Source organism: Jaculus jaculus, chromosome 6 (assembly GCF_020740685.1).
Source record: "Jaculus jaculus isolate mJacJac1 chromosome 6, mJacJac1.mat.Y.cur, whole genome shotgun sequence".
NCBI lineage: Eukaryota > Metazoa > Chordata > Mammalia > Rodentia > Dipodidae > Jaculus > Jaculus jaculus.
The window spans coordinates 164380187-164452275 of record NC_059107.1 but is presented as its reverse complement, the minus strand read 5'-3'; positions in this window follow the sequence as shown (position 1 = coordinate 164452275).

The window sequence follows — 72089 nt, the reverse complement described above, 5'->3', positions numbered from 1 at the left end:
CATAGCCAACCATAAGAACACGCATAAGATGGATTTCTGATGATGGTTTTGATGTGAGGTGTCCTGTGTCCCCTAGCATTGCACCACACTTATGTGACTCATGGTGGCTGAAAACTCCGTATTTGCAGATGCTACATAGGCCACCTGGCTAAGGTGATAGCCACCTGTCCCCTCCACACACGGTGCATTGCCCCTCTCTCTGGAGGATCCTTGGAGATGGACATTCTGTCCACAGGAAGATTTCCCCAGCATTGTCAGCACCTCACCCATGTCTCACACCTCCTCATCCTTTGACCATGTCGATGCCATCATCTCCCTCTGGTTTCAGGCTCACCATGGCCTGTTGTGCTCTCGATGGTGTTTGCTATTTCATAGTCTTTTCTTCTTAAAGTCCAGTTTGTCTCAAAGGTGGTCAGTATGAATGCCTGTCACGTGGGTGTCCTTCTAACTTGTCCCCCAGTGGTCTTGGAGTCCTTCCCAGTGTCTGTCACCAGGCTGTATCTTGGCATCTTGATCTCAATCTGCTTTTCCTACCCCATGGAACTTACATGAGGCAATGGCAACTGCCACTATAGTCCAAGGTCTGGGTGCTCAGTGAGCTTACCGTGTCCAGCCCCTCAGAAGACACAACCAGGATTTTACTTTTTAATTTTTTTTTGGATTATTTTAAAATCATGAGTTCAAATGAATGCCTCTACAACCCAGATTCTACTCACGGCTTCCCCACCTCAACCCCCCGTGTTCTGCATTTATATGTTTATTTTTCCACAGTGAAGCTCTCTTTCTTTAAAACACCAACTCCCCCGATGGCTGTCCTCTGACTATACCAGAGTTTCCAGCCCTGATAAACTGATGTCTGCTTTGCTCTTCATTTATCACACATGAAAGCAACCCTAGAGAATGCTACTAAAAATTTTTACATTGAACATATGTTTTATTTATTATTTTTATTCATTATTATTAGTTATGTACACAGTGTATATACAGCCATGTTGGTACCATTGTTAGCCTCCTCCCTGTCCTGCCCCCTCCACAAGGACCCTTCTCACTGGGGAATGTGGGTGCTGCATTGTGGGGGTGGCCATCAGTTATGGGGAAGAGGCAATGTCCCTGTGCATAACGTCCCAATGTGGCTCTAGCAATCTTTCGGACCCCTCTTCTGTGAATTTCCCTAAGCCATGTTGGGTTCATTTTAGGTCCTCTTCAGTGATGAGGTCTTGGGAGGCTCTGTGTCCCTGGGCATCTGGCTTGGTAGGAATTGAGTGTTCTCTGTGTCTAACTCCTTCACCCTTGTGCTGGGACCAGGTTCTCTTTGCTGCTGAGTAGCTTAGACCATGAGTTGCTTGGACAGATGTTGGTCATTTTACCCAGTCACTCATGTATCACCTTCTGGCACTAGACAAGCTAAGTGTCTTGGGACTGAATCTCTTCCAGATTCCAGCCACCTCACTCCATGTTCCATATCAATAGCATATGGTGTCTTCAGCAACAGGGTCTTACCACTAACCTTTGATGGGTTATCAAGTACTCTGACAGAAATCAGTTTTCGTGTAGTTCTGTCTGAGAAACAGCTCATTGTGGATGTTAACCACATGCTAATACTGGGAATTAAAGGCCAATGCCAAGATAAAAAGGAAGAAAAAGATAGGTAATATAAAAGAGAAAGAGAAAAAGCAGGGTGTGGTAGCACATGCCTTTAATCTCAGCACTTGGGAGGCAGAGGTAGGAGAATCACCATGAGTTCAAGGCCATCCTGAGACTACATAGTGAATTCCAGGTCAGCCTGGACTAGAGTGAGACCATACCTCAAAGCCCTCCCTCCAAAGAAAGTGAGAGAGAGAGAGAGAGAAGACAGAGAAGAGGGATAGAGAGTGACACAAAGGAGAGAGACAGAGAGAGAAGACATAGAAAAGAGGGAGAGAGAGAGAAACAGGAGATTAAGGTCAGTCTTTACCATACCTTCTCCAAGGCCTTGTGACTCAGGTGTTCTCTGTAAGTATCTGATGAAGGTTCAACCATTTAGTCTGTCTTTTGGGATATAGAATTTTATGGTACCATTGCCATTTGGGTCCAGTGTTGTGTCCCCCACCTCCACCCATATTCTCTCCTCCTGACCCACCCACCCTACTGCCCCGTCCTCGAGATGCTTGATAGATATGTCAGCATCACAGGCAGATTCAGGTTAGGAGCCACAGATGAGTGAGACCATGCAACAATTATCTTTCTGTGATTGGGTGAGTTTGCTGAGAATGATCTGTTCTAAGTTTGACAATTTTTCTTAAAATTTAATTGTGTCATTTTCCTTACTGCTGTGTGGAATTCCATAGTGTAGATATACCACATCTTAATTATCCATTCATCTAATGATGGTCATCTGGGTTGATTCCAGGTTTTAGCTATTATGAATTGAGCAGCTACAAATGTAGTTGAGCAAATATCTCTGAACTGAGGCTTTAGGTTTTATGGTAGATGCCCAGTAAGGAAATGACTGAGTCTGTTGGTAACTCTATAGTAAGCTTTTCTAGGAGTCTCCATATTGCTTTTCATAGTGGTTGTACCATCTTATATTCCCACCAACAGTGAATGAGGGTTCCTATCTCTCCACAGCCTCACCAGAATTTGTTTTCATTTGATTTTTTAATGTTTGCTATCTTTACTGGGGTAAGGTAGAATCTCATAATTGTTTTAATTTGCACTTCCCTGATGATTAGGGGTGCTGAACATTTTCTTAAGTGTGTGTTTGCCATTTGTGTTTCTTCCTGTGAGAACTCCCTGTTCAGTTCTCTGCCCCATTTTGTGAGGGGGTTATTTGACTTTTTATTGTTTAGGTTTTTGAGTTCTTTGTAGATTCTAGAAATTAGGCCTCTGTCAGTTGTATGGCTAGCAAAATTTTTCTCCTATCCTGTGGGTAATCTATTGGCTCTGCTTATTGCATGTTTGTCTGTGAAGAAACTTTTCAGCTTCATGAATTCCCAATGGTTGAGTGATTGTTTAAGTTCCTGAGATACTGGGTTTTTTCCCCCCATTCCTATATCATAAGAAATTCTTCCTATTTTTCCTTCTAGTAGTAGCAGAGTTCCCGGTCTTATATTGAGGCTTTTGATCCATTTGGACTTGATTTTTGTGCATGGCGAGATGTGTGGACTGAGTTTTTATTTTCTTGCATATGATTATCCAGTTTGTCCAGCACCATTTGTTGAAGATGCTGTCTTCTTTCCAACCTACATTGTTAGGGTCTTTGTCAAATATCAAGTAGCTGTAGTTACTTAACCCAAAGTCTGGGTCCTCGATTCTGTTCCATTGGTCTATAATCCTGTTTTTATACCAGTACCATGTTGTTTTTATTGCTACTGCCTTGTAATATATCTTTAGATCAGGTATGGTGATTCCTCCAGAGGTGTTTCTTTGGCTGAGTATATGCTTGGATATCCAAGGCCTCTGCCATTCCATATGAATCTTGAGATAATTTTTTCTATCTCTTTCCTTCCCTGGGAGGTGGGGCATGGTTAGGCAGATGCCATCTTGAATGGGGAGTCAGGTAGTTCTGGGAAGCCAGTCTCTTCTGTTATCTGATCCTCTGAGACCATAGGCATTAACAGTGTCTCTCTCTGCCTCTCATCTTCCCATGTCCTGAGTGATGTCAACATTCCACCATGCTGTTTCTGGGTTAAGTGACACAATGTTTAGCTAAACAGAAGTAAGTCATCTAAGCCTGGCACCAAGGATGGAGTGTCAGGAAATAATGTGGAGCAGTGCTCAGGGTGGGGTGGAGCCTGCACCCCACCTGGCCACTGTTCCCTGCTCCTGCTCTCCAGGGCATAGGCTGATATAGGTGGGGAGGGGACACCATTTCCTCCATGCTCCTGTGATGGCTTTGACTGGTGGGACAAATGGGCCAAATAGCTTTGCTTCAGGGAGAAAAAGTAGAGACCCTGGCTGGAGTTGCAGGTCCTCTGAGCTTCAGAAACCTCTGAAAACTGGACTTTAGGGTACCCTGTGATGAGCTGACAGAGACAAGAACAGTAAAGGCCTGTCGGAGCCAGCTCTGGTCTTGGAGATGACCACTTCACAGCCACTTAGTTCCTGTCAGGACCAGTGTTGGGTGCCCTGCTTCACTTCTTGTTCCTGTATCCCCACACCCAGGGCCTACACATGGGACCTTGTCTGGAAAAAGGGTCTTTGCAGGTGATGCTAACATGAGGTCACACTGGACAGGGGTAGTTTTCTCACCTAGTGACTGGTATTCATAAAAAGGGAACAAGAAAAGCGAAAAGACATCAAGAACAGGGAGGCAGAGCCAGGGTCATGTGCCCATAAAGCCCAGAGTAGCTCTTGGTAGCCGACTAGGGAAGAGGCAAATGGACGCCTGGATGTTCTAGGTCATGTAACCCTGATGATACCCTGGATTCAGACTTCTTGCCTCCTGTCAAGAAAACACATTCTTATCCCTTAAAGCCGAATGGCCCATGGCAGTTTGTTGTGGCAGCCACAGGAAGCTTGCACAACCTCTCTTGCCGCCAGAGGGCACAGCCATGCGTGAGAGCTTGCGCAGGCACATGTGCACAGAGGCTCCTCCCCATCCTCTGGCTCTCACACGCTTTCTCTCATCTCTTCCATAATGGTCTCTGAGCCTTGGAGGGTGTGATAGGGATGTCTCACTTAATGCTGAACACTCCACTGTCACTTCTCAGTACTTTGATGAGTTTTAAGTCTCCTCAGTATTCACAATAATCTGCACACAAAATAAAGAAAGAAAAAAATTTAAAAAGGGAAAGCAATTTCTCTGACAAAAAGTGAGAGCAGGCTGTGGTGGCACACATGTTTAACCCCAGCCCTCGGGAGGCAGAGGTAGGAGTATCGCCACGAGTTCAAGGCCAGCCAGAGACTACAAAGTGAACTACAGGTCAGCCTGAGCTAGTGTTGAGACCCCCACATCAAAAAAAGTGAGAGCAACATGAATCTATTGGCATAAATACAAATATTTAGAGGGCAATTTGATGGATACCACATATTCATTTACCCAAACAACAGTAGTAGCTTCCTCCCTTAAGCCTATGACTTTCCAGTTGCCAGCTTTTGACTATTGGAATATTTGAGACAATATTGAGCAATAAATGTTTGTGTCCCCTCAAGTTGATGTGTTGAAGCCTTAGTTCCTATTACAGTCAAGTTCGTATTGCTGGCAGAAAACACCTGACCAAGAGCAGCTGATTGAAAAATAAAAGGGTTATCTTGGCTTACAGACTTGAGGGGAAGCTCCGTGATGTCAGGGGAAAATGATGGCATGAGCAGAGGGTGGACATTACCTCCTGGCCAACATAAAGTGGACAACAGTAACAGGAGAGTGTGTCAAACCCTAGCAAGAGGAAGCTGACTATACTACCCATAGGCCCACTCCCAACAATACACCTTCAGGAGGATTTAATTCCCAAATTGCCATCAGCTGGGAACCTAGAATTCAGAGCACATAAGTTTATGGGTGACACCAGAATCAAACCCCCACAGGTTCCAATGTGCATTTGAGATGAGACATTGTCAGGAGTAGTAGGTTTAATGAGGCCATGAGAGTGGGGCCCTGGCCCGACAGAATTAGCATCCTCCTAAGAAAGGGACATCTGCTTCTGTGGGTACTCAAAGGTAAAGATTTGAGCCCACAGCAAAATGCCAGCCACATACGAGCCAAGAAAAAAAGTTTCAGAGTGGCACTGTGATCTCAGATGCCCACAGCTTCCAGAATGCTGACAAGTAAATTTCTATGGCTCAAGCTGCCTGAGTTGATCCATGAAGACTGGTATTAAAAGTGAAGTCGGGCATGATGGCACACTGCTCTAATTCCAACACTTGAGAGGCTAAGGCAGGTCTGTGAGGTGTTCAAGGTCGGCCGTGGCTGCACAGTGAGGTTGAGGTCAACCTGGACTATGTAAGACTGCCTCAACACAAAACAAAAAGAAGTGGTTCTTTTTGAACTTAGACACTAACACTCTGTACTTTGGGGCTATCCTTAGTTTCCTGGACCCTGTTCAGGCTATAGACTGTAATGAAATGGGGCTGGGGTCCCAGGAACAACAGGTGACATTGAGGGTCTCTTAATTCCTGTGGTGAAGCTCTTACTAGAGCCTGACTGGCATGAGGTCTGTGCTGGCGTTCCTGTCTCCCAGCCCGCCTAGAGTGTAGAGTGTACCTGGTATCCCAACAGTGGCCCTGTCCTTCTTGAACCCCACTGCGGATTCAAGAAGAAGTTGTGAGGTGCTCGGCTTCCACAGTCTGGTGCCCTCCACTGATGCCAGATAAGGTCCATATCCCTCTCCTCTTTGTAGAAATCAATAAAGCCAGCCTGGCAACAATACAGGATCACAATGGACTGTTCCAGTCCTAGCAAGTGACAACAGTTCCTCTCTGCTCTCACTCAGCCTGGAGCTGTCCTCTGCAGAGAGAAGCATTCTTGGTATTCCAGAAGATTCTCAATCATGTATGGAAATCATCCAATTTTCAATAAACTGGGGGGAGGCGGTGGCTTATGTTCCAGGTGATTCATGAGACTTTATCTGCCTTGCAGGCTGGAGTTTAGGCAGGTGCATCATTCATGTGCCAGATGGTCATGCTAGCAATGGACAGTCTGAGTTGGCAGCTAACAAGGGATGGCAAGAGACCGAGGCAAGGACACTGGCATAGTCTCAACAGTTGCCTCTGGAGCTTGGAGAGTCCTATGTGAAGTTTGGTGCATGCTCACCCTCTGCCCTCCATAATGTTCCTTCCAGCAGCTTCCAGGTCTCTGAGGAGCCCAATGAGCACTCCAGGTCAGCAGTTTGCTCAGGAGCTTGAGCAGGTAGCCAGCCCCTGTGAACAGCCCAGCTATTTCTAGGAGGGTTTAGGACATTGGAGATTTCAGGGTTCTTTCTACTGTGAACGGGAGTGGCAGTAACACTTTAGCTCATGCTGACTCTGGTGGTAAACTGATAAGTGCTTTTCACTCTGGGCATCTGGTACCCAGGCTGACCAGGAATTCCTCCTTGCTGCCATTATTCAGGACCACCCAGCCAAGCAGGGTTGCCTTGGATCACTTCCTACTCCCAAAGACAGAGGGTCATCCCACCCCAGAAACAGACATACTGCCTGGAGATAACAGAAGCAGTGTGAACTCCAAAGGCTACTCAGATGCTGAGTCCCAACAGGGCTGCTTAGATGCCTAGCTGGCTGGTCTGTGCTACAGAGCCAGCATGCCTGCAAAGACAGACCCCCACTGGCACCTCTTAACTGGCCTCCCACTGGATCCCACCACCAAGCCCTTCATGCGCTGTCTAGAGAGCTTTAACAGCAGCTTTGATAGGTCATGGCTCAGTGGGAGAGTGATCCCCCAGCTTCCCATTGAATTCAGAGAACAACCCACCCCACAGGAGCTGGTCGGGAGCTGGGGAAGCTCAGGGAGAGGTGGCTTCCCACAACCCCATCCATTGACCCATCGCATGCCTGGCAGGGGCTGTGTCCTGCATGGGCTGGGCGCCGAGGGTCAGAATACAGCCTATAGCCCTTGGGCCTGGTTCTTCCTCACCCAGCTCCTCTCTCTGCCCCACAGCTTCTTTCTGCAGCCTGGCCATGCTAGGTAAGGACCTGTAGGTTGGCCCTGGCTACAGCCCTTTGTTTCTTTTTTTAAAATGCTCCCCTCTGCCATCACTCAGCCTGTGTGTGTGTGTGTGTGTGTGTGTGTGTGTGTGTATGGCAGGTCATGTGTATGAGTGGTGTGTGTGCTGTATGCACATGTGTGTGTCCTGTAGCATGCCATGTGATTACCCATGGTAGTTGGAGCAGAACACTAGGTGTTCCCCTCCTGTTTTCTTCCTCCCATTCTTACTTGAGCCAGAGTCTCTTATTGATTAAGGGGCTTGCCTCTCTTTTTTTCTCTTCTTCTTTCCTTTTTTTCTGTTTTTCTTTTCTCTATCTCTTTTTGCGAGTCCCAGTCTCTGCTCCCTACAGGACCAGGATCTCCATGCCCAGCTGTTGGTTCATGTGGGCCCTGGGGATTGAACGCAGGTGTCTTTCAGGCCTCCTCAGGCCATCGTGCTGACATAGGAAGTGCTCCAACCATGTCCTCAGCACTTTTACCCATCTTTTAACCCCAGGAAAACATTCTGATCAGCCACCATGGGCCAACAGACCATTGTTCAGAGGGTCTGGCTGCACCTTCAGCTAAGGACAAGGTGGGGGTCTGCCTTGAGGGAGGAGACTGTCAGGCAGATGCTGTCCAGATGAAACTACAGTGAGGCATGTAACATACACCTACAGGCAGCCTACACGACCAGCCAGGCCTCCTGACACCACATCCCCCATCACTCCTTTCTCTTTCCCACAGGCTGGGGCAGGAACTGCTTGGGAAACCCTACCCTCCTTCCCTGACCTATTCCTTGAGAGCCCAGCCCAACGTTACCTTTGCTCCCTTGACCCTGAGACATGGCAGGGGTGGTGGGCTCTTCCAGCTTTGGTGAGGACGGGAGCAGGGGTGTGCTCAAAGGACTGAGGGGCCTTCCTAAGCCGATGATGAGCGGGGTTCATTTCTGACCAGGCCCAGAATCTCAGTCCAAGCCAGCTGTTTGCCAAACTCAGGTCTTAAAAATGTCTGTTGCCTGGGAGAGTCTCGAGGTCAAATGAAACAGTGGTGGGAGCTTCATCGGTGGCAGGATTGCGCTGCCTGCTCCGGGCGGAGGGACTGGTACAAGGAACAGGACATGTGGTGCCGGCAGCGGTAGGCTTGGGTGACCAGGAGAACAAGGGACACAGACTGTGTCCTTCCTGGACTCTTAAGACATGAATGTTTTTACCCACTATGTAGTTGACTTCCACTGAGACCTCAGAGAAAATTAATTAACCTTTTAGTTCTCTGCTCTTCTCTTTGGTGAGAGGAAACTGCCCTCATTTTGCAGGCACCCTTTCTTTCCTAAAATACCATAAGCTTGGTGACCCATGAATCTGTAAATCAGTGGTGACATTGAGAGTTCCAGGAGACAGCACTGGAGACTCAGAAATTCCCAGCCAAGGAGACTCCAGCAGGAACCATCTGTGACCGTAAAAGCCAGGAGGCTCAGTTACTTGCCCTTTCTCTCATGTCTTCCAGTGAGGACTCTCCTGGTACACGGTAGAGTTTCACAGCATGAAAGAGTAGAACCCGAACCTGGGGCAGAGATGGGCTCTTCCTCCAGGGATATTAGCCTAGCACAGCGGGCAATGGAGCTTGGTGATCAGGTGCTTTGGCCAACAGCTTTCTCTGCTCCTGCATCTTGCTGCTGTCTGTTGTCAGCAACAGTGCGATGCTTACAGCTCTTCATCCACCCAGAGTGGAGCTTCGCCCTGAGCCAAACGTTTATCCTGCCACTCTCAAACCTAACCAACTATTCTTGGAGACTCTAACAATGAGATCTGCCTCTGTGAGCTGTATGTGGTCTGGAAATTGGGGCATGATCGTCACTTCCCCGGTGGCAGCTGATATCAGCCTTCTGTTTGCAGCATTGGATCTTTTTTATTCTTTTGGTGTGTGGTTTGTGTGCACATGGATGGTGCATGCCTATGTGTGTGCACCCCTGCTCATGGACACATTCAAAGGCCAGAGAGGAAGGCCAAGGCTCCTCCTCTATTGCTATTCCGACATGTATATTTCCCTGAGACAAAGTCTTTTGCTGAGCCTGGGGCTGCATTTTTCTGTTTTGGCTAGACCTGCAGACCGCAGAGATCCAGCGGTTCTCCTGTCTCTCTCCTCCCCTCAGTCCATGGGTTGCAGCATGCACAGGCTCAGGCAGCTTTTTACGTGGGAGCCTGGGATCAAATTCAATTCAGGTCCTCAATATTTGTACAGCCAGTGCTCTTGCCCACTGAGCCATCTGCCAGCCCTGGGCCATGTACTTCAGATCCCGGCAGACAAGTGTGCCTCACATGGGACCCAGGAGCTTTGCGGTCTCCTGTAGTCTATACTGACTACCACAGTGACTTAGGCCCCAGGAGAGGACTGTATTCATCGGGCCTCCATAAGGCAATGAGGGATGGTCAGGATATATTAGAAGGGACATGAGAATCACATGAGTCATTTGCTTCAAGTGAGAATATTGCTATTTCCAGCCCAGGGGAAGGTCTTCCTCTGCTAACCCCTAGGATCCAAGTATTCATAGGGTTTGAGATTACTGGGACTACCTATCAATGACCCAATTCCAGACCCCATACCATCTCAGGGCCCTTACTCAGCCACACAGGCCTGCTGAGGCAGGGTTGTCAGTTTCTCAACTTTCCATTCTTGTCATCAGAGCCTGGCTTGGACCCTCAACCTCAGTCTGTCCCGCAGACACTGGAGCTGAGAGCTCTGGGCCACTCTGCAAGTGTGGCAGTGGAAATGGACAGCTTTCTCAAGTGCTGTGGGTGGCTCTTGTGAACACATGTTCTCATATGCTGTGGACTGGCTCTTTTGAGCACATGTTATCACATGCTTGGCTAGTTCTTGTGAACACACATTCTTATTGCCAGGCTTCCAATGCATTTACATTGACTCAGCCCAGGTCAATGACATAAGGTTATGGAGTAGGTAAACTTTAGAACATATGACTCCACAGTGACAGCATCATCTGACCTTCCCCAACACTGTGAAAACAAGGCCTGATCTCACTCAGAAGCTCCTGCTTGAGCACCTTGGTGTAAAGCATTTCCATCAGGGTTCCCCAGGGGAGAAAGAGCCAGGCTTAGCTGCCCCCTTCCTTTCAGGGGTGTGTGAGAGAGGAGGGAGGGGCACCTAGCTTGGGCACTAGTGCCAGACAGCGTGAGTCTGTTCTTCCCATGCCCTGGCTTTGTTGGAGGTCAGCTGGATGGGCAGCTCATCCCAGTGAAAATGTTGGCACTGATCAGTGAAGACAAACACCTGGGAGTCCTGTGATACGTTCCTGTGGGGGAGACAAGACTACTGGGCTTCACCACATGGGACATCAGTGACCTCTGCCTACAGTCTATGTAGCACGCCCAGGCTTCAGGGGGTCCACTGGGGGTACACTGTCATACTGCAAAAGACGAGAAACACTCACACTGGGACATTAGTTTGCATTTCCAATGGCATTATGGGAATAAGCGAGATGACATGGAGATGTCAGATCCAAGGCAGCCAGAGCAGAAGTATGGGACAGACCATGCCTAGCACTCTACCATCATGGGTGATGGTGGACAGCCACTATTACCTAACACTGTGCCATCAGGACATGGGTGATGGTAGACAGCCACTATTACCTAACACTGAACCATCAGGACATAGGTGATGGTAGACAGCCACTATTACCTAACACTGAACCATCAGGACATGGGTGACGGTGGACAGTCACTATTACCTAACACTGTACCATCAGGACATGGGTGATGGTGGACAGTGACTATTACCTGACACTGTACCATCAGGACATGGGTGATGGTGGACAGTCACTATTACCTAACACTGTACCATCAGGACATGGGTGAGGGTGGACAACCACTATTACCTAACACTGAACCATCAGGGCATGGGTGAGGGTGGACAGCCACTATTACCTAATAGTGAACCATCAGGGCATGGGTGAGGGTGGACAGTCACTATTACCTAACACTGTACCATCAGGACATGGGTGATGATAGACAACCACTATTACCTAACACTGTACCATCAGGACATGGGTGAGGGTGGACAGTCACTATTACCTAACACTGTACCATCAGGTCATGGGTGATGGTGGACAGTCACTATTACCTAATAGTGAACCATCAGGGCATGGGTGAGGGTGGACAGTCACTATTACCTAACACTGTACCATCAGGACATGGGTGATGGTAGGCAGCCACTATTACCTAACACTGTACCATCAGGACATGGGTGAGGGTGGACAGTCACTGTTACCTAACACTGAACCATCAGGACATGGGTGATGATAGACAGCCACTATTACCTAACACTGTACCATCAGGACATGGGTGATGATAGACAGCCACTATTACCTAACACTGTACCATCAGGACATGGGTGATGATAGACAGCCACTATTACCTAACACTGTGCCATCAGGACATGGGTGAGGGTGGACAGTCACTGTTACCTAACACTGAACCATCAGGACATGGGTGATGATAGACAGCCACTATTACCTAACACTGTACCATCAGGACTTGGGTGATGGTACACAGCCACTATTACCTAACACTGAACCATCAGGGCATGGGTGAAGGTGGACAGTCACTATTACCTAACACTGTACCATCAGGTCATGGGTGATGGTGGACAGTCACTATCACCTAACACTGTACCATCAGGACATGGGTGAGGGTGGACAGTCACTGTTACCTAACACTGAACCATCAGGACATGGGTGATGATAGATAGCCACTATTACCTAACACTGTACCATCAGGACTTGGGTGATGGTACACAGCCACTATTACCTAACACTGAACCATCAGGGCATGGGTGAGGGTGTACAGTCACTATTACCTAACACTGAACCATCAGGACATGGGTGATGGTAGGCAGCCACTATTACCTAACACTGTACCATCAGGACATGGGTGAGGGTGGACAGTCACTATTGCCTGACACTGTAACATCAGGACATGGGTGAGGGTGGACAGTCACTATTACCTGACACTGTACCATCAGGACATGGGTGAGGGTGGACAGTCACTACCACCTAACACTGAACCATCAGGACAAGGGTGAGTTTGGACCGTCACTACCACCTGACACTGTACCATCAGGACATGGGTGAGGGTGGACAGTCACTATTACCTGACACTGCACCATCAGGACATGGGTGATGGTAGACAGCCACTATTACCTAACACTGTACCATCAGGACATGGGTGATGATAGACAGCCGATATTACCTGACACTGCACCATCAGGACATGGGTGATGGTAGGCAGCCACTATTACCTAGCGCTGTACCATCAGGACATGGGTGAGGGTGGACAGTCACTATCACCTAACACTGTACCATCAGGACATGGGTGAGGGTAGACAGCCACTATTACCTTCCCTGCCCATCACTGTCCTGCAGATGGGCAGAGAATTTTGGATTATTCTGCTTTTTGTATTCTCAAAACCCTCTATGATTATGCCCAAATTCTGGGTGCTAGGTTAGATATATTTCGTACAACTTTCTGGCATGAAATTTGAAGACAATTCCATAATTTATCCACAGTATTATTCATTCATTAATCTATAGACCATACTTAAGCGTCCAAGGCCTCTCGTTCTGGGGATGATGTCATTCTCAGTGCTTATTTTAGGCAACAGTGGCTTTGAAAGGACCTGTGAGTCAGTTTGGCCTGGTAATTGGATTTTCTCCTCCCAGAACAGCAGACAATCATTCTTATTACATCACAGGTAGACCTCATATTCCATCCTATCAGGGAAAGAAATAAGTATATCTCAAGTTCTGGCCCATTTCCCAAAGGGTGTCTCAGGCCAAGAATCCTTTTGACACTTTAGCCAATGAATTGTGGAGTCCAAGGCTTCCCCTGGGTCCTCTCACACAGAGAACAGCCTCCTGTGGACAATATGGTGGCTTTTTTTGTTGTTCCAAATGCCAGTGCCAGTGACTCTTTAGTCTCTCTTCCTACATCTATATCTACATCACACACACACACACACACACACACACACACACACACACACACAGTCACACACTTCCAGCATCAGGTAGAAAATGATGTCAGAAGACATAGCCAAGTAAGTTATTTGTGCTTATAAAGAATCAAGAAATGAGCTTCTGCAGAGTAGAATGGTGGGAAGCAAAGGCCACAGAGGGAGGAGGGAGGAAGGTGGAGGGTTGGGAGAGACAGTCAAGGGGTACGGTTACACCAACAAGGGAGAAGCAAGGTCTGGTACCACCAGAGTGACAGTAGCTGACCATAACACAGTGTGCACTTTAACAACTGGCAGAGAGGATTCTGAACATCTCACCACAAAGGAGCGATACAAGACCGAGGTGCAAAGCATGCTGACCCCAAGGCACCCACATTTAGGAACCTCCAGTTACACCCCTACATTTGTGTCCTCATGCAAGCAAAGAGGCCATGTATTTCTGGAGGCTGAACTTGTCCTCCCGTGTCAGAACTTCGAGGAGAGAGATGAAGCCGGGGCTCCGAGATGAAGAGGAAAGCAGAGCGCTGGTCTGAGGACGGCAATGGAGATGAAGTGCTCTGCTCAGTGGTTCCTGGAAAGTCCCGGTGAGTATTTAGGGCGACTGGAGGGTGAGCTCTCTTCAATGACTGAAAAGCGCTGGGTCCGCCGAGCATGGTGGAGGGTGGCATGTGGCAGGAATACTTGGGACAGTTATGTGTGGTGACTTGCAGTACTTGTAGGGCTTGCGGCAGCAGGGCGAGCTGGCACTGGCCGCTCATGCGGCATCAGGCTGACTGCCTGGAGGAAGCCGTGTCCACGCAGCTCCTCTGTCTCCCAGCGGTTCGTGCAGCTTCCTCATGTGCTGCCCAAGAAGACTTGCTGCACCCTTCATAAGTCCTGAGGATGGGCGTGCCTCTCCTCTACTGTGTCCGAAACTATTCCATCTCTTTTGGAATAATGGACTTCACATTTAAAAAAAAAAAAAAAGAAAGAAAAGAAAAGAAAAGGTCCCTTCTTTCCTTTCTGCACAGTTCTTGCTTGTTCCTGGCTTCCCTCCTTTCCTAGCTCATGCTAAATGATCTTTCCTGCCTGCATCTTGCCTAAATTGTTTTGTAGTTCTCTGAGGGGTCAGTCCTTCTATTTAGGTACTTTGGGAGACAATCCCAAACTTTCAGACCTGGGGGCTTTCCCCCTCCCTCCTCCTTGCTCCCGCTCACCCCAGCTTGGTTCTCAACTGCCTACTTACATTCTTAGCTTAAAACATTTATTAAGGATCTACTTTCTGGACAGCTGGAGCAGAGCACAGGGACACAGTGACCAACCAGATGAAAGTTCTTGTCACCCTGGGGAAAACGCCTGAGTCAGCGCCCAGCGGGATCCAGGGCAGGAGCCAGGGACAAGATCACTGTGAAACCAGCCATGAGTAGTGGACAGAACAAGTGACTCAAGGCCAAAAGCATGTTCTTTGGTTTCCCTGAATAACTTGGTGCTTACAAGCTACTGGATGGTGGAAAGCAGAAAGCTATGTGAAGATCAACTCCCTCAGCTAAGAGCTGAGAAGCACTCATGCAGGCCAGACTGAGAAACTGGAGCTAGCCTAAGTAAAACCTTCTGGTGCCTGAGGACAGTGACAAGGGAGACTAATGGCTGGCGTTTGTCCCCGCTCTCATCATGGGGCTCCGGGAGAAGCAGGCAGCCTATCCCGGAGGTCAAGTTGCTTGTTATCTTGTGGGAGGGAGGCAGTGCCCTGACTGGCACCTGTCGACCTAGTCCTCACTGGTAAGAGACAAAGTTCAAGTCAGAGCCCAGGAGACAGATGGGCATGGTGGTATAGGGAAGCGCATGCAGGGCTGGCTGGTGCCCAGTGGAGTAAAGTAAATGACGCAAGGTTTGCAAGTAGGAATCACGGAGGTTCACATGTGCATCGCGGTGGGATGTGCTTTGTGAAGATGATGCCTCTGTGGGTCTCTGAGGATCAGGGAAGAATTAGGCAAGGCCACAGGCAACTCAACTCTGAGCATAAGCCAGGCCTGGGGAACGGGTCAGGACATGCTGCCCGGGGCTCGGGGAAGAGGTGCCAGGGACCACGATGGAAACAGCATGGGCAGATGCCAGGATTTAAGGCCCACAGAGGGCGTTGGACTTTCTCATGTTGGTAACAGAGGCCCAGCAGCAGCTGTTGGCAAGGGGGTGAGTGGCCCAAACAGAGGCAAGCAAGGGGAAGACCTCTTCAGAAGCCATGGAGGAAGAGAGTGCCGGAAGTCCACAAAGCAGCATGCCGCAGCTGTGAGAGGCAGCCGTGACGTCCGCTCCGGTGGGAGGTGGGAAGAAAGTCAGGACAGAGCGAGACTAACCCAGGAACTGTGCCTGTTCCAGCTGAGGAGCTCAGAGACAGTTTGCTGGAAGAATCTGCAGTGCTGGGATTCCTTTGCTATCCACCCGTTCATAGATCCACATTGGCTAGGACCACTCTCTCACCATTGAGCTACTGCTTCCTCCAATTCTCAGAGCCAGTCTCTCTCTAGTGCTTGGATACCATTCTTTCACTCCATAATCCATCACCCCACCACTGTTAGCCCTGCCCAGACTTCCCCAAGCTAGCACAAACCGGTTATTCAGGTGTGCGAGGAGAGATGACAGGAGCTAAATGGATTCCCTGGCTAGGTAGACAAGGGAAAAGGCCCTGTGGGGAGGCTATAGTCTCTTTTGGAATTATTTCAAAAAGGTGACCAAACATGGTGAAAGGACATCTCACTTCCTTGTTCTTCTCCCTTAAGAACAAAGAACACAGGGGCACAGACTCCCACTCGTGGGCCTGCCCAGAACAAACAGTGCTGGATACATAGTGGACCAACTAGTATCTTTGCTCTGGGCAGGAGGGCTTCCCTTGCTCAATGAAAGCCCATCTCCCACAGGGGCAGTGGACCTCCCTCTCTTGAATCATCTCATCAGGTGTGAAGTCTGTTTCTCTCTGCCACTTTATTTTTCCTTTTTGAGTAAGCTTTCCCTGCTTTATCTTTAAGTAAACTAAAAGTGTGTGTAACAGGAGAAATGTCCTTGAGCCTGTAAGAGAGACTCTCTGGCCCTCCCCATCTATTTTCCTTAAAGATTTCGCCCTTCCCTAGAAACCGGGGCAGTGCCTGGACACTGGTGTGAGGGCTCAGCCTTCTTCCTCTAAGCTCCATCTCTAGAAACTGTGCAATAATATCTTTCTAAACTTCACCTTGTATGTTCTGTGGATTTCATTCACCAAGATTCACAAAACAAGAATCCAGAGGCCACTGACTCAGTGGAGGTTTTGTGTGGCCGTGAGCATCTGGTGCCCTAGCTCCTGAGTTGCAGCCCACCAAGAGCTGAGACAAGCCCCATTGCTCTCAGAGAAGAGCCCCCCGCCACATTCCAGGATCATTTTTGCCTTGACAAAGGTGTTTAAGAGAAAGTAACACTCCTTCAGCATGCACTCCCATGTCTCCAGGCATCACTTCCTTCCCCTGGTCTGGGCTTCGTCTTAGCTCTGCCTGGCATATACTCTTGGCAACTTCACTTTGGACGCTTCCCAGGATGTCACCAGTATCTCCAGTGCTCATGTCTCTGGCAGAGCGCCAAGTGACTGAAGATTTTTCTGTTCAAAGTTGAAAACAGATCCCTCTTCTGGTGTGAACTCTCAGCTAGCTCACAACAACACATGCTTACTTGTGGATCAGGTGGATAAAGTGATTAGTGTACACCTTCTAACCCCTCCCCCCACAAGTGCTTTCCACATGCCCAGAGGAGGGTGAGCTGCATGGGAAGACTAAGGGGTGCCCAAGGTCACATGGTCTAATCTCGAGGCCAAGGCATAGATCTGGGAGCATGCACACTCACACCTCATTGCCTCCTGCACGTGCTGGGCGGATGGCATCCAGGTACCTTCCTCCTCTTGTGTCCAGGAAATCATGCCAAATCCATACGCTCAGGTCTGTGGACACAGCTGTCCCCACCAGGCAACGAAACTCCCTGGCATCTCACAGTCCCCTTGAACGTGGGGCGTCTCCTCCTATCCAGGACCCTGTGGATGCCAACCAATGCCAGTGGAAGTCACAGAGAACAGCAGCCCAAACTGCAAAGTCAAAGTCATGATTCTAGAAGCTTCTGTCGGTTGTAGCATTTTATGAGGATTTCCGACTGTGGGACTGTTTGCCAAGACTGTTCAGTGTCTCCTTGCAGGCAGACAGTGCCTCCGGGTCCCACGCCTGGCTGCTGGGCTCTGAGCGCACCAGACGCCGCGAGCCTTCCTCTCGGCTCTGGCTGTCCTCGCGCCCTGGTCCTTCCAAACTGGCAGCCTTGCCTTTTCTCCTGGACTTCAACGTCTCAAACATGGAAAATGAAAATGTAACTTTCATCAGGCAAAACTCTTCCCGTTTTATACATTTCTCTCTGTAGGCAGAAATAGACCTTTTTACAATTTCTTTTAGAAAAATCGAAGATGGCTTTAAAAATGTCAAATTTCCTGACTGAGGACAAACTGTCTTTAAATATCACATTTTCTAAAATTTACACAGTTTCGTTTTACTTCTGTCATCTTCCTCCAGAGCAGTTCTCACGTGGAGAAGCATCAGGATTTGTATTTTCTGCATAAGTGACAACGACACGTTTTCAAAGGTGGTTGCTTGGCACTAATTAAGGCAAAGGGTTCTCACAGCTGGCAGCAATGCTGTGCCGGGGTCTGGCGCTGGGCGATGGGTCCAGGAACCTCCCGCTCGCTCCTCATGGCTGGCTTCGTGCTCCAGCCTGCCGGTGTGTCGTGTGCACATGGGCAGGTTGAGTCCCAGAGGCGACTTGGTCCTGCTTGCATCCAGCCCCAGCTAAGGTTTGGGCTTGGATGAGGATTCCTGGGGCCCACTGAGCCTTGCTTGGATCCTTCCAGCCCGTGACCTGGTAGAAGGGGTTTAATTTCTTCTACCAGCATCTTCATTCTGTGTGAAGAAGACCATCATCACCTTCTGCTTGGGGATGCTCAACTTTCTCAACCCCTCCCCCTACCAGAGGCTTACACAGGAGAGCTCAAGCAAGCATCCCTAAATAAATTCAGTAAGACACACACACACACAAATGAAGGTAAGAGGGGAACTATTTGGGAAGAAGACATGTTTCAATGGGCATGGAGGGATAAGAGAGTAAAATAGGGGTGAATATGATCAAAATACATTATACACATGTATGAAATTTTTAAAAATAAATAAAATATTTAAAAAGAGGCAAGGTTATAACATCACAATGCATGACCCATATTGCCCAATGAGGAGGGTCCCTGCTGAGGGGACAGGACAAGGAGGAGGCTAACGATGGTACCAACATGACTGTATACACTGCGTACATAACTACTAATAATAAAAAAAAGGAGGCAAGGTGGAGTCATGAGTATTGCTGACTAAGCAAGAAACTCTGTAAGCAAAGGATGGCCCCGGCAATGTACAGCACAGGTCACCAGAAGCCATGGAGGAGATGGGACCAACTCTGGATCACCTTGAGAGACAGGTGCCTTTAGAGGACACAGTGTGCCTTCACTGCGAGCCAGGCAGACGCTGGCCCTCAGAGCACTCTGTCGTATCATGGGCTAGGGCAGCCACAGAGAGGCCAACAACAGTTCCAGTGGCCTTAGAGGTGTATGTCCTTACCCAGGGCTACCTTATAAACACACACAAGCTGGCTGAAAACATTCATGGCCTCCCGGCTCTGGTGGATAGAAGTTGTAAGTCCAGAGCTGGTCCCTTCTTGGGGCTGTGAGGAAGCATTTGCATGGTGTCCCAGGCTCCACTCCAGTTCCTGCCTCCTCCTTCATGTGCCCATGCCTCTCCTGTGGATAATTGTGTTCAGGGGTCCTTGGCTTAAGAACAGCCACAAAGGCCTTTTATCCAAGCAAGGCCACACTCACAGGCCTGTGGTTTGGTCGCTGACATGACTTTTCTTTGGGGACGCCATGTAATCCAGCACAGGAGTGAGACCTGCCTGGAACCCCGGGCTTGGAGAGGTTCCTGGGCAGGCAGCACCAAGACCCCTGTGTGACCTGAAAGCCAGCAGAGTTCACACGAGGGCAGGGAGCTGTTCTAGAACTTCTAGCCTGGGTTTGCTGTCAGGATGGGTCACGAAGAAGAAGCGGGAGAGCTCACGGATATCCTCGACAGTGCTGTCTCCAGAGCCGAGTCGCCCCTGAGCTGTGCTTTACCAGCCCAGGAGACCCCGATGGCTGTGGAAATCAACGGTGATGTTCACAGAACCCTTGGGAAGGGAACTCCAAGAGCACAGCTGAGCATTTTGGGAAGGAGAACCCCAGGATGGTGTTGAGTCCACCAGGAGGCATAACCACTGAGAAAGGCCAGACAAGACCTACAAAGATGGTCTGGTGGATTTGGGGCAGAAAGGTTTCCAGGAGCCACCACTCCATGCCAGGTCTGAAACGTGGTCAGAGGAGGGCTGGGAACTTGCACATTACCTGAAGACTGGGAATAACCTATGCTGATGGGCCTTGTAGTGGCCAAGAACTTCCTGGCTGGGTGTGTGGGCTCTGAATCCATTCCAAAGCCCTTCTTATAGATTTTAGACTTTAAAAAAAATTTTCAATGGGAAGAAATGGCTGCATCTGCATTAGGCAACTTCTCTTTGCTGGGACAAAATACCTGAAGCAGGCTGGGCATGGTGTAACACACCTTTAATCCCAGCTCTGGGGAGGGAGAGGTAGGAGGATCACCATGAGTTTGAGGCCAGCCTGAGACTACAATGAGTGATTCCAGGTCAGCCTTGACTAGAGTGTGAGGCTACCTTGAAACCCACCCCCCCACCAAAAAAAAAACCTGGCAAAATGAGTTGAAGGGAGGAAGGCTTTATTTAAGTGACAGTTGCAGGGAGCAGTCCATCACGGCAGGGAAGGCATGGTGACGGGAGCTTGAGGCAGCTGCTCACATCAAGTCTGCAGTGAGGAAGCAGAGTGGTGGGTGCCGGTGCTCAGACAGCCCCTGCCTCCTATTCAGCCCAGGATCTGACCGTGGACTGGTGTCACCCAAGCTGAGGTGGATCCTTCCACCTTAAGTAATGTAACAAGATGTCTTCATGGACATGCGCAGAGGCTGAACATAATCTATATAGAGAGTCACAGGTGATTCCAGGTCCTGTCAAGCTGATCATCAACATAAATCATCACCACATCCCTCTGTAAAATTCAAAGCTGGGGTACACAACATGTCCAATGAGTAGCTTGGCTGCTGGGCCCACCCTGGTGTCCCCATGCGCCAAGGACATGAAGCAGCAAAGAAAGCCAATGGGTGTAGAAAAGCCACCCGGATTGTGAGGAACCCTGCCTGCGTAGCAGGGAGCAGGGCCAGATCAGAAGCCAGTCCCACCACTGGGGTGCTCACACTTGACAGGTGAGAAGACGGTGCTGTGGGAAGTGAAGCCGTGCAAGTTTGTCCCATAGCTGGATGAGGCCAGTAAAGAGCCTGGCAGCCAGAGTCACGTGCAGAGTCATGCACAGGTGACCCCGCCTTAGCCCCGTGCGGGACCACGAGCAACGAGTAGAAGTCACCCACTTATGGGTAAGCAAATGGCCCTGACTGCTGGGCAGTGAAACCTGCTTGAATAATACATGCCTGGTGAGCATCAGGCTTCATGTTCGTAGACTCTACTCATTTTGGATTGAGAACACACACAGAGGCCATTATATATGACCCATCTCTCAGATAGGGAACTGTGGTACTTTGAATAGAAACTGTCCCCCATGACCTCATGTGTTTCTGCTTAAGCCTCATACCCAATCTCTAGCTGCTGGAAGACTGTCACTGGAGGCTGTAGGTCACTAGGTGCCAGCCTTGGGATTTAATAGCATAGCCCTGCTTGCCAGTGTAAGCTGCCTCACCATCTCTCTGCTTCTTCCCTGCTGGTGTGAAATGTGACACCCAGCTGTCTTCTCTTGCCATGTTTTCCCCACCTGATGAAACTCCCTCCCCAAACTATAAGCCAACATGCACACTCTCCTTCCATAAGCTGCTTCTGGTCCAGTGTTTTGTCCCAGTGATGAGAAGTTAGCTGCTACTGGAACCTCCCACAATGATGCTAAGAACCATATCAAATTTGTTCATCTGCCAGCCCCTTCCCTGAGCTTTCTAGGTAATTAAGACAAGAGTGGCTGGCATGAATGGTCCAGGTATCTTGGCACACTTGGAGGACCATGGCAAGAAGAAATTGTTCTAATCCCCTTTGCAGATGAGGATTGTAAGGTTCTGAAGGGACATTCCCCCTTGCAAGGCCACCTGTAAATAGAAGCCCAGAAGTAAGAGGAACAGTTTCCCCATCCTGCTGAGGTCAGGTGGGAAGCATGGGCAGCCTCCTCACCCTCTGCTCTGAGAGCCACACAGACCAGTCATCTGCCTGTGAGTTCTGGGAGTCTGCGGTGTGCTCCACGTCACAAAACACAGGGCTGGGGACTGTCACCACCACCAGTGTTAATTACAGTAAAGAGAAAGCAGCATTTCACTGCACCTCACTGATGTCATAATTACTGAGGGCTTCAGAAAACACTTCCAAATTCGCCTCCCTGCCATCCTGCTTTGTCTGCTGTGTTTAGAAACAGAGCCGACTGAGGACACAGGCCTGACCCGGGCTGCTGTGGGCCGGCAGCCCTGCAGTGCTCGCTCTGGCCCGAGAACTCCGAGCCTGAACAAGCTGGCTCTTCTGGCTTGGGCTTCTTCACGGAATCTCTCAAATCTCTTTTTTATCTTTTGCTACAGGAACATATGATCCCAGGCTGGCGTCCACCTCACTATGTAGCTAAAGATGACCTTGAACTCATGATCCTCCTGCCTCCACCTCCTGTGCTGGATTATAGGCATGCTCCATCACACCGAGTTAGTGAAATTACATTTACGCGTCATTCTCGAAGTAATCTGGGGGCTGTAAAGGTGAAATGGAAGTTAAGATGTTTGCCTGGGAGTCCAAAATCCTCAGGTTCAGTTTTCCAGAACCCACATAAGGCAGATGTACAAGGTAGCACATGTGTCTGGAGTTCATTTGCAGTGGCTGGAGGCCCTGGCATGTCCATTCTCTCTCTCTCTTCCTTTTTCTTTCCTTGCTCTCCCTCAAACAAGTAAATAAAAAAACATTAGAAATAGCAACATTTTAGATCTAGAACTAATGTAGTGCTTGTGAGCAATCCAGAGGGATGGAGGAGCAGGAAGGGAGGAAATAAGGTGGTATGATTGTAAAAAGACAAAAGGAGAGCTCACTGGGTGTCCATATTACTAACTTTTTCTTGTCTGTGACAAGACACATGACAAAATCAACTTAAGTGAAAAAGGGTTTATTTTTGGCTCCCATTTTGAAGCAATGCAGAGAGGCACGGCAACAGGAGCGAGGCAGCGGGCCGCAGAGCGCCGCTCGCAGGAAGCAGACAGTGACGCTGCCGCGGCTCAGCCAGCTCTCTCCCGTCGCGCGGTCCTGGACCCCGGCTCACAGACCGTGCTGTGCAGCGTAGGGGCTGTGGTGGTCTGCGCAAGAACTGTCCCCCACAGCCTTACGTGGTCTGTAGGTGTGGTCCCTAGCTGGGTGGCAGTTTGGGGTGGAGCCTTGCTGCAAGGAGGTGTGTACTAGGAGTGGACCTTGAGGCTTAGTGGCCAGCTTGGCAGTGCTGGCCAACTCTCTCAGACTCCCCCCGCCGCCCGAAGACATGTGACCGCCCATGCCCTCGCTGCTTCCTGCCGCAGTGAGGCTCCTCTCAAGACCGTGAGCTGAAGTAAACCCTTTCCTCACTGGCTGCCGCTGGTCCCGCGTTTTTCCCCAGCTGCAAGAAGATAACTACAACATGGGTCTTCACGCCTCAGTTCACCTACTCTAGAAACCCCCTCACTGACATGCCCAGGGTTTGTCTCCTAGATCCTGTCAGCGTGACCATCATAGCCTGGCTAAGGTACCATCATGTTGCAGGATGTTTTCTTTGGGGGATTCTGAGTAAAGTGCACATGAAATCTCAGTATGGTAGACTATAACTCCATGTGAAAATGACTCTATCATTTCCAGGCACACAGGGTGAGCCTTGAGCCTACTTATCTCCAAGCCTCATGTGTGGTAATTTGATTTCTGAGCATCAGTCCTGGGATTGGGGGACCCCTCTTTCTTCTTGGAATGCTCTGAACTAATGGCACAAGCTCATGCTGTCTCTCTCGGCTGGACTGAAGGATGCATGGGGCAGCCGGTGTCTATGAATCCCAGCCCTCTGCTCACCTGGCAGCTCAGAGCTGCTCCCTGGGTGTGTCCAGGTGAGACCTGCAGGCCAAGGTCAGGCTCACGATTACACTAAGGCACTAAGCATGAGGATTTTTGTTCTACAGCTCTTGATTGCCAATATGGGAAAAGTAGTCACCTGCCAGATTGCTGGAAACAAAGTGTAGACACAGCCTTGGATGACAAGGTGCTGAAATTCCTTCTCCTCTGAGGTCTGGGGAGCTACCTTGTGGCTGTATATCAAGGTTGGGTCATAATAATGCATGGGTGCTTTGGCGGCCTGCAGGGAGATGTTTTTGTCAGAGATCTTTGCTTCCCTGACAATCCCATCTGTTTACAAGTGTCCCTTCACATTTATAGCCTCAGCAGATGCCAGTCCTCTGAACTGCTCATCTTCCTGGAGCCCCACCTCTCCCTAGGAAGAGTCCACATAGCCCTCTTCCAGACAGTCCATCCATATCCTGAGCGAACCAATCACAGGTGATTGACAAGCCAGGACCTTGGGTTTGCAGCCTGACAGGCTGTGCTGTCCACGCTCCACGCTCACCAAGGAGGGCATTCCTGTGAGTGCCGTACAGCTGTGAGCAGCCATCAGAGACCTTCTACAACAAGTCCCCACAGCTGGCTTCGGTTAGCATGCCCTTGATCTCAAATGACTTTCATCCAGGGACAAGTTTTGGAATTTACAGCATTGCTCTGACATAGTTCTTAGATAAGGAAACTGCAACAAATATATATGCTCATGTCAAAAATGTAAACTTATTATGGATCGACTCCATTCTCTCCTGTGTCTGCAGGGTCAGGACCTGGCTCCATTCTCTCCTGTGTCTGCAGGGCCAGGACCTGGCTGCATTCTCTCCTGTGTCTGCAGGGCCAGGACCTGGCTGCATTCTCTCCTGTGTCCGCAGGGCCAGGACCTGGCTCTATTCTCACCTGTGCCTGCAGAGTCAGGACCTAGCTCCATTCTCCCCTGTGCCTGCAGGGCCAGGACCTGGCTGCATTCTCCCCTGTGCTTGCCCATCATGGATGCTCACAACAAGGTTTCTAAGCATGACTGTGGGAAAGCTAGACCGATCGTTCAGCACAATGACCAAAATCCCCCATAGGGTCACACAGGTACCAAGCTAGTACAGCTCCTAGGGGCACCTACCGATGGTCTGCAAGCCGAGCTGGGTCAATGTTGATGAGCAACAATATAACTGCCTCCTTGACCACAAGCTGTTTTTGTTTACATGTGCATGCAGAGGGGTGTGCCTGCACATGTGCATGTCTGTATGCACATTTGAGGGTGCACATGCATGTGGGGGCCGGTAAGCAGACTCCAGTGCGATCCTCAGTGTGCTGTGCACTTGTTTTGGAGAGCCGTTCACAGGCATGAGTCAGTAAACGCTCCGGCCACGCCCCCTTTCCCTGACCTCCCAGCATGATAACGATGCTGCTAGTCTCGAGGACTTCTCACCTTGCCCGTGTCCAAGACAGCGACGAACCCTGAACATAGACACATGTGTTGTTGTGCACATCAGCTTGAGGGGCACGGGGGGGGGGGGGTCTGTTTCTAGCTGGTTTCCTGCTGCCAGTCCTTGGGGCACGTGTGGCATGAGCAGGACGTGGGCTGTGATCCTGGGCTTGAGGCCCACTGCTGTGTGGCCTGTGGCTCAGAGCTTGTCCAGTCACATGTGCAGAATGAAGAGAGTGCACAATGCCACGGGCTGTGGGTGGAGGTAAAGGGCCTAGGTGAGCCCGTGCAAGGGTCCAAGAGCACCTTAGCACTAATAGTTCACAAGGAGCTCCACAGCGGCACAGTCAAGCCACCAGCTGCGAAGAGACAGGGGATACGGCTCATCACATAAAGGTGCTTCCCTTGCAAGCGTAAGAGCCGGAGCTAGGGTGTCCAGAAGCCATGTAAAAAAGTGGATACTGGGCTGGAGAGATGGCTTAGCAGTTAAGCGCTTGCCTGTGAAGCCTAAGGACCCCGGTTCGAGGCTCGGTTCCCCAGGTCCCACGTTAGCCAGATGCACAAGGGGGCGCACGCGTCTGGAGTTCGTTTGCAGAGGCTGGAAGCCCTGGCGCGCCCATTCTCTCTCTCTCCCTCTATCTGTCTTTCTCTCTGTGTCTGTCACTCTCATATAAAAAAAAAAAAAAAAAAGTGGATACTGCCAGGTGTGGTGGCGCACACCTTTAATCCCAACACTTGAGAGGCAGAGGTAGGAAGATCACTGTGACCTCAAGGTCACCCTGAGACTATAGAGTGAATTCCAGGTAAGCTTGGGCTATAGCGAGACCCTACTTCACACACACAAAAAAAATAAAAATAAAAAAATAAAAATAAAGAAGGAAAAGAAAAGAAAAGAAAAGAAAAGAAAAGAAAAGAAAAGAAAAGAAAAGAAAAGAAAAAAAAAAAAGAAAGAAAAGAAGTAGCTGGATATGTAGTGTTCCTGTCTGTAATCGCAGCCTGCCCGGGGAGAGAAAGGAACCAGAGACAATAGACTGCCTAGTGGCTGCAGGCCGCTCGCCTGGGAGCACAGAAGTGAAGACTAAAGCAAGCCTCCGCAAGCAGATGAGAAGGTGGGTACCAACACCAGAAGTGTCATCTGACCCCCACATGCATGTTCACACTCTGAACACGCACACCACACAAAGAGACACTGGAAGCCAGCTGTGGTGGCGCATGCCTTTAATCCCGGCACTTGGGAGGCAGAGGTAGGAGGATCACCATGAGCTCAAGGCCACCCTGAGACTACACAGTGGATTCTGCCCTGGACTAGAGTGAAACCCTACCTAGAAAAACAAAAACAAAAACAAAGACGAGAGAGAGAGAGAGAGAGAGAGAGAGAGAGAGAATGACAGGAAGTAGCAGTGGACATTACTAGTGCGGAAGCCAGTCTGAAAGGGCTGGAGGCTGTGTCATTACAACTGGATGACACTTGGGGACAGGCAAGACTGATGAGGCAGCAAAGGGCTACCGCTGCCCGGGGTCAGGAGGAGGGGGACGGAGGGACTCTAGCATTCATAGGTAGGTCATGCGTCATAATTACAGCATGAAATTCCAGGTACGTGTAAGTCTGCTTGCACAATTGCAAGGCTTTCATATTTTATGTGAAGTGGCATGTTGCCAACACTAAATACACTTCTGCCATTATAGGAATATATGAAAACAGAAAATCAATGTTGACAGAGAAGAGGCGAATAATGCCATCAGTCCCCTTTACCAAATTGATCCTTATAGGTGTCCATACTCACAGCAAATTCAAAATCCATATTCTACCCAAGTACGGGCATGGAGTAATCACCAAGATGAACCATATGGTAGGTCATAAAACATGTATCAATGAAATAAAGACACTGTACAAATATAGAATATGTTAGCTGAACAGAATAAAACCAGTGTGATATCCCCAAACCTCACATATTTAGAACTTGAATAGCATACCCCAAATAAAAATGGACCAAAAAAAAAAAACACCAGAGAAAATTATATTGTCCACAGTGGCAATAAAGACACACTACATTTTATAGAACAGTAATTAAAATTTCTCCAGAGGTGGTGGAAGCAGAGCTCTCAGGGAAACTGAGGCATTAAGTGTTCTTATCTAAAATAGTAGCAGTATAAATTTACATTTCTTTAGAGAAATAGAAAGAAAGTTAACCCTTAATAAGTACAAAAAATACAAAAGGTAAGAATTGGAATTAACAATAAAGGGAAAAGAAAATCAACAGCAAAGCTAGTGAAGTTTCTTGTGGCACATGGACTTGAACCCAGGGCCTCCTGCATGCTGTGCAAGTGGCTCTATTACAGTTATATCCCAAGCCATTGTTTGTATTAAGTAGAAACTTTGTATGGGCACATCATATGTTGGCACCATCCTTTCCCTCCTCCCTGCCCCACTCCCCCGAGGGCCTCCTCAGTGGGGTTGCTGGTAGTCGCTGCGGAGTTGTGACTTGTGAGAGCAGCAGTCTGTCGCTGTGCCAAGGACTTTGTCTCTGGATATTCCCTCCCACCCTGTGGCTCTCACATTCTTCCCGACCCTCTTCAGCAAACTTCCCTGAGCCCTGGCTGCGCTTTAAGTCTACTTTCGTGCTGAGGTCTCAGCAGCCGTCAGGTTTCTGCCTTGGTGCATTGTGAGTGTTGCCGGCGTCTGTCTGCACCACCCAGGCGCAGGTTGCCAGGCTCGCTGCGGAAGTAGCATTCTTGCTCATCTCGCCAGCTCCTCTCTGGTCTTACCTGGGTCCTGGCTGCTGTGTGAGTGGAGTCAACTGTCTGCTCTTGTCTTATTGGTAGATTATGGCTGTCCTCAATCACTTTTATTATTTCATTTTGAAACAGAATCTTGTTAATTCATCCAGGCTGGCCCTGAACTCACTCTGTAGCCCAGGAAGGCTTGAACTTACAATCTCCTGCCTCATCTTGCTAAAATTTAAATTTTACAAAATCTCTGTGTGTGTATGTATGTATGTATGTATGGATGGATGGATGGATGCACAACATGGTATGGTATAGAGATCAGATTATAACCTGTCAATCCCCTCTGTTATTTTGTTGGGGAAGGGGTCTCTGATTGTTTTACCACTGTGAACTACAGTCCAGCAGGCTCAGGAACCACCTCCCACTGCCAGGAGCATGTTTGGATTACAGACTCCCTCCTTGCCTCTTTGCACCTGGCATTCCAGGACTGCTGGGGACTGAACTCAGGTTGGCAGATATGCAAGCAAGCAACTTTAACCACTGAAGCATCTCCCCACTCTCTGAAATTTAGACTTTTGATCAGTAAATTTGCAGTATGATTTATGAAAAAAAAGGAGTTCAAATTATATATTACATGAGTAAAAGGAAGGGCCTTCTTACAGACTTTATGGATGGCCCTTATGCTAATATAAGTGGTAAACTAGGCAAATTTACTGAAACAAGATGCTCTTACTGAAGACAGTATAGGAAATCTGAAGAGCTCAAGGTCAACTAGAAGGGAAGGGAGTGCCCTTGCTGTGGATTGAAGATTACATCCATTTGCCAAGGAATCACCACTTCCCAGGTGGATCTTCAGATTATGAGATCCTTGAAACAAGCCCATACGGAATTTTTGTAGACTTGGATAACTTGTCTTGAAACTTTGTTAAAAAATGGAAACATCTAGAATATTAAAATTAATCTTTGAACAAACAAGCTTAGAAAGTTACTAAGCATCCAAACTTAGGATCACACTAAGGTTCTTGAGAGTATAGAGTCTACTTTTGATGTAACAAAATGGAGATGGGTTATTGAACTTGGATAGAGAGTCCTAAAAAATAGGCTTTAAAATTTTTTTAAAATAGCTTCATTGTGTATATATATCACATTTTCTTTATCCGTTCATCTGTTGTTGAACACCTAGGTTGATACCATAGCTTACCTACTGTGAATAGTGTGCAATAAACATTAATGTACGAGCCTCTGTGATATGCTGACTTGGGGCATTTCAGGTAAAGACCCAGGCTGGTATTGCTGAGCTGTGCAGTAGGTGTGGGTGTGTGCGGGTGTGTCTGTATGCGTGTGACCTGCACTGACTCCCACAGTGGCTGCACTAGTTCACATTCCACCAGCAGTGTACAAGTCTTCCTTTGTGTCCACATTCTCACTTTTATTTCTTTTTTTAGCAATTCTTTTTTTAAAATATATTTTTATTTACTTATTTGAGAGAGAAAAAAAGTGGTAAAGAGAGAGAGTGAGAGAGAGAATGGACGCGCCAGAGTCTCCAGCCACTGCAAACTAACTCCAGACACACGTGCCCTCTTGTGCATCCGCTTTACATGGGTCCTGGGGAATAGAACCTGAATCATTTGGTTTTGCAGGCAAACGCCTTAACTGCTAAGCCATCTTCTCTAGCCCCATTTTTATTTCTTAATGAGTGCCATTATGACAGGGATGAAATGGAATCTCAATGTAGTTTTGACTTACATTTCTCACAGGCCATCTTATGTAAGAAACTAAATATAACTGGAGACAATCATACTAAGAAACTTAAGCCAGTTTCAAATATCCTATATTTCCTCTCATTTGTGGTTCCTAGACTTTACATAGACAGATAAAATCACATACATACATATGACACGCAAGTAGAAGTGAAACTGTCTTGGGAACAAAGAGGACTCACGGGAAAGGACAGAACATGAGCAACATACAATGAACACTTGTATGGAAGTTTAAAAATAAATTAACTATAAAAAGACATGGAAAGAATAGCACCAAAGTAATACAACCTAGAAGGAAATGCCATTTAAATAAATGCCGCTGGATTACAAGATGTCCGTAGGGAAAATCAACCTTTCCTTCTACCTCACGCTATACTCATGAATTCATAGCTACAAGGAACCTTGAGGAAATCACAAAAGAATGTCCTCATGACTTGGGAAAAGGCTTCTCCTTGGTCTCTCAAACTCAGTCACTATGAAAGAATAAGATGATTTCATCTCATTAAATTAGAATCTTGTCATCAAAAGAAAATAACAATAAAATGAATGAAGCAAACTAAAAATTTCCAAAATATGTTTTTAATAAGGGCTTTTTCAACATTTTGTTTGATGGTTCTCATACATAGTGTATTTTGATCACATTCCTCCCTCATTACTTATTCTCGTTCCCCTTCTCACTCCTTTCCACTGAACCTCCTTTCTTTTTATCCAACTAGGCCCTCTTCTGCTTTGTTGTCTTTTTGTCCTCCATTATCCATGTAACAAGGACATTGAAATCCAAGCTCTTTCGTGAATATACAAACAACCAAACTCAAAACAAGCAGTGTATTTTAAGGCAGAAGTGTGGGTGGTCAGTATGCATGCTAACACCTGTTTGACATCACTGGGCATCAGGAAAAGCAAATGCAAGATTCAAAACACCAAAGTGGTCTAATGCCATTGTCAATGCCCCACAGTGCAGAGGACAGGAGTTAGTCAGGACTCACATACACTTCTGGTGACATTTTAGAGGGCTACCAACACTTTGGAAAATATCAGACAGTTTCTTCTAGAGCAAACATACATCCATGAGATAAAGTCACAGGTCTACAAAATATCATTTTTCAAGAGAGTGCCCAGCACATTTTCCAAGGCAGCCCTTATCTGGCCATGCATTCCCCAGTAGTTGGATGAATAAACACAGAGAACCCGCCAGTCAATAGTGCATCATGAAGCCAACTGCAGAGACAGATGTGAAGTTACATTCTGAGCGCAAGAAGTCTTCACAGAGCCTTCCGATCCAGGGGCCCCTGCTGCCTGAGGTCCCTGAACAAACTAACACCATGGACAGTGAATTGCACCAGGGGTGCCTCGAGGGGTGAACAGGAATGGAGAGGCGAAATGGAGAATGGAATAGTTATGAATTTCAAGCTTTGCCCAAAGCTCTTCAATCCTACCCTAAAAATAGGGCCAGGATAGGGCTGGGAGATGACTCATCTGATAAGAGAGCTTGAGGGCCTGAGTTCTATCCTCAAAACCCACATAAAAAGCCAGGCTCGGTGGTGATGACTGTAACCTCAGTGCTGGAGGGACAGAGACAGCAAGATGGATATGGCTTGTGGGTCTGGTCAGCCAGTGGCGGTCTGAATGTATATGGCCCTGTAGCCTCGAGTATCTTGTATAAAGCTTCCTACTTAACCTCCCACAGGTTAAGCTCTACTGGAAGAGGTCTGTCACTGGGGACAGATTTGGAATCCAGCCTTAAGCTGGGTTCCAAGCCAGTTCAAGCACTGGCTCTTTGTTCTGTCTCTCTGCTGTGGATGGACGGTGAAGCGAGCCAGCTTTCTCCAGCATGATGAAGCTTGCCCTGGGATCTATAAGCCTGAAATAAACCCTTTCTCCTATGTGCTGCTTTTGGTCATGTGTTTGTCCCAGCAGTGAGAAGGTAACTACCACAGCCACTCTAACTGAAATCAGTAAGCATCTGTTCAATGAGAGATACTGCTTCAGGGAAATAAGGCAGAGTGATAAGTGAGGACACCCAATATCTTCCTCCGGCCCTCACAAGCCTGTATATACAGAAATATATATATGGTGGTTTGATTAAGGTGTTCCCCATAAACTTAGATGTTTGGAATGCTAGGTTCCCAGCTGATGGAGATTTGGGAATTAAAGCCTCCTGGAGGCAGTGCATTGTTGGGGGCAGACTTATGGGTGTTATAGCCAGCCCTCCCTTTTTAGTGTTTGTCACACTGTCCTATTCCTGTTGCCCACCTGACATTGCCCAGGAGGTGATATGATGTCCACCCTCTCCTCATGCCATCATTTCCCCTACCATCACAGGGCTTCCCCCTGAGTCTATAAGCCAAAATAAACCTGTATTTTTTTTCTTTTTCTCCATAAGCTGCTCTTGGTCAGGTGATTTCTGCCAGCAATACAAACCTGACTGTAATACATCACATACTTACACATATACTATTCACACAAAAAGAAAAAGATATGCTATGAACAAAATGCATATTCTGGATGAAAATATTATAAATGCATGTAACAGTGCACTAGTAATAAACTTGCTTAAATATTCAATAGTGGAACATACTGATACCCACAACTTACAATCACAGGTGGTTAAAGTAGTATTGAAGGGAGAAAGCTACAAGCATGTGGAGCAGCAGAATAACAAGTGGTTAAGTTCAACCAGAATGACTAGGCTGTGAGCGGTTCCCTGAGAATTCTTTTAGCTTTTATGTGTTTTGAAATATAGGTTAAGAAAGCAACTCTCTCCTCAAAAGTTTCTGCCCAGCACTTGACATATTCCAAAATGACTTATACACTTTCTAAGTGAAATATTATCACCTTTTAGTGTCTTCTTGTATAGCATGATCAGTTTCTTGATTGCTTTAGAACAGATAAATATTATAGCAATTGCAGTTTGCCCAAGACCTTAAAACCCCAGTTGTATTTTGGGACTGAATATGTAGACTTATTTGATTAAAGGGTTTTGAACAAAATGTATCTGAAAAGCAGAGATCTCCTTAATGCAAAGCTTAAAGGTGCCGAGGGGCTCGGGGGTCGGCCTGCAAGCTGTCCCGTTGTGAGCCTGGGCAGCCGTGAGAGGACCGGCATCTTCTTAAGCTCCCAAAGTCAGTGCGGTTGAAAAAATGCCATAGCTGATGTGGACATGTGACTTGTGGTTGTTAAAAACTTGTAAATTCTTGATTTGTATTATATCAAAATTGGAATGTGCCTCTAGATGTTATAAGTACATGGCAACTAATCGTAAGATACAGTGTCTCAATTTAGTAAAATAAATGATTTGTCATAACTTTAGGCACTATGAAATTTTCATTTAAAATTTACCTGCAAATACAAATAATTATTTCTCCAATGCTTAAATTCAGCAAAATGTATATAATCTGTTTCTAGTCATGCCTAAAGAATCATTGACAAAATAAACTTCCCTAAGCTTTAATTAATTAAATAGGTCTTTGCTTCAAAGAATAAATTGGCTCGGCTCATTATACTTTTTGTTTTGTTTTGTTTTGTTTTGTTTTGTTTTTTGAGGTAGAGTTTCACTCTGGCTCAGGCTGACCTGAAATTTACTATGTAGTCTCAGGGTGGCCTCGAACTCACAGTGATCCTCCTACCTCTGCCTCCCTAGTGATGGGATTAAAGGCGTGCACCACCACACCCGGCTTGGCTCACTATTCTTAGGACCTGATGATATTGATTATAAAACTTGCATTATTTAATTATTTGCAAATTCCCTTTGTTATCATTTACTAGTGAATAGCTGTTGATGCTCATTTCTTAAGTGCACAAGAATTTCTGCAAGAAAAAAATGCACAAAAATTAAATAAAAATATAGCCAACCATTCCTGGTGATTCCCTGGGCTCTGAGAGTGGAGCACAAGGCAGCTTCTCCCGTTTTATTAACAGTAACACACGTTAACTGTGGTTACAAAGGGGTTTAGCACAGTGCAGCATGCACAGCACACCCAGCCTGTGAGGACACACTTCCCAGAGTGGGCAGCTTTGGAGCTGGTGCACACTTCTTGAGAACACTGGTGTCTTCAGGTTCCCCTAGTAACAAACCCTACACTGGCCATGCCCGTTCACTAGGAAACGGCTTCAGAAGTAGGAGTAAAAGCCTGCATTTTCACTTAGTATATCTTGTTTCTTAATGTCTCGATGCTTTACCAGATAAATGTCTTCAAACTACACAACCTAAGATGGATTTAGCACCTGCTCCCAAAGGTGACCTACAACAGGTGTTCACTCTGCTCTTCATGCCCGTGGCTGATAGCTCCATCCCTGCACACCAGCATGCACTCCACACTCCACTCTTCTGACTGTTTCTTCATCTTGAATCCTGGCCTGAGCTCCTGTTTCAGAGAGGAGCACGGCTGGAGCTGTGGGTGCCTGGTGGAGGGCTTCCAAAGCTGCCTGAGTCCTTTAAAGTCTGTTAATAGTAACACTTCAGGCATAAGAGTTGACCAGGCCAGGCATGTGGGGCACCTACATGATCCAGACTCAACGAGCTAGAACAGGCTTGCCAGCAAGGGCATCTCAGATGTTCTTCCTGAATGCAGACAGATGTGGGGTCTACAGACCTGCTGCAGCTGTGCCCTCTGCAGCCTAGGTGAGCAAAGCATGTCCAGACAGGCTGCTCCTGTCCAGCACCAAAGGGGAGCGTCAGATGTATGGCTGCAAATGAGCAACGTCCTTGCCAGTTTACGTAGTTAACTATCTCTCCTGTGTCATGAAGACATTATGCCCCATTTCTTTCAGAGAAACCTTTGTGGACTTCACAGAGGAAGAAATTACAGTTTAAAATGTGTGATTATTGGAAATTTAGATTATGCTCACCTGCAAATAATCCCCTGGGCCCCTCAGGACAGAATGGCGGTACCTGGAGAAGTGTGGATGGTAGGTGCACACGGTCATCTCTCCTTCCCCAGAGGACCTCAGGGAAAGGTCTGGGTGGATTTGGGACAAAAATACAATAACACAAACATGAACAAATTATCTCTTTTCTTCTCAGGATTCATTTTCATACCATAATATGGAGCCTGAAATTGAATTTGCGACATCATGGGCTGTAAGAAGCACCATCAATTTAAAAGCAGATTTTCTGGTTAAAATGGGAATGTGGCATTTCCTGTAGACGTTGTTTGTGAAACATCATAATTGTAAGAAGATTAAAATGTGAGTCGACGTTGCGTCTTAGAATGCAGAGCATGCGCGGCTGAGTGTCCTTGAGCACGTCTTCTCTATCAGAGCGGCCTGGAAACACCTGGACAGATGCTGCTGCGTAGACATGAAGCTGTCCTTCTTGTATGCCAGCCAGCCAGACCAACATTCCAGCAATGTCTCACCAGTAACAGTAACAATGCCTTCTGGTTGGGGGTCAGTACACTTTACATGAATGCTGCCAGGTCTTCTCAAGCCCAAATAAGTCAGACTCCGTGGCTCTTATGGGAATCCTCGGGGCTGGCTGGCTAGCTAGTCTGACTCTATTAATAGCGTGCTCCAGATTCAGCGGGAGACTGTGTCAGAGAGTGGTTGAGGAAGACCCTTTATGGCCCTACGCATGTGCATATGCACCTACACACACATGTGCACACACAAAGGAATAGGGGGCACTTATGGTGAAGCCCCTCCTGCAGGGCCCTCCTTTGGGGTGTGAGAAATATATCCCTGCACTTCCCTTCCAGTTCTGTGTGCCTGGCTCCTCTGTCCCCACACCCTAGGCAACCTCCAGCCAGGCCCATTGAAAACAAACTTCTTTTATGGGAACCCAAAGACCCTCTGAGTGTGGCAGGGGAAGGAAGCATGGCTGGAAAGTCCCGTCCAAGCTGGCTGCACTTGCTGTACTTCTCAATCAGCTCTCATTCTATGCCCAGTCCTTTTGTTACTGTGACAATTACCTGGGGGCAGGGGACATGAAATCAGGAGTGATGTATTTTTGCCCATGGTCTCAGAGGTGTCAGTCCGTCCGAGCCAGAAGGATAGGAAAGAGCAGGGCAGTGTGCCTCATAGAAGTCAGAAAGCAGAGATGGCAGGCTACAGAAAGGCAAGACACAATCCCAAGGATATACCCACAGTGATCAACTTCCTCCAACGAGACCTCTCCTACCTGCCTCCAATAGTGCCATCACTGCATCAAGCCATAAAGGGATTAACTCATTGGTCAGGTCAGAGCCTTCATATGTGACTGTGCCCTCAAATGCCCCATAGACACACTGAGAGATGCTTTACTGCTCACTCTCTCTCTCCCTATTTGTGTGGTATGCATGCATGTGTGTATCCTATTCCTTTGTGTGTGTGCATGTGTATGCAGGTGCATATGCACGTGTGTTGTGCCATAGAGTGTCTTCCTCAATCACTCTCTGACAGTCTCTCACTGAATCTGGAGCTCACTAGTAATAGAGCTAGACTAGCTAGCCAGCCCCAAGGATTCCTATCTCTGCTTCCACAGAGCTTGGAATACCTGGAATTATAGATGTATACATATTCACCACCTGCATGGCTTTAATGGAACCCATATCCTCATGCTTGTGTGGCAAGCACCTTCCTAAGTGAGCCATCCCTTCACCTTTGCCGACCTGGTTCTGGTTTTAGTCACGTCGGTGAGCCCCCTCCATTGCAATCACGTGTGGCCGTGGCACACTTTGGGGGCCAGCATGGTGTTCTCTGCACCCATCATCACTGATGGGCACTGAGCAGGTTCATTATTTTACTGTTGCATCCATCTCTTCAACTGTATGTAAATGAGTCATAAAATGAGGGGTGGAATTGCTGGGTCATCTGACATGCTCATTTTCACACTTACTGGGGAATGACAAATGTTCTCCAAAGTCATCGTATCAATTTATACTTCAGCCGACAATGGATAATGTCCTCATTGCTCAATGGCCTTGCCAGGTTGGGCATGGTCAGAGTCTGATGTCCATTGCCCTGGATGCTGGTGAAGGACTTCCAATGTGACGACAGTGTGTACTTCCTGCTAACTAACTGGTTAACAGTTACAACTTGCCATAGTACCCTTCTCCATTTCTTCCCGTTTTCATTGGCTCATCTGTTTGTTTTATTGTTTTATTTTTATTTTATTTTCCCTTTTTGTTGATAGCTTCCATGCTTACAGAAAATAAAGCATGATAATTCCCTCCTCTCCCCCAGTTTCTCCTTCACAAGTCTACACTCCATCATATCCCCTCCCTCTCTCCATTAGCCTCTCTTTTATTTTGATGTCATCATATTTTCCTCCTGTTATGAGGGTCTTGTGAAGATAATGCTAGTCACTGTGAGGTCAGCGATATTAAGGCCAATTTCTGTCTGGTCAACGGCATTGTAAGCAGTCCTAGCCTTCCTTCGGCTCTTACATTCTTCCTGTCCCCTCTTCTGCAATGGACCCTCTGTTTGTTTGTTTTAATTTTGTGTGTGTACGTCTCTGGGGTGTGCATGCATATGTATGTGTGAACATTCATTTGCACATGGAGGTTAGAGGTCAACATAAGGTGTCTTTTTCAACCCCAAACCTTTTATTTATTTATTTATTTTTTTTTGGACAGGGTCTCTTGCTGAACCGAGGCTCATCAGTTCAGTTACACTATCTGGCATGCAAGACCCTGGGTTCTCCTGCCTCTGCCCCCCAGTGCTCTGAGCGCAAGTGTGCACTGCCTGCCATGCCAGGCTTCTATGTGGGTGCTGCACATCAGAACTGGAGTCCGCGTGCTTGTGCAGCAAGTACTTTGGAGCTCACAGAGCCATGTCTCCAGCCTGCTTCTCCTTCTTGTTTTGGGGTGTGCTTCTTTGCATATTTTTGTGAACCTTTCTAATGAGTTTTCTCTGACAGGTCTGGAGACATTTTTCACATCCTTTGGACAATAATCATCCCGTGCTGGAACCTTGTCATTTTCAGGCATTCAAAAATGCCATCTTTCAGTTTATAGCTTGAATTTTCACTTTCTTATTGAGGTCTTGGATATAGAAAATGTCCCAAATTTTAGTGCATTTGAAACATTCAACTTTTTATTTTATGTTGGAGACCGGTTTATTATCTAAGTATCATCTCAAATCTTACAGCCCTGTGTGCATAGACGCTGTCTCTGAGGTTGGGAAATGCATTTTGTCTTTCATAATACTCCACTCCGCCATGTTGGGGCAGATGGCTGTGTGGCACCATGGTAGGCTCCATGAATTTCTTTGCAGGCTGGGAGCCAGGCACTCCCGCAGTTGTCGGCCCGCTCATTCTTCATCCTGGGCCGTAGAATGCCACACCGTCAGCGTGTCTCCACCACTGAGTCCATGTTAGCACACTCCACGCACTGCCGTCCAGCCACGGGCAAATGTGTCTGTTCCAGCACATTCTAATCACCTACTGACTAACATGTCAAGTCTTAGCATTTTAAGACAATAATCCACTCAGAAATCACAATCCTGAAGGCCTTTGGGAACCATTTATCTCCACGTGGCATGGGTTTTCAGCTGCGAGGGCAGAGGGACGACGGCCCAGCACCCTGACAGCACTCTGGGGCACCCTGGGCACGGGCTGCAGGCAGGGGGCACAGGCTGAGCTGCTGTCCGGGCGGGGCTTGTGCAGCTGCCTCAGGTCCTCGCGCACAAACGTAGATGTCATCTCTGTGGATTTTGCTAATATTGGGTGCAATTCTAGCTGCATTTCTCTAAGTGATACACCTACTCTGTGGTTGCTTTCTTTTAATAATTTTCAATCAATTAATTTATTTATTTTATTTTATTATTTATTTGATACGGAGATAGAGAGAGAGAGAGAGTCAGTTAAAGAGATAAAGAGAGGGTTCCAGGGCCTCCAGACAATGCAAATGAACTCCAAGTGCATGTGCCACCTTGAACATCTGGCATACATGGGTCCTAGGGAATTGAACCGGGTCCTTTGGCTTTGCAGGCAAGTGCATTAACCACTAAGCCATCTCTTCAGCATAGGTTCCTTATTTTGAAAGGTAGCTAGATCCTAACTACTATTTTTTTTCAAATCCCAAGTTCCTTTGCACATTAACCTTGATTAATTAATTAATTTGCTTATTTATTTAATGGAAGGCACACGTGGAGGTCAGAGGACAAGTTTAAGATGCCTGTGCTCCACCTACTGTGAGACAGGGTCTCCTACTGCTGCAGAGGAACAGCAGGCAAACTAGCTGAACTAACTGTGAGGTTTGGATTCTCCTGGCTCCACCTCCCATGATCACAGGCACTCGGGACCACAGAGGCATGCACCACTTTCATGGGCTTTACGTGGGTTCTGGGAAGTTGAACTCAGGCTAGTAGGCATTGCAAGCGCTCGCCTGTCACCACGGAGCCACCTCCCCAGCACTGGTCCATAGTACCTACAGTGCATTCAGAATTCTGCCCCTGTGAGCAATTAAGTGGCCCTCTGTGTTTCCTGTGTTTATGTCTTTTATCCTGTCTGCTGGATTTCTGCACTAGTAGAGAGTGTTTCCAGCCCAGCGAGGAACCCAGTGATGACAGAGAGCCCATGTCTCTTGTTCTGGCTTCAGAGACAGAGCTCCCAGAAATCCGCATGCTGGAAATGGCTTCTCTCCCAGTAGGTGGCGTTTATCTGGTTACAACCACATTTTCATTTTCGGCTTGCAGCGATTCCCCATGATTGAGAAACGGTGACAACTTCACTAAGTCATTTAATTTCGCTGTTTCTACCTTCACGACCTTTCCCTTTGCCAGCGTCAGTCTGTGGGTGTGCTGAGCTGCTTTAGCATTTGAGCTCACTCAAACCTGGGTGGTAGACCCCGTTCCCGGTTTGTGACAAGGAGGACCTGTGTTCTATGTGCCGGGATTGGCGGTCCTGTTATGTTGTCTGTTTACATTGTTCTTGTTGTGAACGTAGCCAGTGATTCAATTTACTGTTTCTCAGTTTTGGAATTGGGAACCAGGTTATAATAATCTCATGAAGATTCTTTTCACACTATCAGGAAGAGGCTGAAGAAAAATGAATTTCTCTCTCCAAATGGTTGAAATGGTTCTAAAAATGAGTGGACCTTGAGGTACCATTGTAGAGAGATTTTAAATGACTCTCCCAAATTCTGTAGTGATTTCTTCTTGAGGTAATTGGTAATTCATACTTTTCTAAAAGGTGTCCACACTACCTAATTTGTCATTTGTAATATAAAACCATCCATTAAATCCCTCGCTGGCCTTCTCCTCCTCACAGGCAGGCCTTCCTGCATCTTTCATCCTTCTCAGTGTCGGAGCCTAGCCTGGGTAGTCTCTACTGAGATATAATCCAGTTCACTGATCTTTTACTTGAGAAGAATTAGCATTAAATTCACATATCAAGTTCTTAATTTCAGTTGTTAATTTCTTCATCCAATAATTTCCATTCTTGTTAGCTTCCTGTTGCTTCTGTAATAAATTACAATGGACTCAGTGGCTTTTAAACTACAGTTTCTAAACGACACAGCTTATATATCATTGCATACTTTTCCTGTGCCACAACATGGGGTTGCAACATGGACATTTTGGGAAGGAGAGTTCTGCTCTGGGTATCCATCCTCTTCCCTTCAAAAGTTCACATCTGTCTCACATGCAAAATAGTCTCACCATTTTCCAAAGTCTCAAAAGTCTCACCCAATTATAGGCTCAATTCAGCACCCTGAATCTCCCAAGAAAAGGGATTCTAAGCCTCTTCATGGAAAGAACCCTAAGTTTAGGGTAAAGATCTGGATACTATCCATCCTCAGGCAAAATTAACTTTAATTTGTGAAGTCACAAAGCATTTGTGTCCAAATGTGGCAGAAGGACAAGCATGAGTGACAGAGGCCACCCCACTCAGAGGGGGATGGAGGGAAGAGGACTCCGTGTGCCAAGCAGGTTTGAGACACAGCAGCGTTGCTAGTGCGTCAGTGGGTCTGGGTGTGATATTTCAGGGCTCATTGTGTGGCCTCAGGACCAGCAGCTTCATTCTCGAGCCAGTCTTATTTACAGTGGAAGAAAGCTCTCATTTCTGGCTAAGTGTGTAGAGGAGCTTTGGTTTTGTCTGTAGAGCGTTGAGAGCTCTCTTTATCCTCAGCTTCTGTCCCCTGAAACAGGTTGGCAGGCAGGTTTTCTGTGAGTGCAACATTCACAAGTCCCTTGTCAATTTCCCATGGGTGTCATGTAGATTAACACCACTGGGAAATGGGCTCCATATTCTTCCATGGGATACCCATCTCTGTGACTTGGGCAATGATGGCTGCAGGGAATCTTGAGTCACCCTCTGTGTGGACAGACATTCTGACCTTCTGACCCTCAGGAGACACTAAGAAAGGGGCCATTTGGTCATAGCCTGCTTTTCTCTACAGAAATTCTTTCCTAACCATGTGTCTCCTGATATAAGCATCCTCTGTATCTCAACAGCCTCACAATTCCCAATTCTTGGGAGGTGCTAGTGTGCAGAGGGTGATGGGACTCCATGACACAACACTGCTGAGGAAGTCACCATGACCAAGTGGCATTTTTCAGTGATGCGGCTATTTTGGAGTCACCCACACTCCTGTAGGTAACCCCTCATCCATGCCCAATCTACTCATTAGCTCCCCAAACTGTATTTGGGTGGATTGTTTCTTTGGTGTAGCCTTGTTACCCTGTCTAAGGTAAAGAGACGTTTTGTTCATGTCTCTTCAGGGGGTCATGCAACACTGGGATTTAGTTTTTAACATGAACTCTTAGGACACAGTGGAAGTGTAGAAATCTGTTTCTGGACAAATCTGTGGATCATGACTACAAATTCTCATGATGCTGTCTCCTGCAAAGCACAATCTGTGTCTGCCCAGTTCAGCAAGGTCGCCGCTGCCTAGGAATTTCTCTGAACATGGACTGGAAAGTATTTCTAGATACAAAGTCAAAACAACATAGGATGTCCCACGTTTTCCCTCTCCTAGGGTCACAGTGTCACAAAACCTGCTCCCCACGTCCCCCAACATGTCACATGTCTAATGTGGGGTCCACTTCTCCAGATGTTCATGACAGGCCAGAACCAGCTACCACATGAGGCTTGAACCAGTTTCCATCCTTTTCTTTTTTTCTTTTTTGAGACTTCATATTCTATTTATACTTTGTGGATATCCCACAGGCTTTGAATGGAATCTGAACCTCACAGAATTTAAAGAAGTTCATCAGTATTGTTCACTATTTCTTAAGGACTTGGGTTGCAATGATCTTTCCTTCTACTCTGCACACAAACATGGCTTTGAGGGCTGGAGAGATGACTTAGTGAATCCTAAGGACCCCGGTTCAAGGCTCCATTCCTCAGGACCCACATTAGCCAGATGCACAAGGTGGCCCACTCGTCTGGAGTTCATTTGCAGTGGCTGGAAGCCCTGGCACACCCATTCTCTCTCTCTTTCTCTCTGCCTCTTTCTCTCTGTCATTCTCAAATAAATAAATAAAAATAAACAAATTTTTTTAAGTGGTTTTGAAATTCTGAAACTTTTAGTTGTTTACCTTTTGTGTTTTGGCCCCCGGGGTTACAGTTACTGGCTGTTGAGGTTAGCTCAAGTGCGTCCAGTTTAGTTGATTCCCAGGCCTCTGCCTCTTCTCCCTCCCCTCTTCCCTCTCTGACTCACCCTGAATACGGGTATCCCATGCGCTGGGGTCCGAGCCGAATTAGCAGGAGCAGGCTGGGCACAGCGTTCATGTCCCCTGCCTCCTGCACGCAGGCGGAATTGGCCAGCCCCCCGCTGCTGCCACCACGCCTGCCCAGCCAGCCGACCCTTCCTTCCGTAAACTGTTTTAGTCCAGTAGCTCGTCACTGCAGCAAGGGAAGTAAGTCCTACAGTAGCTATGGTTTTAGGCTTGTTCCTAATCTGCTGGCTGCATGTAGCCTGAATGGACTACCCCCTAGACATAGAGACTTTTCCTTCTGTCACATACATTGTATCCCTTGGGACCAGGCTCAGCATCAGTTGGTTCTCTGGGAAACACATCTTGCATACACCTCTTGCTTGCAGTACAGATAACGCATCTCACTCCTCCTGACTTGGAATTTCATTAAGACACTATAAGACTTGTGCTGAATGGTTTTGCTAATTAAAAATGCACCTTGTCATTTTCTTAAGATAAAGATGATGGATATTGCTGCTAATTTCACTCTGACTCACTGTTTCTGCTGACCCAGTCCTGGACTCTGCAGTTTAGAAGGTGCTATGCCGAGTACCTCATTTCCTATGCTTTGTTCTTCCAACTTTTTACCCCAGTTTCAGGAGTCAGAAACAACTAGTGGAATAATGAATCTATACTAGGTAGATTATGTCCACTCCAGCCCTCCGCCTTGGAGGGGAACCTTAGTACTCATGGGAAGCAGCCTGAAGGTCATTTTAAAGCACAGTGGTAAGACCGCAGATTTCCCCAGGGAGAGGCTCAGTCACACACAGGGCACTGCTCTCTCTGTCCTCCCCTGCCTTTCTTCTTTGACTTGATCCCATGCTGAGGACATTCTCCCGGTGGCTGACTGGCTGAGAAGAAGGTTTCTTGGGGCGGGGCTGGGGGGAGAACCAGCAGGAGAGCAGCCTCTGCTAGACTGAAGGTAAATATGCATTGGGCGCCACCACCGCTTGAGTGAGCATCTGTGAGAAGAGGCACCGAGCCCTGGGGGTGCGATGCTGGGGCCCCCAGCAGACACTGCTACCCCAGGCTTTTCAGCCTCCCCCAGCGTGGAGCCACGCCACAAAGCTCACAGTGTTCTGAGAGGGAGATGTATATACTTAGCTTTTCCACACCCCACCCTCTGACCCCTGCCACTGAACTTGACAACAAAAGAAGTTCTTGTAAACCAAAGGCCTTGAAAGCATTGGCAGGCTTTCTGGGAATGGTGACATACACTTTGAACTCCAGCACCCCAGACGCTGAGGCAGGAGGATTAGGAGTTCTAAGTCAACTGGCTTACATAGTGATATCCCATCTCAGAATGAAAAAGAACAAAACAGAAAGCACTTTCCCTAGAAGGTCTAACTACTTGGGAAGGGCTAGAGAAATGGCTTAGCTCTTAAGGCACTTGCCTGCAAAGTTTAAAGACACAGGTTCCACTCCCCAGTACCCTTATAAGCTGGTGGTGCATGCATCTGGAGTTTATTCACAGTGACTGGAGGTCCTGGTGCATCGATTCTCTCTCTCTCTCTCTCTCTCTCTCTCTCTCTCTCTCTCTCTCTCTCTTGCTCTGCAGCTCTGTTCCTCTCTAATAAATAAAAATTAAATTTCAAAAATGTTTTGGAAGACATAATGGTCAGTTGTAAGCGGAGTCAAAAAAAAAAGCCAACCAGAGTGGACAGGGCTGTGGGAAAAGTGTAGTCATTATCTGAAACAATTTGCAACACAATTCATATTTGAGGTGGTCATATGCTTATGGGGCATGAATAATTCTTACAACAAAATCTACATAGAAAAGTGGTTTTGTAAAAAAAGGGTCTGAAGGGATTGCTTAGTGGTTAAGGCATTTGCCTGCAAAGCCGAAGGTCCTAGGTTAGGTTCCCCAAGATCGATGTTAGCCAGATGCACAGGGTGGCTCACGTGTCTGGAGTTCATTTGCAGTGGCTGGAGGCCCTGGTGCGCCCATTCCCATCTGCCCTCTCAATCTTTCTCTTTCTCTCTATCAGATAAATAAATAGAACTAAAAATATTTTTAAAAGAAAAATGGTTTGAAAGAGATGGGCTTTGCTAAGTTCCAGAATTTGGCAATAAAGTCTGGACATTTGGAAACTGAATTCCAGAGAGACAAATAGTTCCTGCTTCTCAGGACAGGGAGGCTTGGCTGTGCCTCACCGGTGTGAGTGTGTAAGGGTGTGTGTGTGTGTGTGTGTGTGTGTGTGTGTACACATGTGTGTGCATGACAGGTTAACAGTAAGCAACTGAGCCAGCATTGCAGAGATTCCCAGGGGACCATCCTTCTCGAGGGAAAGGACTACAAAGATAAGGTGGAGACAACGGAGAAACAAAAACGGAGGCGGAAGGGAGATCAGAGCCAGCACACTGCTTTGACAGGGTTTAATGGGATTAAGTTCTTCAATGCAGGCCTCTGAATGGGAGGAAAACTCACAGTCAATCTATCCTCTCTCTGCAGGAGAGGCAGCTAACATGGAGAGGTCTGGAAAGATGAGAAGCAAAGGAATGGACAGTTACATGCCAGACAAAACGCGGCAAGAGCTCTGGGGGCCATTCAAGCTTGGGTAAAGCATACATCAAAGTGGAAAAAATGAGACGGGACAAAGTGAGCAATGATGTATTGATGAAATGTTCATGTGGATCCAAGGAGATGGCAGCTGAGAAACTCCGGGAGCCAAACCACCTTCCAACAGACAGAAGCCTGGGTCCGACACAGAGGGAAAGTGTCAGGCACCCATAAGACTAGAGCACTTACTCTTCATTCAAACACTGATTGAGCAAGCAAACAAACAAACAAACAAAAAAGCTTACAGATGTCCCTGTGATAACCACTGAAGTGCAGTTAATAATCACTTCAAACGCTACAGCATTCCTGAGGGCAGCTCCTCTCACAGGAGCCAGTGGAAGTGAAGGAGATCACAGTTAAAATCACAACAAGCCCTGACTCAGAGAGAGCAGAAATTGTATATGGTGCATGTTTTATGGTCATGAATATTATGGTAAACAGCAACATCCATACACTTGACATTTATTAAAACTAATTTCATAGACTGCCTTCTATATTTGGGATGCTAGGAATAAAACAATAACCAACATAGGTAAAAATGTTGTCCAAATGTTTGCATGTTAGTAGAACAAAATGTTAGTAGATACAAAATAACAAAAATAAATAAATAAGTAAATCTTACCAGGCAGTCAGAGCCATAGGAAGGGGCAGGCAGGGGAAGCAGAGCGGGAAGAACAGCAGACAGGGGCTTGTCCATTCACGAAACACAGCTCTGCCTCAAAACAACAAGAGAGAGTTGATGCCGGAGTCAAAACGAGTGACCATGGCCTGGGAACACAGGTGGGTTATTCCAAATTCAATGTTCCGACATTATCATTTCATGAAGACTTCAGAGTAACAAGATAAGGAAAAGTCATAAATCAAAGCACTTTTCGCCCATGGCTGGGAGCCATCCCCTAAGCAGGTGAGAGCAAAGGGGAAATGCTGCTAGGTGGCATTCTTAGCTTTGGGGCTGGGGAGGCTGATGGCCTCTTAGCGCATTCCCAAACAGAGTTTTCACAGGGCGTTAGCTTACACAGAGAGGTGGGCAATAAATGTCTATTGAAGGAAATAAGACGGCCCAAGAGAATCTGGCTGTGGAGCTGCAACATCCCAACTCTCCCAGGTTCCAGTCAGCCTGCAATGATTGATGCGGTGCGGCTTCTTTCTGGGAACTTGAATTCAGAGGCTACGCTTTGCAAATGGGTGAGGAAATTGGCATTAAGGAGGTGAAGGAACACATAGGCACTCTGGGGCACAGCTTCCCTTGCAGAAACAGCAGCCCAATGCAATACCTTTCTGGGGGGCACAAGCCTGGGGCAGAGGACTAGGTGGGGCAGTGTGGCTGCAAGGTGAGTGAGGTTGGCATGCTGTGAGTATATGGAGAGTAAGCCATAGAAACAAACCAGGCAGTGCGAGCCTCGCTGCTATGGTAAACGCCCACCCTGTGCTGCCCAATGAGAGAGAAGAGAGAGGCAGGAGAACAGGGCAGAGAGGAAGGTTGGGAAGGCCTTAGGCAAAGACTGTAGAAAGGAAGGCTGGAACCTCTTCAGGGCCACCCGCATTCTAATATGTACCAGATAGAGCATGTGTGACAAGGCCCACGCAAATGACCACAGAAGTCTGTTGCAGCTGCCTCCTCACTGCTGGGACAAAGCACCCGTCAGAAGTAGATTCCTTCAGGCTGCTACTTCCATGGGAAGCTTCATCCTGGTGGAGGAACCTAGCTCACTTCATCATTCTTCTACAAGAGACAGAGAGAGAGAGAGAACATCAAGCATGAGCTGGCTCTGAACACACAGTAGGGTTGACGCCACAACCCCCAAGTCTGCTCCCCAGCCGCACACCTCCTCCAGCAAGGCTCCACCTCCCACAGGCTCTACCAGCAGAGGACTAAATAGGAAGCTTAATCAAAAATACCTCAGGCTATGGGGAACTTTATATTCAAACCACCACAAAGTTCCAATCCTGGACTGGAGAAATCATCTGGGAAAGTGCTTGCTGTGTAAACATGAGAACCCTTGACCATGTTGTGTTTCTACAGAAATTGACTGCTTCTGCTACTCTCCATGTGCCTCAGTCCAATTCTACTGGACCCACTACTTGCCAATACCATGAGGACTTGGAGCAGAGGAGCCTTGCAGACTAACTGAATAGTTTCAAGCATCTTGTTGGAGACTGTGCAGAGAACAGAATGGACCAGGGGCCAGTGGAAGTAGGGAGTCACACAAAAGGCAACTGCAGTGGTCCAGAAAGGCACAGTGCAGGTTCAGCATGATCAGAGTATCAAGAAAGAGCCGTTGGGCTGGAGAGATGGCTTAGCAGTTAAGGTTCTTGCCTGCAAAGCCAAAGGACTTTGGTTCAATTTCCCAGCACCCATGTACACCAGATGCACCAGGTGCCACATGCGTCTGTAGCTCATCTGCAGTAGCTAAAAGCTCTGGTGTGCCCATTCTCTCATTCTCTCTCCCTCTCTCTCTCCCTCTTTCTCACTCTCAAATAAGTAATATATATATATATATATATATATATATATATATATATATATATATATATATATAATAAAAAAGAAAGATCCATGATGTGAAGAGAGTACCTTCCACCCTCACGCAGACCTGATTCTTATTGAGCTCCAAGCACCCCCCAGGGAGACTCCCAACCCCACCCTCCTCCTCCACACAGATGTCTCCCACCACACCTCTCTATCACTAGACTGCTGCCTTTTATTATGACCTCTGTCTCCAGCTTCCTCTCTGAGTATACTCCCTCCCTTCTGCCTTGAGAGGACTCAGCTCACACTTGAAATCTGAACCTTGGATTGGAGCCAGCATCTTCTGACATTCTCCCTGTCATCTTCCATGACATGTCTTCCAGCGCTCCCCCCCCCCCATGGCAGCCACTCACCCTCCTCTGGTAACCCTATGGTCACCCTCTCTGCAGCCTGGGACAGCCCCCTTCTGCTCACCTCATGTTCACCCTAACCCCATCCAATGGTTGTTACCTTCTGCTCACCTGGAAGTGGTCTTCCCCTGAGATCCAGCTGCCCCTGGTGTTTAAGGAGGACTCAAGCTTGCCTGCCTGCTTGGTCTCCACAGCTGTTTTTCTTACTGTCCCACAAATGCTGCTCTCTCCCTACTTATTCTGCTCTTATGGCAACATACTTCTTGGCACTATTGGCCCCTTACCACACCTCCCCTGTGTCACAGATGTAGCCACCTTCACCTCTCCTCTTAAACTCTCCCAAACCCCTGCCTCTGCTTTATGCTGGCTGTTCTTCCAACGCTTGTCCTTCCCGAGATCACCGACAACCTCCCCGCTGACGTGTGTGTCTGTGAGTAGATCTCAGTGCAGTTAACGGCCCTCACTTGGAGCCAGCCCCCTGGCTTCCGGGACACCGTACTCCTCTGTTCATCTCTCGTCTTCCACGGGTCCTGCTTGGCTGGTCAGGCGCTCAATCCTGCTGTGCCTCAGGTGTCAGGCCGGGCAGTCTCCGGTGCAGAGGACCTTCCAGCACTGCCCACCTTCAACTGAGCCTCATAGTCCTGCCCTCACCCCTGGACTCCAGAGCAAGCAAATTTAGCTGCCACTAACAGTGAGTGACAACTGCCATCCCAGGCTTAGCATGTCCACAAACAAACTCTAGGCTTCCCTCCTGCAGAGCTTTGGCGCCTCTGTGAACTTTCCTTACCTCAGAGACGGAATGGTCTCAGATCACCCATGGTCTTTCCTCCCACACCTTCTCCACACGCCCATATCAACAGCTCTTGAGTTCTTTTTCCTGCACACTTGTCTCAGGCCTGTCCCTTCTCCCAACCAGCTCCATCTGGGTGGACACCTGTCCCTTCTACCTGGACAGGATGGATGCCTCTGCAGCAGGGCCTCAGCTCCCACTCTTGGAGGACCCACAGGTGAAAATGCAGGGTGTGCTGCATCTGGCCAATGGCATCACGCAGAAGCTGTGAGGTCACGATGGGTCCTAATCGTGGCCAGTGAGGGCAGGAAGAAGCCCGCTGCCCGCCACGCTGTCTGGAGACTAGACGACTCGTAGCCCGTCCGTCCTGTCAGGATTGGCCTGGAGTCAAATTGGATCATGAGCAGAAAGTATGAAAAGCTTCTCTGGAATTAAATGCTGCTTGAATTGTGTTTCTGGTGCCAGGAAAGAGCTGGCTTAAAGATGGAGCAGAAAGCAGTTTTTACCAAATAAACCATGGGAATGTCATCCCCAGAGATGTTTAAGAATTTCTTTGGCATCTGGTTTTAACGATGCTGTCTGCTGTCTGTTCATTACCCCCCAGACAGCACTTCCCAGAATTCCAGGATATCATTCTTTTCCCCTATTCAGCAGGAATTTGCTAGCTACTGACACTGTAAGGCGAGCAGGAGGGCAGAGGGCGCTGGCTTGGTGCTGGAATCAGCACATTCAGGAAAGGACCTTGCTCGTGAGGATGCTCGGCTTGGGGAGCTTCAGACTGAAGGCGTCCAGAGTGTCCTGCCTGGCCCACGACCCTCCCCGGCACGCAAGCCAGCCTGAGCTTCTATGCAGCCCCTCCCTCCCTGATCAGCCACTGCTCTCTGCCACATACACATCAGGCTGGGGTCTGACAGGATGACATGTCTGAAAATCAGAGGAAAACTGGGTGGCAGTGACCGCTAATCTAGAGCTGGTTACAGAGCCTCAGCCTCTCTGGTGGGGAAACCTTAGCAAATAGACCCTCTGCCTCAGTCTCCCTGGAACTAAGCCAGGTGTTTTCCAATAAGGATTCCACATGGAGCAATGTTTCCATAATAGGACCTGACGGACAGGGAGAAGGTGTGTTGCAGGGAGGGAGGAAGGGAGGAGAAGACTCTGCATTTGGGAAATTTGATCACAGCGTCTGCACCAAAGAGTCCCTGGACACAGCCATCAGAAGGAAGCTGCCAAGAAGCTCAGCCAATAGGGAAATTCTACGTCCTGTAGTGCCTGGCTCTGAGAAGCATGAGGATCAGGAGGAAGCCCTGTCTGTTTGGCTCCTGTCACCCAAGAGAACGCACCCAGCATCCAGCCAAAATGACACGGTTCTCTTGCGTCTTGTCAAAACAGTCAGGAGATAAGTCTGCATGGGGACCAGAGTCAGACATGACTGATTCTAGAATTCCAAGACAAGGCTTTTGAAGCGAGTTTTATTAGGCACAGAAGTGCCTAAAAAGATGGACAAACAGGACCAGAAGCATACAGAGCACTGAGAGGGAGGACTCAAGAATCAAAAGAAAATACCAGAAAAAAAAAAATAAAAGAAGGAAAAAATAAATGGAGACGGTGTCAAGAGTGGGTGTCTAAGGCCTGCACACAATAGCTTCTAAGGCAGGCCAGGGGTCAGAGATTCCCGTCGAGTGACAGGGACAAGAAGGGATATCTAAGAGCATGACGGCTTCTAAGCAACGCCCTGGCCAGTGGGCCTGAAAAGCCCTGTAGCTGCCATAACACAGTGCCACTGTTCAGGTCGTCGAGGCAGCAAGTCCACCATCACTGGCTGGTGCGCTGTCAGGTGAAGGCCTGCTGTCTGTCCACAGACCAAGCATCCTTTCTCAAGAGCAGGCAGAAATCACCCAACCAAGAGCAGCTTTTGGGGGAAAGAAGGGGTTATTTTGGCTTATGGACTCATGGGGAAGCTCCTTGGTGGCAGAGGAAAATGATGGCATGAGCAGGAGAGTGTACCAAACACTGGCAAGGGGAAATTGGCTGTAACATCAATAAGCCCGTCCTCAACAATACACTGCCTCCAGGAGGCTTTAATTTCCAATTGCCATCAGCTGGGGAGACTAGCATTCCGAATACTTAAATTTATGGGGGACACCTGAATCAAACCACAACAGGCCCCTTTAATGAAAGCATTAATTTCATTAATGAGCACTGCACCCTCACAACCTCATCATCTCTTCCTGAAAGAATGAATTATTAACCACCTTGGGAACCAGGTTCCCACATATGAGGTTTTTCTTTTCTTTTCTGTTGTTTTGAGGTAAGCTCAACAGACTGGGCTTTTGCTTTTATGTAAGAGGGGGAGGGAGAGATAAATGGCATGCCAGGGCCTCCAGCCCCTGTAATTGAATTCCAGACACATGCACCACCTTGTGCACATGCATGACCTTGCATGGTTGCATTACCTCATATGTCTGGATTACGTGGGATCTGGACAGTTGAATATGGGTCCTTAGGCTTTGCAGGCAAGTGTCTTAACCACCAAGCCCTCTCTAGCCCACCACAAATGTTCAGACCATGCATAGCAAGGTGTAACCTGTGCATGCAACTGAGTGCCAGAAAGCCAGAGCAGACTGGGAAAAATACCTGATTTAAAAGACTAAGAACCTTGCAGAGTTAATGGAGACTCTGAGTGACAGGTTTGGGAGCGAGGCACCCATGTTCCAGGCCAGCACAGTCTAAGGTATATTCAAAGCCATAGGGCATTTTATACCCAAAGCATCTGGCCTAAAAGACACTATCTATATCAGAGCTCCAGGTTCCACACCAAGGAAGGATGGGACAAGGTCGTGAATCAGGACAAACGTTCCCATGTCTCTGGGTCTTTTTGTTTGATTGTTTTGTTGTTATTGTTTAGTTTTTCTTAACATTTTGTTGACAAGCTCCATACATATACATTTACATATATACAATGCGCTCTGATCATAATTCCATCCTACCACCTTCCCATGCCCCCTCCGCAACCTTACCTTCACTGAACACTTTCATCTTTCCAAGTAGCCCCTCTTCTATTTTTTTTTAAATTATTTATTTATTTGAGAGTGACAGACACAGAGAGAAAGAAAGATAGAGGGAGAGAGAAAGAACAGGCACGCCAGGGCTTCCAGCCTCTGCAAACGAACTCCAGATGCGTGTGCCCCTTTGTGCATCTGGCTAACGTGGGATCTGGGGAACCGAGCCTCGAACCGGGTCCTTAGGCTTCACAGGCAAGCGGTTAACCGCTAAGCCATCTCTCCAGCCCAGCCCCTCTTCTATTTTGATATCATCATTTTTTGTTTGCTCTCATGTTGTGCAGGCCTTGTGTAAATGACATTAGCCACTGTGAGGTCACGAATGCCACAGTCACTTTAGTTTTCTACTCTGAACTAGAGCTGTGGTGCTCCCTTGTAAACAGTCCCTTTATTGGCTCATTCCAGGAAAGAATGCCACTCTCTCCTCTATCCTGAAGACGCTGTGGAGGGGCATAATGGGTATGCTAGGAAGGAGGCAAAAGGTAATCTTAGAGGATATTCAGTTGAAGCCAGAGAAGGAAAACCTAAACAAATAGGGTGAGAGCAAAGAGGGAACAGGAGCTCTGACCTCTCTCCCATGTGTACCCCACTTCTCTTTTCCTCTCTCTTCTCTCCCATGCATCTTTCCCCTTTCTTTCTCACTCTCTCTCTCTTCTTCTTCCTCTCATTAACCCCAACATCATAAGTGAGTCTTGGAACAACAAAAAAAAAAAAATAGAAAGAAAAGAAAATAAAAATAAAATAGAAGAAACAAGAACAAGTTCTATTAAAGCATAAATATGGTAGCTATTAATATAATTATGTAAAGCATCACTTTCAATGAATGATATAAATACACCAACTTTAAATATAGAGATTACCAAAGTGGATAAAACAGGGCCCAAGTGCATATTTTCTGCAAAGACTTAATTTAGGTATCAAGACTCCGATGGGTTAGAGTAAAGGGGAGGACCGCTAATTAGTGCAAGGCTGGGGCAGCCACACAGTTCAGAGGAAGAACATTCTCAGACAGGGACAATTGCCAGGTGTGGGAAGCCAGCGCCTGATAAAGGAGCCAATTCTACAGGAAGACATAGCAGTTTTAAAAGTCTATGTCCCCAGCAGGCATCAAAATACTTGGGGCATCAAGTCAAAGGGCAGGTTCGGCACATCAGCCAAGGAGAGTGGGAGCAGGCCGCCTCACTCACGGGACAGCCGCGCCATCAGCGGCCACCCACACCTCGCTGGCTCGTGCAGAAGACTTGACCCAGCAAGAGCAGAGCTCACGGTCTTCTCGGGTTCAAGCGGAAAGTCACCTCAGCAGCTGCATCCCGCAGCCACCAGCACATGCAACAAAGACAAGAAGCCGAAGCCGAAGTCTGCCCCGAGAGCCATCGAGCTGACCCAGGTGGAACCCTCAGAAATTACACACTGCTGGCATGGAGGAAGAAACTGAGAGAAACTGAAGGAATTTTGAACTAAATGAACATAATCAGCCGTCGAAAGGTGTGGAACGTCGTAAAATTAGTGATTGAAAAGGAATTGTAGGCCTACATTCAGATCACAGAAATTAAAAGAAATCTCAAATAGAAATCTAAGCTCTAAAGTTAACAAGGCAGTGATAGGAGTGCAACAAGGAAAGAAATCAGAGCACACAGAGTAGAAGTGAATAAAACAACGAGAAAATCAACAGAATTAAAGTTGGTTTTTATGAAAAGTTCAATAATACTGGTGAACTTCTACTTTAAAAATCAGGAAAGGAGGGCTAGAGAGATGGCTTAACGGTTAGGCGCTTCCCTGTGAAGCCTAAGGACCCCGGTTCGAGGCTCGGTTCCCCAGGACCACGTTAGCCAGATGCACAAGGGGGCGCACGCGTCTGGAGTTCGTTTGCAGAGGCTGGAAGCCCTGGCGCGCCCATTCTCTCTCTCTCCCTCTATCTGTCTTTCGCTCTGTGTCTGTCGCTCTCAAATAAATAAATAAATAATTTTAAAAAAATCAGGAAAGGAGACAAATTACCAATGTCATAAATTAAATAGGGGTGGTCACTAGTGAACTCAGGAATGTTAAGATAAAAGTAAACATAACTTAAAGACAACTCTGTGCACATACATTTGGCATTTTATTTTTGTTTTTGCTCGCTTGTGCACGTGAGTGTGTAGTCTGTGTTATATGGATGTCTGTGTGCCTTGTGGTGCACTGCGTGGTGGTCTCCAGCCTGGGACATGCACTGCAGTCTAGTAAACCCACTGTAATAGACTCACCATGTTGGGGTATGCCCCTGGGCTGGCTTGCCCCTTCACTTTTCTGTCTGTTCTTATTTCAGCCATAGTCTCTTACTGATGCTGCAGTTTGCTCTTTTGCACAAGCCACGTGATTCCCTGGTATCTTTGTTCCCCTTTGCAGGATTGGGTTTACAGGCACATGGCCATGTGGGACCTGGAGACTTCAACTCTGGCAGCTTCAGCCCCATTAGGCCTTCATGCTTGTGCAGGAATCACACTTAACTGCTGAGCCCACTCTCAAGCCCACATTTGAAAATGGGCTTATTTTCAGATGACAAACCACCACACCAGCACCATGAGAAACAGAGCATTTGACTCTGAATAGGCACGAAGTGAATTACATAAAATTTACTTGATGAATTAAACCACTAAACTACCAATAAGCAAAAACAAATCCAACAGATCCAAGATGGATTGCAGGGACATGACATTCCATGTTAACTCCACCAGATCAGGAATCAAATAAGAAACATGCCTCTGAGCTAGTCCCCAGGATGTTTCCTGGAAGAACTGCTAGAAAGAGGAAGTCCCTCCCCAGAATGGGCAGCCTTCTGCTAATGGACGATATGGAGAGAAACTCTAGAAAACAAGGCCTTTGCCTGGCTTTTGGTGCTATTTGCTGGCCAGTGTGTCTAGCCTGCTGCAGGCAGCCTCCATAGACCTTGGAACACAGTTTCATTAACCTTCCAACACAGACTGAAGACCAGCACTCTCAAGGAATCCTCTAGAGTCAAGATTGAGACAGCTGAGGCATCCAGCCTCGTGTACTGAGCAGCTATCAGACACTCAGGCTCTGAAGCCTTCAGACAGCCATCATTGGACTGCCAAGCCCATATCATCTATTCAAATCTAATAACCCCCCTTCTTAAAACATATTCATGCTATTGATTTTGCTCCCCTAGAGCATATGACTAATACCATTGCAATGGTTACTTCTACCAAACACTTAAGAAAAAAGCAAGCCAGGCGTGGTGGCACACGCCTTTAATCCCAGCACTCAGGAGGCAGAGGTAGGAGGATCACCATGAGTTTGAGTCCACCCTGAGACTACACAGTGAATTCCAGGTCAGCCTGAGCTAGAGTGAAACCCTACCTAGAGAAGAAGGAGAAAACAGCCTCTATCTCATTTTCTGAAGCCAGTTTTACTATATTACTCAAGTATAAGATGGCATACTCACTGTTTCTCTGTCTCTCTCTCTCTCTCTCTCTCTCTCTCTCTTTCTGCTTGCAAATACATAATATATAATATATATTTTTAAAACTCTGCAACAAAATCATAGCAAGTCAAGCCCAGCCATATATGTAATAACTACACAAGATACAAGATAAGCTGAGTGGAATTTGTTCCAATATGTAAGATTGATCCAACATCCAAAAATCAATGGATGCAATCCCAGAACATCAGCTGTCAAAAGGAGAAAACTCACATGAGACTCATCAATGCTACAAACAGTTTTCAAAATTGCACACCCTTTCATGATGAAGACTCAGATGCCAGGGCCAGAGGAAACTGCCCAGATCAGAGCATCTTTAAAAGCTGTATCTTGTGCCACACTTAATGGTGAGAAGTGAAACACTTTACCTATGGAACTTGGAAAAAGACAGGAATGCCTTCTCTTTCTCTTATATCCTTTCAACATAGAAACCCCTCAGAACTGCAACACAAGGAGGAAGGAAATATAAATATAGATGACGAAAATGAAAAGTCAAGTCTGTATTTATTCATGGATGACGTGACATCATCCACATAGAGAATCCCCAAAGAATCACAAAATAACACTTATAATTGTGATGTAAAATCTTACACCAATGCCATTTACAACAGCACCACACACGAAGCACTTAAGCATGATCTAGCCATGTATGAAGAAGGCCTCTGTGAAGACAGCTAGAATCCATCAGGACGAGTGCAGACGTCCATTGTGCTCAAGACTGCGGGACTCCATGTTGTTCAGTTGCTGAGGTTTCTCAGATTTGACCTACAGCTTTGGTTCAATCAAACCAAGGACCCACCTTGCTAGTCTGCAGGTACTGACCAGCGACAGCGAGGTTTGTATGGAAAGGGGAGAAGTGGCCAGCCCACACGGCACTGAGCAGGAAGACAGAGCCCGACACCTGCATTAGCAGATTTCAACAGTTAATTTTAAAGTCACAAAAACCAAGACAGTGTTTTGTTGACAAAAGAATTGACACAGAGATGAGTGGACCAGGATACAAAGCCCACAGAAGCACAATACACCTGTGGCTAAAGGGCAGAGACAATTTGGTGCCAAAAACTCTTCCCAACAAAGGGTGCTGTAACAGTTGGATATACAGACCTTTAAACCATAAACCTAGACACAGGCCTTAATCTTTCCACAAAAATAACAGGAATGATCATCTATAAGAAAAATGTAAAAACTAAGCCAGGAATGGTGGCTCATACCTTTAATCCCAGCACTTGAAATGTTGAAGTTCCAGGCCAGCCTGGGTGACAGTAGATTCCAGGTTAGCCTGGGCTAGAATGAGTACTGGCCTCAAAAAAAAAAAAAAAAAAAAGCCAGGAAAATCTAGACAGCAAATAATAAAGGAAAAGATATAAGCATCTAGAAGAGTATAGAGGAACAGAAGAAAGACCTTTCAAAAATTATATGCGGAGCCAGGTGTGGTGGTGCACGCCTTTATTCCCAGCACTCAGGAGGCAAAGGTAGGAGGATATCTGTGAGATCAAGGCCACCCTGAGACTCCATACTGAATTCCAGGTCAGCAGGGGCTAGGGTGGGACCCTACCTCGAAAAACCAAAAGAATAAAAAATAAAAATTATATGTGGTATTAGTTTGGTCATTGTGCAACTTAATCTCTAGTTGTCAATTTGAGAGGATTTCGAATCACCATGGAAACCAATCTCTGGTCCTGGATGTGAGGGACTTTCTAGATTAGGTTAGCTGACGTGGAAGGACCCACTGTAACTATGCCCAGCACCATCCACGAGCTGGGCTCCTGGAATGTGACAAGGAGAGACTGGCTGTCTTCCAACACTGGCGGCTCTAACTTCTAACTTTCTTCCTGCTGCTATGGACAAGATATGAGCCAGAATTCTGCTCTGCCTTGTTTTCCCCACCATGATAAAATAAACCCTTTCCTTCCATAAGTATTTTATCCCGGCAATGAGAAACGGTTACCGTCACACAATTTTAGATATAGATAACAACAAAAATGTTGTCTAGGAAAGAATGTGCTGGTCATTTCTCATCACTGTAATAAAATACCTGAGAAATTTAAGGGTGGAAATATTTATTTTGGCTCACAGTTTTAGAGAGTTTATTCCATCATAGTGGGATGGGCAAGGTGGAGCAGAACAGCTCATACCATGGTTCCCAGAGGAGAAAGTCAGAGGAGGGAGAGAATAAGTAAATGAATGAATGTGATTGTACTACCTGAGAGTCCAGCTGATGGGGATGCTGTCCATCACCCATGGTCTGAATCAGTGTTCTTCCTCAGATAGCCCTATTTGGAAATACCTGGAGGTGTGCTTAACTAATCTCCCAGGGCCTTCTCACTCCAGCCCATTTACAAGCAAGGCTAGGCATCATAAAGAAGAAATTGGCAAGTTTGTCTTAAAATTAAAAGCCATCTAGTCCATGAAAGGCAGTGTGAAGTCCAACAATAGGCTAGAGAAACATGCTTGCAAAGCACAAACCTGACAGGACACATACCCAGTAGTCAAAAGGACTGACTCTTAAGACTCAACAATAAAAACAAGAAACACTATGAAAAAGTGGGTAAAGGGCTGGAGAGATGGCTCAGTGGTTAATGTCCTTGCCTGCAAAGCCAAAGGACCCAAGTTCAATTCCCTAAGACCCATATAAGACAGGTGCACAGGTGGCACATGCATCTAGAGTTCGTTTGCAGTGGCTGGAGGCCCTAGAGTGCTCTCTCTTTTTCTCTCTCATGCTCTTTGTCTCTCTCTCCCACCTCTCTGTCTCTCTTATAAGTAAATGATAAATAAATATTTTTTAAACTGTGGGCACATCTGAACAGAGCTGTCATGAAAGAGCGCGCACGGGCCTGGACGCGCAGGAGCACTCTGTGCTCCACAGCGCCCCGGGCGGTGCTCTGTAAGCTACCCAGTGTGTGCTGGGAAGTACACTGCGCTGTACAGGGCACACTGGGAAATGTTCTCGGCACTGTATGAGCTGAGCAGTCGTATTATAACATCACCAGTAAACACACTCCTGGCATTACCCAACTGACTTGAAAATTCATGTCTACAAATGAGCAGAAAAGTAAACAAAAAACTTTCATGCAAAATTTGACAGTAGCTTATCCATATACATCAAAAAAGGGAAAGCAGCGAGAAGCCCTCAGCAGGCGACCTGAATAAAATGAGGATCATCAGTTTAACATATTGTTTAGCAAAGCAAACGGATCATCATCACAGAGACCTGGGGAGTCCCAGATGCCCATCGCTAAGTCAAAGAAGTGAGTTTGAGGTTCCATCACTGTCAGGTTCTGCCTGTACGCTGGTCTGGAGGAGAGGGAGGAAGCACACTGGCAGTGTGTACCTCCACGGTCTGTGCACAGGCTCAGGACGACAGGGGAAGGGCTGGGTGGAGGAAGGATAGGTAGTTCTCTTAGAATACTCCACTATGTATAAGAATGCTTGACCCCATTCTGTAAACCTATAGGACTTTGTAGTGTGGAGATGATCCTAACTGAGCACAACAGTGTTTAAGTGCACAGTGCCTGTGCAGCCTCATTGCCAGGGATGGGGAAGAAGCTGACCTCGGCAGCCATGAAACAGAGGGGAGGGAAGACCACAGCCAAGCAAGGTTAGTTATTTCCCATGGGAATGCGAGTTAGAAGTTCTGAAAGCACTCTAGGTGGATGGTAGAAATGGAACAATTAAGTCAAGGGGTTCCCACCATTGGGTAGGTTAAGATCAGCAGAGGGTGTAGGCTAGAGTGGTCTACATGAAGACAGGTTAGCTTTGGAACAGTCGGTTAGAAATGTGCTGGCTGGTTTGAAGGTGCATATACACAGATGACCACAGATGGGTGTACTTTTACACATGTGCATATATATATGTACTCACACACAGCCTGACACACCCACACAAAGCCACGCACACGTGCTCTCACACTCCTCATATACCCATGATTCTTAGGGCAGCAGGACGCCCAGAATCTAGGCCTTGGTTTCTGATTCTGCTTTCCATTAGAAGAGTAAGAACTTCTGGGGGAAAATGTCTGATTCTGGGACAAGAGCTGGACGCATATAAGATGTACCTGGAAATCTTGGAGTGCCAGAAAGTAAGGAAGTGTTACACACTCACCATCACACACAACCTCACACATTCACATGGTCACTCACACACTCATGTGTTCACATGCTCACACACAGTCATACACAGTTCACACCACTTCCACACAGCCTCATGTACTCACACACAGCCTGACACACCCACACAAAGCCACACACACATGCTCTCACACTCCTCATATACCCATGCTCACACTTACACATACAATGGGACATGACACATCAGAGAGACACAGGAACAATTGAAAGTTTGAAAAATTGAAAGCAGTGGCCAAAGCAGGACCATTTTTACCAGTAAAGTTAATAAAGTAGTGTTAGATTCTAATTCAATATACAGAACAAATAGGCATGTATTTATACTGATACAAGAAAGCATGAGATAAGGACAAACCTATGCAAAGGAATCTCAAGTGGTGCATGTAGATGCGCCATGATTTCTATGAATGCCAGTAACTCCATTCTCCACAGGTCCAGGCTGGACACAGTGACTTCCGACTGAAGACTACAGCATGAAGATTTTATGGGAAGAAAACTTCACTTGGAAGAATCCTGACATCTCCACACCCAGGAAAGCTCTGACAATGTCATTGGTGACAAGACATACTGCTCTGATCCAGTCTTGACTCAGCGTGGAGAAAATGGACTTCGTAGTTTGGGTCTTTATCTAAAGCTCTATCACCCCAGTCTACTGATGAATGAACATCAGACTCATCCCAAGGAGGGTTGCTCTGTGCACAAGCAGTGCACCTCCCCTGCGTAGCTGCTGCGCTCCTGAGAAAAGAGGACTGAGAGCCCAGCCCAGCCCAGAGGGGTCGCAGAGGCATGATGAGTAGAGGTCAAAGCAGAGCCCACATGGTGTCCTGGGGTAGAAAGGGGCTCTAGGGAAGGCTAGGATTTGGGCAGCATGGACCTTAGCCAGTCTGTCAGTATGGAGTGGTTTCAATGGGCTGGCCATGCCAGTGTGTGACAGGATGTGGAGATGGTATGGGCTTTGTGAGGACTCTGGGAACTGTCTGCCCAGTATTCTTGTAGATCTTAAATTTTCCTGGACAAAGAGTCTATTTTTAAGTCCAGAAAAAGAAAAAACAGAAAAAAGAAATAAAAGACAGGCTGTCCTCTGAAGAAAGAAAATCATTCAAATTTAACAAAGTTGGTAATGAGATCACACTTTTAGGATATGCATTTTTCAGTCATCAGAAAATGGAAAAAGTTGAAGACTTTTTAACATCATTTTACAAGTCAGGGCTCAGTGTGGCTGACTCAGGCTTTAACAATGCTCTAGTAGGATTATTCTTACCTTAAATTTGTTTTCAAATGATATTTTTATCAGTCTGCTGTAAATACCATATTGATCTGAGGGTGAGAAGGATTATAGAACAGCCAGGACTTGTTAAAGCATTTGTAGCAAACTAAAATAAATCTATGTTCCTATATGGATTAAAACATTGCTTCCCTACTCAGATAATTACACAGATATTCGGAAACCCTGTTCTGAATCGCTTAGCCCCAATATAAACAAATTATATTAGTCTACTTCATTCTTATACTACAAAATCTATTATATTGTAGTATGTTATTATGGTAGAATGACTAGGGATATTTGTAAAATTGTAATCTTTAGCACTGGCTGTGTAATTGGTAAAATATTCCTCCCAAAAATTGTGAGAGCTCTTTGTAACTTGCACAGCCCAAAATTATGAGACTGGGTAATTGGAGATTTGAAGCCTGACCTGGGGGCTGTGAGGTCGGCAGCAAGCACACATCATTAAAGCAGAGAAGCCAATTTATGGGAGTCAATAAAAAATCCTGACAAAAAAGGATTCCCAAGATTACACAGCTGCACTCGCTGTGCTTGGGTCAGCAGTCTGCAAGCAGCAGGGCAGCTGGGGGACAGGGCTTCTGCCCTTGGGCATGCATGGGTGGTGGAGGGTCAGAAGTCAGGCCTGCTAAGGAGCAAGGAACAGGAAGTGAGAGGAAGTGAGCACAGAGCCGGGACCAAGTAGTCAGGTTCTTTGCTAGGTGAAGATTGGCTTCAATGTTCCATCACACACGCACAGATGAGAGCTCAAGTCATTGCCCATAATAGGGGGTGGGGAGCCTTGGGGACTCCAGAGCACCCCATGCTCTTTCTCTAGTTGCAGCCCTGCACCCCGCTGGGCTCTCTCTGAAGAAGAGGACAGGGGCTGGCGGGACAGCTTTGCAACTAAGGCGTTTGCCTGCAAAGCCAAAGGACTCAGGCTCAATTCCCCAGGACTCACATTAGCCAGTTGCACAAGGGGGTGCACACATCTAGAGTTCGTCTGCATTGGCTGGAGGGCCTGTCACATCCATTCTCTCTCTCTCACCCTCTTTCTCTGTCAAATAAATAAAAATAAAATGTAGAAAAAAAATTGAAAAGAAGAGGACTGCACCCCGTGAGCTCCCGGAGCGCAGAGGGCGCGCGCCATCGCATCCTCGCGGGGAGTGCACGCAGGCTGAGACCCGGGCCAGACAGTAATCACACAGAGGAGACTGAGGTCGAGACTGAAAGTGTTGCCTCAAAGCATCTTCTTGGTTCCTTTTCGCCTGCTAAAGACCTTGCCCTTGGCACGGAAGCAGGGCAGTATGGGCATCAAAGGGGCAGCACAGCTAACGAGACTTCACATTACTAGGAGCGAGGACTGTTTCCCCTTCAGTCTCTGCGCACAGCCAGCTGTCGCCAGGAGGCAGAGAAGGAATGACCAGGCCAGTGTCAAAAAGACGCCTGCCCTCATGAGAAGCAATATGCCAGAGAGTCCCAACTCCACAGAACGGGTTCAGGTTCTCAGTGACACCTTGAATTTTCCATTTCCTGTCGCATGCTTATAGAAAGGAGAGAGGTATGTTCCTCTCAGGTCATAGCCCAGGGCTAAAAGACCCCGTCTGTCACCTTCCCTTGGCGTGTTTTCCAATAAGATAATGATAAAACCTTAAACAGACACTTGATGTCAACCGGGTCACATAAGCCACTCCTGTGAGGGCTGAATTGGAAGGAAGAGCTGGTTTCTGGCAGCATGAGGAGCTGACATTCTTCCCTCTCACCTTTTCTAGGTCATGATAAACCAAGAAAAACTACAGAAGGCCTACTGTCCACAGGCAACGCTTGAGAAATGCAATGTACTGGGACAGAGGGAGGACAGGGGTCACATGTGGGGATGACCTGGGGACAGGAGCTTGTGAAGGGCAAGGCTGGGGACCTAGAGGGAAAGTGGGGGAAAGAGAGGGAAGGTGGGGGCTAGAGAGGGCAGGTGAGGACTAGAGAGGGAAGGTGAGGACTAGAGAGGGAAGGTGAGGACTAGAGAGGGAAGGTGAGGACTAGAGAGGGAAGGTGAGGACCAGAGAGGGAAGGTGAGGACCAGAGAGGGAAGCTGAGGACTAGAGAGGGAAGGTGAGGACTAGAGGGGGAAGATGAGGAGTAGAGAGGGAAGGCGAGGACTAGAGACGGAAGGAGAGGACCAGAGAGGGAAGGTGAGGACCAGAGAGGGAAGGTGAGGACTAGAGAGGGAAGGTGAGGACAAGAGAGGTAAGGTGAGGACTAGAGAGGGAAGGTGAGGAATAGAGAGGGAAGGTGAGGAATAGAGAGGGAAGGTGAGGACTAGAGAGGGAAGGTGAGGACCAGAGAGGGAAGGTGAGGACTAGAGAGGGAAGGTGAGGACCAGAGAGGGAAGCTGAGGACTAGAGAGGGAAGGTGAGGACTAGAGGGGGAAGATGAGGAGTAGAGAGGGAAGGCGAGGACTAGAGACGGAAGGAGAGGACCAGAGAGGGAAGGTGAGGACCAGAGAGGGAAGGTGAGGACTAGAGAGGGAAGGTGAGGACAAGAGAGGGAAGGTGAGGACTAGAGAGGGAAGGTGAGGAATAGAGAGGGAAGGTGAGGAATAGAGAGGGAAGGTGAGGACTAGAGAGGGAAGGTGAGGACCAGAGAGGGAAGGTGAGGACTAGAGAGGGAAGGTGAGGACTAGAGAGGTAAGGTAAGGACTAGAGAGGGAAGGAGAGGACCAGGGAGGGAAGGTGAGGACCAGAGAGGGAAGGTAAGGACTAGAGAGGGAAGGTAAGGACTAAAGGGGGAAGGTGAGGACTAGAGAGGGAAGGTGAGGACTAGAGAGGGAAGGTGAGGACCAGAGAGGGAAGGTGAGGACTAGAGAGGGAAGGTGAGGAATAGAGAGGGAAGGTGAGGAATAGAGAGGGAAGGTGAGGACTAGAGACGGAAGGTGAGGACTAGAGAGGGAAGGTGTGGACCAGAGAGGGAAGGTGAGGACTAGAGAGGGAAGGTGAGGACCAGAGAGGGAAGGTGAGGACTAGAGAGGGAAGGTGAGGACCAGAGAGGGAAGGTGAGGACCAGAGAGGGAAGGTGAGGACCAGAGAAGGAAGGTGAGGACTACAGAGGGAAGATGAGCACTAGAGAGGGAAGGTGAGGACTAGAGAGAGAAAGTGAGGACTAGAGAGGGAAGGTGAGGACTAGAGGGGGAAGGTGAGGACTAGAGGGGGAAGGTGAAGACTAGAGAGGGAAGGTGAGGACTAGAGAGGGAAGGTGTGGACTAGAGAGGGAAGGTGAGTACTAGAGAGGGAAGGTGAGGACCAGAGAGGGAAGGTGAGGACTAAAGAGGGAAGGTGAGGACCAGAGAGGGAAGGTGAGGACCAGAGAGGGAAGGTGAGGACTAGAGAGGGAAGGTGAGGACCAGAGAGGGAAGGTGAGGACCAGAGAGGGAAGGTGAGGACTAGAGAGGGAAGGTGAGGACTAGAGAGGGAAGGTGAGGACTAGAGGGGGAAGATGAGGAGTAGAGATGGAAGGTGAGGACTAGAGAGGGAAGGTTAGGACTAGAGAGGGAAGGTGAGGACCAGAGAGGGAAGGTGAGGACTAGAGAGGGAAGGTGTGGACTAGAGAGGGAAGGTGAGTACTAGAGAGGGAAGGTGAGGACTAGAGAGGGAAGGTGTGGACTAGAGAGGGAAGGTGAGGACCAGAGAGGGAAGGTGAGGACTAGAGAGGGAAGGTGAGGACCAGAGAGGGAAGGTGAGGACTAGAGAGGGAAGGTGAGGACTAGAGAGGGAAGGTGAGGACCAGAGAGGGAAGGTGAGGACTAGAGAGGGAAGGTGAGGACCAGAGAGGGAAGGTGAGGACTAGAGAGGGAAGGTGAGGACCAGAGAGGGAAGGTGAGGACTAGAGAGGGAAGGTGAGGACTAGAGAGGGAAGGTGTGGACTAGAGAGGGAAGGTGAGGACTAGAGAGGGAAGGTGAAGACCAGAGAAGGAAGGTGAGGACTAAAGAGGGAAGGTGAGGACTAGAGAGGGAAGGTGAGGACCAGAGGGGGAAGGTGAGGACTAGAGAGGGAATGTGAGGACTAGAGGGGTAAGGTGAGGACTAGAGAGGGAAGGTGAGGACTAGAGAGGGAAGGTGAGGACTAGAGAGGGAAGGTGAGGACTAGAGAGGGAAGGTGAGGTCCAGAAGGGGAAGGTGAGGACTAGAGAGGGAAGGTGAGGACCAGAGGAGGAAGGTGAGGACTAGAGAGGGAAGGTGAGGACTAGAGAGGGAAGGTGAGGACTAGAGAGGGAAGGTGAGGACTAGAGAGGGAAGGTGAGGACTAGAGAGGGAAGGTGAGGTCCAGAAGGGGAAGGTGAGGACTAGAGAGGGAAGGTGAGGACCAGAGGAGGAAGGTGAGGACTAGAGAGGGAAGGTGAGGACCAGAGGGGGAAGGTGAGGACTAGAGAGGGAAGGTGAGGACTAGAGAGGGAATGTGAGTACTAGAGGGGGAAGGTGAGAACCAGAGAGGGAAGGTGAGGACTAGAGAGAGAAGGTGAACAAGAGAGGGAAGGTGAGGACTACAGAGGGAAGGTGAGGACTAGAGAGGGAAGGAGCGGACCAGAGGATGAAGGTGAGGACTAGAGAGGGAAGGTGAGGCCCAGAGGGGGAAGGTGAGGACTACAGAGGGAAGGTGAGGACTAGAGAGGGAATGTGAGGACTAGAGGGGGAAGGTGAGAACCAGAGAGGGAAGGAGAGGACTACAGAGGGAAGGTGAGGACTAGAGAGGGATGGTGAGGACTAGAGGGGGAAGGTGAGGACTAGAGGGGGAAATTGAGAACCTGAGCGGGAAGGTGAGGACTACAGAGGGAGGGTGAGGACTAGAGAGGGAAGGTGAGGACAAGAGAGGGAAGGTGAGGACTACAGAGGGAAGGTGAGGACTAGAGAGGGAAGGTGAGGACTAGAGGGGGAAGGTGAGAACCTGAGAGGGAAGGTGAGGACCAGAGGGGAAGGTGAGGACTAGAGAGGGAAGGTGAGGACAAGAGAGGGAAGGTGAGGACTAAAGAGGGAAGGTGAGGAGTAGAGAGAGAAGGTGAGGACCAGAGAGGGAAGGTGAGGACTAGAGAGGGTAGGTGAGGACTAGAGGGGGAAGGTGAGGACTAGAGGGGGAAGGTGAGGACTAGAGGGGGAAGGTGAGGACTAGAGAGGGAAGGTGAGGACTAGAGAGGGAAAGTGAGGACTAGAGGGGGAGGGGAAGACTAGAGAGTGAAGGTGAGGACTAGAGATGAAGGTGAGGACTAGAGAGGGAAGGTGAGGACTAAAGAGGGAAGGTGAGGACTAGAGAGGGAAGGTGTGGAGTAGAGAGGGAAGGTTAGGACTAGAGAGGGAACGTGTGGAATTGAGGGGGAAGGTGAGGACTAGAGGGGGAAAGTGAAGACTAGAGAGGGAAGGTGTGGACTAGAGGGGGAAGGTGAGAACCAGAGAGGGAAGGTGAGGACTAGAGGGGGAAGGTGAGGACTAGAGAGGGAAGGTGAGAACCAGAGAGGGAAGGTGAGGACTAGAGAGGGAACTTGTGGACTTGAGGGGGAAGGTGAGGACTAGAGAGGGAAGGTGAGGACTAGAGGGGGAAGATGAGGAGTAGAGAGGGAAGGTGAGGACTAGAGAGGGAAGGTTAGGACTAGAGAGGGAAGGTGAGGACCAGAGAGGGAAGGTGAGGACTAGAGAGGGAAGGTGAGGACTAGAGAGGTAAGGTGAGGACTAGAGAGGGAAGGTGAGGAATAGAGGGGGAAGGTGAGGACTAGAGAGGGAAGGTAAGGACTAGAGAGGTAAGGTGAGGACTAGAGAGGGAAGGTGAGGACTAGAGGGGGAACGTGAGGACTAGAGAGGGAAGGTGAGGACTAGAGGGGGAAGATGAGGAGTAGAGAGGGAAGGCGAGGACTAGAGAGGGAAGGTGAGGACTAGAGAGGGAAGGCGAGGACTAGAGAGGGAAGGTAAGGACTAGAGAGGGAAGGTGAGGACTAGAGAGGGAATGTGAGGACTAGAGAGGGAAGGCGAGGACTAGAGAGGGAAGGTAAGGACTAGAGAGGGAAGGTGAGGACTAGAGAGGGAAGGTGAGGACTAGAGGGAAGGTGAGGACTAGAGGGGGAAGGTGAGGACTAGAGAGGGAAGGTGAGGACTAGAGAGGGAAGGTGAGGAGCAGAGAGGGAAGGTGAGGACTAGAGAGGGAAGGTGAGGACTAGAGGGAAGGCGAGGACTAGAGAGGGAAGGTGAGGACTAGAGAGGGAAGGTGAGGACTAGAGGGAAGGTGAGGAGTAGAGACGGAAGGCGAGGACTAGAGAGGGAAGGTGAGGACTAGAGAGGGAAGGTGAGGACTAGAGGGAAGGTGAGGAGTAGAGAGGGAAGGTGAGGACTAGAGAGAGAAGGTGAGGACTAGAGAGGGAAGGTGAGGACTAGAGGGAAGGTGAGGAGTAGAGAGGGAAGGCGAGGACTAGAGAGGGAAGGTAAGGACTAGAGAGGGAAGGTGAGGACTAGAGAGGGAATGTGAGGACTAGAGGGAAGGTGAGGACTAGAGGGGGAACGTGAGGACTAGAGAGGGAAGGTGAGGACTAGAGAGGGAACGTGAGGACAAGAGAGGGAAGGTGAGGACTAAAGAGGGAAGGTGAGGACTAGAGAGGAAATGTGAGGACCAGAGAGATAAGCTGAGGACTAAAGAGGGAAGGTGAGGACTAGAGGGGGAAGGTGAGGACAAGAGAGGGAAGGTGAGGACTAAAGAGGGAAGGTGAGGACTAGAGAGGGAAGGTGAGGACCAGAGAGGGAAGGTTAGGACTAGAGAGGGAAGGTGAGGACCAGAGAGGTAAGGTGAGGACTAGAGAGGGAAGGTGAGGACCAGAGAGGGAAGGTGAGGAATAGAGAGGGAAGGTGAGGAATAGAGAGGGAAGGTGAGGAATAGAGAGGGAAGGTGAGGACTAGAGAGGGAAGGTGAGGACCAGAGAGGGAAGGTGAGGACTAGAGAGGTAAGGTGAGGACTAGAGAGGGAAGGTGAGGACCAGAGAGGTAAGGTGAGGACTAGAGAGGGAAGGTAAGGACCAGAGAGGGAAGGTCAGGACTAGAGAGGGAAGGTGAGGACTAGAGATGGAAGGTGAGGACTAGAGAGGGAAGCTGAGGACTAGAGGGGGAAGGTGAGGACTAGAGGGGGAAGGAGAGGACTAGAGGGGGAAGGAGAGGACTAGAGGGGGAAGTTGAGGACTAGAGGGGGAAGGTGAGGACTAGAGAGGGAAGGTGAGGACTAGAGAGGGAAGGTGAGGACCAGAGAGGGAAGGTGAGGACTGGACGGGAAGGTGAGGACTAGAGAGGAAATGTGAGGACCAGAGAGATAAGGTGAGGACTAAAGAGGGAAGGTGAGGACTAGAGGGGGAAGGTGAGGACAAGAGAGGGAAGGTGAGGACTAAAGAGGGAAGGTGAGGACCAGAGAGGGAAGGTGAGGAATAGAGAGGGAAGGTGAGGAATAGAGAGGGAAGGTGAGGAATAGAGAGGGAAGGTGAGGACTAGAGAGGGAAGGTGAGGACCAGAGAGGGAAGGTGAGGACTAGAGAGGGAAGGTGAGGACTAGAGAGGTAAGGTGAGGACTAGAGAGGGAAGGTGAGGACCAGAGAGGGAAGGTGAGGACTAGAGAGGGAAGGTAAGGACCAGAGAGGGAAGGTCAGGACTAGAGAGGGAAGGTGAGGACTAGAGAGGGAAGGTGAGGACTAGAGAGGGAAGGTGAGGACTAGAGAGGGAAGGTGAGGACTAGAGGGGGAAGGAGAGGACTAGAGGGGGAAGGAGAGGACTAGAGGGGGAAGTTGAGGACTAGAGGGGGAAGGTGAGGACTAGAGTGGGAAGGTGTGGACTAGAGAAGGAAGGTGAGGACCAGAGAGGGAAGGCGAGGACTAGAGGGAAGGTGAGGACTAGAGAGGGAAGGTGAGAACCAGAGAGGTAAGGTGAGGACTGGAGGGGAAGGTGAGGACCAGAGAGGGAAGGTGAGGACTAAAGAGGGAAGGTGAGGACTAGAGAGGGAAGGTGAGGACTAGAGAGGGAAGGTGAGGACTAGAGAGGGAAGGTGAGGACTAGAGAGGGAAGGTGAGGACCAGAGAGGTAAGGTGAGGACTGGAGGGGAAGGTGAGGACTAAAGAGGGAAGGTGAGGACTAGAGAGGGAAGGTGAGGACTAGAGAGGGAAGGTGAGGACTAGAGAGGGAAGGTGAGGAGTAGAGAGGGAAGGTGAGGACCAGAGAGGTAAGGTGAGGACTGGAGGGGAAGGTGAGGACCAGAGAGGGAAGGTGAGGACTAAAGAGGGAAGGTGAGGACTAGAGAGGGAAGGTGAGGACTAGAGAGGGAAGGTGAGGACTAAAGAGGGAAGGTGAGGACTAAAGAGGGAAGGTGAGGAATGGACGGGAAGGTGAGGACTAGAGGGGGAGGGGAAGACTAGAGAGTGAAGGTGAGGACTAGAGATGAAGGTGAGGACTAGAGAGGGAAGGTGAGGACTAAAGAGGGAAGGTGAAGACTAGAGAGGGAAGGTGTGGAGTAGAGAGGGAAGGTTAGGACTAGAGAGGGAACGTGTGGACTTGAGGGGGAAGGTGAGGACTAGAGGGGGAAAGTGAAGACTAGAGAGGGAAGGTGTGGACTAGAGGGGGAAGGTGAGAACCAGAGAGGGAAGGTGAGGACTAGAGAGGGAAGGTGAGGACTAAAGAGGGAAGGTGAGGACTAGAGAGGGAAGGTGTGGAGTAGAGAGGGAAGGTTAGGACTAGAGAGGGAACGTGTGGACTTGAGGGGGAAGGTGAGGACTAGAGGGGGAAAGTGAAGACTAGAGAGGGAAGGTGTGGACTAGAGGGGGAAGGTGAGAACCAGAGAGGGAAGGTGAGGACTAGAGGGGGAAGGTGAGGACTAGAGAGGGAAGGCGAGGACTAGAGAGGGAAGGTAAGGACTAGAGAGGGAAGGTGAGGACTAGAGAGGGAAGGTGAGGACTAGAGAGGGAAGGTGAGGACTAGAGGGGGAAGGTGAGAACCAGAGAGGGAAGGTGAGGACTAGAGGGGGAAGGTGAGGACCAGAGAGGGAAGGTGAGGACTAGAGGGGGAACGTGAGGACTAGAGAGGGAAGGTGAGGACTAGAGGGGGAAGATGAGGAGTAGAGAGGGAAGGCGAGGACTAGAGAGGGAAGGTAAGGACTAGAGAGGGAAGGTGAGGACTAGAGAGGGAAGGTGAGGACTAGAGGGAAGGTGAGGACTAGAGGGGGAAGGTGAGGACTAGAGAGGGAAGGTGAGGACTAGAGAGGGAAGGTGAGGAGCAGAGAGGGAAGGTGAGGACTAGAGAGGGAAGGTGAGGACTAGAGGGAAGGCGAGGACTAGAGGGAAGGTGAGGAGTAGAGAGGGAAGGTGAGGACTAGAGGGAAGGTGAGGAGTAGAGAGGGAAGGTGAGGACTAGAGAGGGAAGGTAAGGACTAGAGGGAAGGTGAGGAGTAGAGAGGGTTGCGAGGACTAGAGAGGGAAGGTGAGGACTAGAGAGGGAAGGTGAGGACTAGAGGGATGGCGAGGACTAGAGGGAAGGTGAGGACTAGAGAGGGAAGGTGAGGACTAGAGGGAAGGTGAGGAGTAGAGAGGGAAGGCGAGGACTAGAGAGGGAAGGTGAGGACTAGAGAGGGAAGGTGAGGACTAGAGGGAAGGTGAGGAGTAGAGAGGGAAGGCGAGGACTAGAGAGGGAAGGTAAGGACTAGAGAGGGAAGGTGAGGACTAGAGAGGGAATGTGAGGACTAGAGGGAAGGTGAGGACTAGAGGGGGAAGGTGAGGACTAGAGAGGGAAGGTGAGGTCTAGAGAGGGAAGGTGAGGACCAGAGAGGGAAGGTGAGGACTGGACGGGAAGGTGAGGACTAGAGAGGAAATGTGAGGACCAGAGAGATAAGGTGAGGACTGGAGGGGAAGGTGAGGACCAGAGAGGGAAGGTGAGGACTAAAGAGGGAAGGTGAGGACTAGAGGGGGAAGGTGAGGACAAGAGAGGGAAGGTGAGGACTAAAGGGGGAAGGTGAGGACTAGAGAGGGAAGGTGAGGACCAGAGAGGGAAGGTGAGGACCAGAGAGGGAAGGTGAGGATTAGAGAGGGAAGGTGAGGACTAGAGAGGGAAGGTGAGGACTAGAGAGGGTAGGTGAGGACTAGAGAGGGAAGGTGAGGACTAGCGAGGGAAGGTGAGGACCAGAGAGGGAAGGTGAGGACTAGAGAGGGAAGGTGAGGACCAGAGAGGGAAGGTGAGGACTAGAGAGGGAAGGTGAGGAATAGAGAGGGAAGGTGAGGACTAGAGAGGGAAGGTGAGGACCAGAGAGGGAAGGTGAGGACTAGAGAGGGAAGGTGAGGACTAGAGGGGGAAGGTGAGGACAAGAGAGGGAAGGTGAGGACTAAAGAGGGAAGGTGAGGACTAGAGAGGGAAGGTGAGGACCAGAGAGGGAAGGTGAGGACTAAAGAGGGAAGGTGAGGACCAGAGAGGGAAGGTGAGGACTAGAGAGGGAAGGTGAGGACTAGAGGGGGAAGGTGAGGACTAGAGAGGGAAGGTGTGGACCAGAGAGGGAAGGTGAGGACTAGAGAGGGAAGGTGAGGACCAGAGAGGGAAGGTGAGGACTAGAGAGGGAAGGTGAGGACCAGAGAGGGAAGGTGAGGACCAGAGAGGGAAGGTGAGGACTAGAGAGGGAAGGGGAGGACCAGAGAGGGAAGGTGAGGACTAGAGAGGGAAGGTGAGGACTAGAGAGGGAAGGTGAGGACTAGAGAGGGAAGGTGAGGACTAGAGGGGGAAGGTGAGGACCAGAGAGGGAAGGTGAGGACTAGAGAGGGAAGGTGAGGACCAGAGAGGGAAGGTGAGGACTAGAGAGGGAAGGTGAGGACTAGAGAGGGAAGGTGAGGACTAGAGAGGGAAGGGGAGGACCAGAGAGGGAAGGTGAGGACTAGAGAGGGAAGGTGAGGACCAGAGAGGGAAGGTGAGGACTAGAGAGGGAAGGTGAGGACTAGAGTGGGAAGGTGAGGACTAGAGAGGGAAGGGGAGGACCAGAGAGGGAAGGTGAGGACTAGAGAGGGAAGGTGAGGACTAGAGAGGGAAGGTGAGGACTAGAGAGGGAAGGGGAGGACCAGAGAGGGAAGGTGAGGACTAGAGAGGGAAGGTGAGGACCAGAGAGGGAAGGTGAGGACTAGAGTGGGAAGGTGAGGACTAGAGAGGGAAGGGGAGGACCAGAGAGGGAAGGTGAGGACTAGAGAGGGAAGGTGAGGACCAGAGAGGGAAGGTGAGGACTAGAGAGGGAAGGTGAGGACTAGAGTGGGAAGGTGAGGACTAGAGAGGGAAGGGGAGGACCAGAGAGGGAAGGTGAGGACTAGAGAGGGAAGGTGAGGTCTAAAGAGGGAAGGTGAGGACTAGAGAGGGAAGGGGAGGACCAGAGAGGGAAGGTGTGGACCAGAGAGGGAAGGTGAGGACTAGAGAGGGAAGGTGAGGACTAGAGGGGGAAGGTGAGGACTAGAGAGGGAAGGTGAGGACTAGAGGGGGAAGGTGAGGACTAGAGAGGGAAGGGGAG